Source organism: Mirounga leonina, unplaced genomic scaffold, assembly GCF_011800145.1.
Source record: "Mirounga leonina isolate KUSES-001 unplaced genomic scaffold, KU_Mleo_1.0 Mir_239, whole genome shotgun sequence".
In the NCBI taxonomy this organism is placed as follows: domain Eukaryota; kingdom Metazoa; phylum Chordata; class Mammalia; order Carnivora; family Phocidae; genus Mirounga; species Mirounga leonina.
Genome location: NW_023270624.1, coordinates 2,044,313 through 2,116,162, shown reverse-complemented (window position 1 = coordinate 2,116,162; position 71,850 = coordinate 2,044,313). Strand labels below are relative to the sequence as shown.

The 71,850-nt window shown below is 46.1% G+C and overlaps 1 protein-coding gene, 1 long non-coding RNA gene and 1 pseudogene across 10 annotated transcripts; 2 read left to right on the top strand and 1 right to left on the bottom strand.

Annotated features, from left to right (window-relative positions):
- Nucleotides 1–6,188: 6,188 nt before the first annotated feature.
- On the top strand, nt 6,189–6,486 carry LOC118026535 (annotated as a pseudogene).
- Nucleotides 6,487–21,134: 14,648 nt separating this feature from the next.
- MGAT1 (alpha-1,3-mannosyl-glycoprotein 2-beta-N-acetylglucosaminyltransferase) lies at nt 21,135–47,325 on the bottom strand. 9 transcript variants are annotated; one of them, XM_035029435.1, is made up of 4 exons: nt 45,985–47,121; nt 44,666–45,330; nt 44,379–44,457; nt 21,135–23,758 (listed from the first exon to the last, which is right to left on the bottom strand). In XM_035029435.1, exon 4 carries the CDS (start codon nt 23,635–23,637, stop codon nt 22,288–22,290), a length of 1,350 nt encoding a protein of 449 aa, XP_034885326.1. In that variant the 5' UTR covers nt 23,638–23,758; nt 44,379–44,457; nt 44,666–45,330; nt 45,985–47,121; the 3' UTR covers nt 21,135–22,287. The 9 variants fall into 9 exon arrangements, with proteins under 9 accessions (XP_034885326.1, XP_034885322.1, XP_034885328.1 ...); XM_035029431.1 differs by lacking the exons at nt 44,379–44,457; nt 44,666–45,330 and adding an exon at nt 47,184–47,325 and having other exon boundaries at nt 45,985–46,411; XM_035029437.1 differs by lacking the exon at nt 44,666–45,330.
- Nucleotides 47,326–47,620: 295 nt separating this feature from the next.
- Nucleotides 47,621–58,622, top strand: LOC118026532. Its single transcript, XR_004683602.1, has 3 exons — nt 47,621–47,981; nt 56,012–56,488; nt 57,756–58,622. It is a non-coding gene; the product is annotated as an uncharacterized LOC118026532 (long non-coding RNA).
- The last annotated feature ends 13,228 nt before the right edge of the window (nt 58,623–71,850 follow it).

Genomic DNA, 71,850 nt, shown 5'->3' with positions numbered 1-71,850 from the left:
GCCCATTAGTGTCATGTTGCCTGTAGAAGCAGGACAGCCCTAGCTTTGGGATTTGTAGGAAGGAGACAACCACAGGAAAAACTGAAATTACCTGATACCTGGATAACAATAGATGAGGGACACCTGGATGCCAAACTTTTCTATGTGAATGATCATTTTCCTAGGTAATCTTTCTGGTGAGTTGTATAGTCTCAGTACCTGTCAACAAACCAAAAACTACCAATAACCCTACCTTCAAATGAATAGAACACCATGTCAGATTGCCAATGTATCTCCAGTGGTTCAAGAACTCATTGGCAGAGGGAGGCAAGATGGTGGAGGAGTAGGGGATCCTGTTTCAATTGGTCTCCTGAATTTAGCTGGATATCTATCAAACCATTTTGAACACCCACAAAATCAGCCTGAGATGTAAAAATATATATCTGGATCTCTACAGTCAGAAAAGCGACTGTTTTTTGCAAAGTAGGACATGCGGAGTCCTCAATCTGAGGGGAGATATTGGAACATAAACAGAAGGGGGAGGGAGCCTCCATAAGCTGGCTCCTGGAAAGTGATATAACACCCGAGGGCAAATTTGGAACCCTTAGTGATCTGCTCTAGTGCTCTCCGTCTGAAAGGGGCTTCTGGAAATGAAAAGGCAGAATTCTAGGTGGGGCACTGTGGTCTCAGGGTATGAGGAGTCAGAATGAATGGGGGTGCCTGAACCAGTAGAGGGCTCAAGCAGTGGAGCAGGGAAGCAGGTTATGTTCAGTGAGCCCCTGAGGGGACTCTCAGCTCGGGTCGCCATAAACTTCGAGCTGGGCCAGTTGGTAATCGATCTTTTCCTGAGCAGCCTGAAAAGGACTGGAACCTGGGGGCCGTTTACCATCCCTCAGGAGGGGTGAAACAGCTGTGCCCATGACTGGGCAAAAACTCGCAGGGCGGTAGTGTCCTGGAAAGGACATTTGGGCAACACCCAAACATGATCCAGGAGCTTTGGGTGTGCATGCGAGCCCTCAGCCATTTACAGTTTTAGAATCACAAAGGGCAGTGGCACTCCTGGGCCCCTGGGACGACCTCTGAGAGAGTTCCTGTGGGTGCACACCAAGAGAGGCTGCACTTTTGGCACATACAGAAGTGGAGACTGTTTGTCCCGGGGTGGGTGGTTATTAAAGAGGGCAAACTGTGATCTTTCTGCTCTGGGCCAGAGGTTTGGGCATGGCCATTTTTGTTCTGACCCTCTGAAGAGGCATGGAAAGCCTCCAGGGAACAAAAGCCACACAGAGGACAGTTTGCACTGAGCCCATCCCCTTAGGACAACTCCGCCCGGGCAGGGGTACTTGAGAGACAGTACAACAGGCCCCTCCCCCAGAAGACAGACTGGAAGAACAGGGGGACGACAAGCCTATGGGTCCCACAAGATTGTAAAATTCCAACGCCAGGGGAAAATAGTATATTGAGCTCTAGGTGTTGCCTCATGTCTCATTTATTTTTCAGATAAAATTCTCCTTTTCTTTTTTCTTTTTCTTATGATTTTTCTCTTTTTTTATCTTTTTACCTTTTTCCCATTTCAACTAGATGTTTATTATACCAACTTATATTTCATAGTCACTTTTTAACTTGTATTTTTTCACATCTACGTTTTATAGATATATGCCTCATTTTACTTCTTTTTTCACTCTATTCAGTTATATGTGTGTGTGTGTGTGTGTGTGTGTGTGTGTGTATAAAGTTTTGCTTTCCTCCAATTTTGGGATGTAGTGTCTTCTAAAACACAGACCATAATTCACCCAGGAACAAGTGGATCACTGTGATTTGTCCACATTGTGAGATTATAGTCTCTCTTCCCCTGCCCCTTTTTTTCAATTTTATTCTTGTGTTTCCTTTTGGCTTTGTTTTTCTGTGGTAGCTTCTGACCATTCCGGGTTTTTCTAGGGTGCATCTTGCTTGGGTTCTATTGATATTTTGGACTCTGTTCATTTGCCCACCCATCATTCTCTGGGCAGAATGACTAGAAGGAGGAACTCACAAATAAAAAGAACCAGAGGCAGTGTTCTCTATCACAGAGCTAATTGATATGGATATAAGTAAGATGTCAGAGAGAGAATTCAAGATAGCAATCATAAAGTTAATAGCTAGGCATGAAAAAAGCATAAGTGACAATAAGGAATCTCTAAGGGCAGAAATGAGATCTAGTCAGGCCACTCTTAAAAATGCTATGAATGAGATGCAGTCGAAACTGGATACTCTAACAGCCAGGCTAAATGAGGCAGAAGAGAGAATAAGTGATCTATAGGATAGGCTGATGGAAAAGAAGGAATTGGAGAAAAACAGAGATAGTCAACTAATAGCCCATAAAAAAGGCTTGGAGAGATTAATGATGCCATGAAACATTCCAATGTCAGAATTATTGGGATCCCTGAGGGGCTGGAGAGAGAGAGAGGACTAGAAGGTGTATTTGAGAAAATCATAGCTGAGAACTTCCCTAATCTGGTAAAGGAAACAAGCATTTCTGTCCAAGAGGCAGAGAGGACCCCTCCCAAAATCAATAAAAATAGACCAACACCCCAGCATATAATAGTGAAGCCTGCAAATCTTAGAGACAAAAAAACTATCCTGAGAGTAGCTAGGGAGAGGAGGTTCCTTATGTATGAAGGGAGGAACATCAGAATAACATCAGACCTGTCCACAGAAACCTGGCAGGCCAGAAAGGGCTGACAAGACATATTCAGGGTACCAAATGGGAAGAACATGCAGCCAAGAATACTTTATCCAGCAAAGCTGTCATTCAGAATGGATGAAGAGACAAAGAGCTTCCAGGAGAGGCAGAAACTGAAAGAATATGTGACCACCAACACAACCCTACAAGAAAAATTAAGGGGAATTCTGTAAGCGAAGAGAGACCCCAAGAGTAATATAGACCAGAAAGTAAGAGACAACCCACAGAAACAGGGACTTTACTGGCAATACAGTGGCACTAAATTCATGTCTTTCAATAGTTACTCGAAATGTAAATGGGCTGAATGCTCCCATCAAAAGACACAGGGTATCAAATTGGACAAAAAAAGCAGGATTCATCCATATGCTGTCTACAAGAGACTCATTTTGAGCTGGTTTTTAAAAAGAATTAATAAGATCAATAAACCTCTGGCCAGACTTACCCAAAAGAAAAGAGAAAGGACCCAAATTAATACAATCATGAATGAAAGGGGAGAAATCACGACTAACACCAAGAAAATAGACACAATTCTTAGAAATTATTACCAGCAGCTATATGGCAACAAATTAAGCAATCTGGAAGATAGGGATGCATTTCTGGAAACTTATAAACTACCAAGACTGAAACAGGAAGAAATAGAAATCCGACAGACCAATAACCAGTAAAGAATTGAAGCAGTCATCAAAAACCTCCCAAAAAAACCAGATGGCTTCCCAGGGGAATTCTACCACACATTTATTTTTTATTTTTTATTTTTTTTAAAGATTTTATTTATTTATTTGAGACAGGGAGAATGAGAGAGAGAGAGCACATGAGAGGGGGGAGGGTCAGAGGGAGAAGCAGACTCCCCGCCGAGCAGGGAGCCCAATGCGGGACTCGATCCAGGGACTCCAGGATCATGACCCACGCTGAAGGCAGTCGCTTAACCAACTGAGCCACCCAGGCGCCCCTCTACCACACATTTAAAGAAGAAATAATACCTATTCTTCTGAAGCTCTTTCAAAAAATCGAAATGGAAGGAAAACTTCCAAACTCGTTCTATGAGGCCAGCATTACTTTGATCCCCAAACCAGACAAAGACCCCATCAAAAAGGAGAATTACAGACCAACATCCCTGATGAACATGGGTTCCAAAACACCCATCAAGATCCTAGCCAATAGGATCCAACAGCACATTAAAAGGATTATTCACCATGACCCGGTGGGATTTACTCCTGGGATGCAAAGGTGGTTCAACATTTGCAAATCAATCAATGTAATAGAGCACATTAATAAAAGAAAAGACAAGAACCATATGATCCTCTTAATTGATGCAGAAGAAGCATTTGACAAAATACAGCATCCTTTCCTGGTTAAAACTCTTCAAAGTACAGGGATAGACGGAACATACCTTGATATCATAAAAGCCATCTATGAAAAGCCCACAGCAAATAGCATTCTCAATGGGGAAAAACTGAGAGCTTTTCCCTTAAGATCAGGAACAAGACAGGGATGCCCACTCTCACCACTTTTGTTCAACATAGTTCTAGAAGTCCTAGCCTCAGCAATCAGACAACAATAAGAAATAAAAGGCATTCAAATTGGCAAAGAAGAAGTCAAACTCTCTCTCTTTGCAGATGACATGATACTTTATGTGGAAACCCCAAAACACTCCACCCCCAAATTACTAGAACTCATACAGCAATTCAGCCACATGGCAGTATACCAAATCGATGCACAGAAATCAGTTGCATTTCTATACACTAACAATGTGACAGAACTAAGAGAAATTAAGGAATCATTTCCATTTACAACAGCACCAGAAACCATAAGATACCTAGGAAGAAACCTAACTAAAGAGGTAAGGGATCTGTACTCTAGAAACTACAGAACACTTATGAAAGAAATTGAGGAAGACACAAAGAGATTGAAAAATATTCCATGCTCATGGATTGGAAGAATAAACATTGTGAAAATGTCTATGCTGCCCAGAGCAATCTACACATTCAAGGTAATCCGTATCAATATACCATTGATATTTTTCACAGAGCTGGAACAAACAATCCTAAAATCTGTGTGGAACCAGAAAAGACCCCAAATCACCAGGGGAATGTTGAAAAAGAAAACTAAAGCTGGGGGCATCACAGTGCCTGACTTCAAGCTATATTACAAAACAATATGGAGGTTCCTCAAGATGTTAAAAACAGAGCTACCTTACAACCCAGCAATTGCACTACTAGGTATTTACCCCAAAGATAACAGATGTAGTGAAAAGAAGGGACACATGCACCCCAATGTTCATGGCAGCAATGTCCACAATAGCCAAACTGTGGATGGAGCTGAGATGCCCTTCAACAGACGAATGGATAAAGAAGCTGTGGTTCATATATACAATGGAATATTACTCAGCCATCAGAAAGGATGAATACCTGCCATTTGTATCGACATGGATGGAACTGGAGGGTATTTTGCTAAATGAAATAAGGTAATCAGAGAAAGGCAATTATTATATGGTTTCACTCATATGTGGAATATAAGGAATAGTACAGAAAGAGAAATCATGGATCGATTCCATTTACAATTCCAACAAAAACCGTAAGATACCTAGGAATAAACCTAACCAAAAAAGTAAAAGATCTATACTCTGAAAACAATAAAAAATTTATGAAGGAAATTGAAGAGGACACAAAGAAATGGAAAAAAATTCCATGCTCATGGATTGGAAGAACAAACATTGTTAAAATGTCTATAATACCCAAAGCAATCTACACATTTAAGGCAATCCCTATCAAAATACCACCAGCATTTTTCACAGAGCTAGAACAAACAATCCTAAAATTGGTATAGAACCATAAACAACACTGAAAAGCCAACGCAATCTTGAAAAAGAAAAGCAAAGCTGGAGGCATCACGATTCTGGACTTCAAGCTATACTACAAAGCTGTAATGATCAAGACAGCATGGTACTGACACAAAAACAGACACATAGATCAATGGAACAGAATAGAGAACCCAGAAATGGAGCCTCAACTCTATGGTCAACTAATCTTCGACAAAGCAGGAAAGAATGTCCAATGGAAAAAAGACAGTCTCTTTAACAAATGCTGTTGGGAAAACTGGACAGCCACCTGCAGAAGAATAAAACTGGACCACTTTCCTACACCATACACAAAAATAAAATCAAAATGGATGAAAGACCTAAACGTGAGACAGGAAACCATCAAAATCCTAAAGGAGAACACAGGAAGCAACCTCTTTGACCTTCACCGGTACAACTTCTTACTAGACACATCTCCAAAGGCAAGGGAAAGAAAAGCAAAAATGCACTATTGGGCCTTCATCAAGATAAAAAGCTTCTGCACAGTGAAGGAAACTATCAACAAAACTAAAAGGCAGATAATGGAATGGGAGAAGATATTTGCAAATGACATATCTGATAAAGGGTTAGCACCAAAATCTGTGAAGAACTTATCAAATTCAACACCAGGGGAAAGGACGCAGGGTTTAAAACATGGTGGATGACATGGACTGGCAACAATCTACCAACACTGCAGAAGAGTCCCTGGATCTCATCGGGCTCAGCCTGGATGAGCAAATTTATGTGAAAATGAGAAATGACCGAGAGCTTCAAAGCAGATTATGTGTTATGATCAGCATTTAAATATCATGTGGAGGAAACGGTGACCACTATAGAAATTGATGAGGAAACATACTAAGAGATATAGAAATCAACAAAATGGACTATTCTGATGCTTGTTGTCTGAGGACATGGCGTTGTATTAGTTGTCCCACCATTAAGGGTTGGCTGAAACAAAGAATTTATTGTGTATAGAGTATAGAAGACTTTGTGTGACTGCCTCTTTAAATGTAGAAGACATTCAAAATAGAAACCTGTGTAAATTTTGATATAAGAAATGATCAAGGATTCTTCTAACTACTGAAATGAGTTAATTCGCAGATAACTCAAAAATTCTTAATCTAAAGGGCTTTTTAATTTTTTTCCAACTGTTTCAATAAATGTGATCACCAAGATGCAGAACTCTTTTTTCAGGAATTGATTTGCTCTGTTGTTTTCTCAGACAACTTCTGATTTTTTTCCTTTAAATTAAATTCGATGTTTCCTTTTTTGAAAAAACAAGCAAACAAACTCAATACCCAAAAAACAAAGAATCCAGTTAAGAAAGGGGCAGAAGTCATGAATAGACATTTTTCCAAAGAAGACATCCAGGTGGCTGACAGACACATGAAAAGGTGCTCAACATCACTCATCATGAGGGGAATACAAATCAAAACCACGATGAGATAGCATCTCACACCAGTCAGAATGACTAAAATTAACAACACAGGAAACAACAGGTGTTGGCGAGAATGCTGAGAAAGGGGAACCCTCTTGCAGTGTTGGTGGGAATGCAAGCTGGTGTAGCCACTCTGGAAAACAGTATCGAGGTTCCTCACAAAGTTAAAAATAGAGCTACACTATGACCCAGAAATTGCACTACTAGGTATTTACCCAAAGGATACAAAAATACAGATTTGAAGGAGTACATGCACCCCGATGTTTACAGCAACATTATTAATAATAGCCAAATTATGGAAAGAGTCCAGATGTCCCTCAGTGGATGAATGGATGGGGAAAATGTGGTAGATATATACAATGGAATATTACTCAGCCATCAGAAAGAATGAAATCTCTCCATTTTCAATGACGTGGATGGAGCTAGAGAGTATTATGCTAAGCAAAATAAGTCAGTCAGAGAAAGACAAATACCATATGACTTCACTAATATGTGGAATTTAAGAAAGAAAACAGATGAACATATGGGAAATGGGAAAAAGAAAAAAGAGAGGAAAACAAACCGTAAGTGACTCAACAATAGAGAACAATCTGAGGGTTGATGGAGCAAGATAAGTGAGGGATCGGCTAGATGGGCAAGGGGGGAACTTGTTGTGATGAGCACTGGGTGTTGTATGTAAGTGATGAATCACTGAATTCTACTCTTGAAACCAATAATGCACTATATGTTACCTTCCTAGGATTTAAAGAAAAACTTGAAGAGAAAAAAAAGAACATTTGCTTATCAAAAAACACCACTGAGAATAAAAAGGAAGGCACAGACTGAGAAAAATATATGTGCAGTAGATACAAACAAAAAGACGTTATACCCGGAGTATGTTTTTTAAAGATTTACAAATCAAAAGACAAACAACCCATTCTTAAAATGGGCAAATACTTGAGAACAATTTCCAAAAGAGGATATCCAAATGGCCAATCATTGTATGAAAAAGCTTGCCTGGCTTCATCCATGTCTGAGTTCTAAACATTGCAACCAGAACCCCCACCTCTCATGGTTTTGACCTATAAATTTATTTTTCCATCCTAGACCTCTCCTCTAAGATCTTGACCCACAGATTAGATTACTCACTGGATGTCACATGGACAGCTCAAAATAAAAGTGTTCAAAGGTGAATTCATTATCCTCACACTCACAGTTCATTTCTCAATTTATTTCTGTAACTCTAAATGGCACCTCCTTCTGTTCTGTTACTCCTGCAAGAAATCCAAGAGTCACCTCCGGGTTCACCTCCTATATCCATTCTCCTCTTCATCTTTAACAATAGAATCCCACATCATGTTTTATTTATGCATGAATTAGTTTATTTATAATATAACGAACACTCTGACACAAGAACTACATATTTCTAATAATTTATATCTCTCTATTGCACCCTGTTCCTATTTTCTGCACCATTCTGTCCCCATACCACCCCACTGGTGGTAAGTGCTATTCTACATTTGTGTTTTTAATTCCTTTGCATCACAGATAAGTAGGGAGGGAGGTACACAGAGATGTATGCCTAATCAACATTGTTTAGCTTTGCTTGTGTATAGTCCTTCTACAAATGGTATTATACTGTACATATTTTTCTAGGACTTGTTTTTTTTCACTCACCATTGTTACAAAGACTCAACAAGGTTGCCACCATTAATTGTGGGGCACTTCCTTTCACTGGCACTACCATTTCATGGTGCAGCTATACCATAATGTATGTTATCTGCTCCCACAAGTGGGCATCGCAGTGTTTTCAATTTTTTGCTACCGTGAACAGTGTTGATATAGACATCCTTGCACACATCTCCTGAGGCTCACGTGCAAAAATTTTCTAGGCTCTATTCATAAGTGTTAAAGTATGCAAGTATTCAACCATCCAAAGTCATCTCAAATTGTTTTCCAAGTAGTCGTTCTAAATCACATTCCCTTGACCCCCAACAATGGATCCACTTCTGTGTTTGGTAATGTCAAATATCTCAATTTTGATCAATGAAGTGTCTATAAAATTATCTTAATGTGGTTTTGGTTTTCATTTCCCTGATTAATAGAAATTAGGGATCGCTTCATATATTTATAGGCTAAAAGCTTTTCCTCTTTTCAGAATTGCCTATCATATCAAAGGGGGGTTAGATGGAGTGAGGTCATATTCTTTTTATAAATCTGATAGAGACCTTGTTATGTAAATGTGAATACTTGAATGTGCTGATTTTCAATGAGGCATAAGTTGGTGGAAAAAAGAAGAAAAGTGAAATGAATTCATGCCAGTGGTCCCAAAAGGTGGGAAGGGTAAACAAGACGTGCTTGGAGAAAAAGGGATGAGAAGGATGAACCAAAGGAAGAAACGGAAAAAGAATCAGAAAAATCAGGGTCATTACTTCAGTGGGGTAAGATGGGTGTTTGCAGCTGCACGTCTGTGTCATCCTGGGGGGGAGAACGGCTAGGACCCGGATCGGAGCCTGTGTCCATCATTCATTCACAGGAGCAACATAACCAGATCAAGCAAGTCCGACTAGCTGTTTGAGGTCAGGCCTCGCCCAAGACCCTGGTAAAATCCCCAGATAGGGGTCCCTAAGGATCTGTTCTGTGGTTTCAAAAACTCAACTTTCTTGATTCATCCACGAATTAGGAATCTGAGGAATCAATTCCAGCAAAACCCGCAAGAGACCGTGTGAGTGAAAATCCCACCCCTTGACAATTCACCCTGCTGTCGGTAGAGGGCACCCTTGCCCAAGGAAGACCGAATTCAGATGCTCAACTTGTCCAGCAAACCAAGAAATCAAGTCAGCTGGATTATGGGTAAACTATTTTCTTTCCTTTTTTCTTTCTTTTTCAGATCTAGAAGAGTTTATTTTGGAGAAGGTCTGTTTTATTTTCTCTTTATCTTTCTACATTTTACAAGAGCGATACTATGAGCATATATGACTTAAATGATCGGGGGAAAAAAGGTTATTTGAAAATAAAATTCATTCTTCAGCTTTCTAGTCAAATAGTACAAAAACTCATAGGTATTTGCCATATGGCAAATATTAATTGTTGTATCATCTCAGTAGAAGAAATATGAGTCTTCTTGGCAACTAGTCTTTCTTTTTTTTCTTTTTTCTTTTTTTTAGATTTTATTTATTTATCTGAGAGAGAGAGAATGAGAGAGAGAACACGAGAGGAGAGAGGTTCAGAAGCAGAAGCAGACTCCCCGCTGAGCGGGGAGCCTGATGCGGGACTCGATCCCGGGACTCCAGGATCATGACCTGAGCCGAAGGCAGTCGCTTAACCAACTGAGCCACCCAGGTGCCCCGGCAACTAGTCTTTCAACTTCTCTGTGGGTTTGAGACTTAATGTAATAAAACTCTGGGGAATATCTTGAATATAAAATTGAGAAAAGTTTTGGGAGAAAAAAAGAGATTCACGTCTATGAATTCAAGGACCACTTCTGCCTACATATTAAAACCAGTCTCTTAGGGCGCCTGGGTGGCTCAGTTGGTTAAGCGACTGCCTTCGGCTCAGGTCATGATCCCGGGGTCCCGGGATCGAGTCCCGCATCGGGCTCCCTGCTCAGCAGGGAATCTGCTTCTCCCTCTGACCCTCCCCCCTCTCATGTGCTCTCTCTCATTCTCTCTCAAATAAATAAATAAAATCTTTAAAAAAAAAAAGTCTCTTAGATACCCTCCCTCCTAGGTATTGATGAGTAAATGTTGAAAAATTCTTATTCTCAAAGTATTTGTTCAAACATTACCTTCTGATTACTAAAATCTTCTAACATTTCCATAACAGAACATAGACTACCAGGCACTATTGTCACTTAACAAATTACCCCAAAACTTAGCATCATAAAACAACCATTTGAGTTTGCTCATTGTTTGTGGGTCGTTAATTCAGGAGGGGCTTGCCTGGGCAGTTGTCCCTTCGGATGTCCCATGCAGGTGCACCTAGATGTTGGCCAGCTGCAGATGCAAGATGGCTCGCTCACATGGCTGTGGTCTCTCCAGCAAGACAGTCTCAGGGTCATGAGACTTCGGACATGGCAGCTCTGCACAAGACGCCAAGCTGGAGCAGCCCAGCAAACCAGGCAGAAGCTGGGTCCCTTTTCATGATCTAACCTCAGTCCCGCTGCATGGCTTCATGGAGCTGGCTGAGCTGGTTGGTCCCACGGTGTGTTGCTCCTGTTGTCTTCATCAGGAGGGCATCAAGCGCTCTGGTGAGGCCTGATCACCACTCACCTACCCCATTTGGGGCTGATCACCACTCACCTAGCCATTTGGGGCTGAGGGGCTGCTCTCTTTTCCTAAATAGAAGCTTTAAAAAAAAAAAAAAAAGCAAACGTGATCTTCAAGGAGAGATTTATTTAATTAATTAATTTTAAAAATTATTATGTTATGTTAATCACCATACATTACATCATTAGTTTTTGATGTGGTGATCCACGATCCATTGTTTGTGCATAACACCCAGTGCTCCATTCAGTACATGCCCTCCTTAATACCCATCACCAGGCTAACCCATCCCCCGCCACCCTCCCCTCTAGAACCCTCAGTTTGTTTCTCAGAGTCCACAGTCTCTCATGGTTCGTCTTCCCCTCCGATTTCCACCCCCGCTTCATTCTTCACCTCCTGCTATCTTCTTTTTTTTGCTATCAGGTCTGTGATTCAACAGTTGTGCACAATTCACAGTGTTCACCATAGCACATACCCTCCCCAATGTCTATCACACAGCCACCCATCCCTCCCACCCCCCCCAATCCAGCAACTCTCAGTTTGTTTCCTGAGATTAAGAATTCCACATACCAGTGAGGTCATATGATACATGTCTTTCTCTGATTGACTTATTTTGCTCAGCATAATACCCTCCAGTTCGTTCATCCACGTCGTTGAAAATGCAAGATTTCATTCCTTTTGATGGTTGCATAATATTCCATTGTATATATATACCACTTCTTCTTTATCCATTCATCTGTTGATAGACATCTTGGCTCTTTCCACAGTTTGGCTATTGTGGACATTGCTGCTATAAACATCAGGGTGCACTTATCCCTTTGGATCCCTACATTTGTATCTTTGGGGTAAATACCCAGTAGTGCAATTGCTGGGTCATAGGGTAGCTCTATTTTCAACTTTTTGAGGAACATCCATACTGTTTTCCAGAGTGGCTGCACCAGCTTGCATTCCCACCAACAGTGTGGGAGGGTTCCCCTTTCTCCGCCAACATCCTGATCCCCACCAACATCTGTCATTTCCTGACTTACTAATTTTAGCCATTCTGACTGGTGTGAGGTGATATCTCACTGAGGTTTTGATTTGGATTTCCCTGATGCCAGGCGATATTGAACACCTTTTCATGTGTCTGTTGGCCATTTGGATGTCTTCTTTGGAAAAATGTCTGTTCATGTCTTCTGCCCATTTCTTGATTGGATCATTTGTTCTTTGGATGTTGAGTTTGATAAGTTCTTTATAGATTTTGGATACTAGCCTGATATGTCATTTGCAAATATCTTCTCCCATTCTGTCAGTTTTCTTTTGGTTTTGTTGACTGTTTCCTTTGCTGTGCAAAAGCTTTTTATCTTGATGAAGTCCCAATAGTTCATTTTTGCCCTTGCTTCCCTTGCCTTTGGCGATGTCTCTAGGAAGAAGTTGCTGCGGCTGAGGTCAAAAAGGTCGCTGCCTGTGTTCTCCTTTAGGATTTTGATGGACTCCTGTCTCACATTGAGGTCTTTCAACCATTTGGAGTCTATTCTTGTGTGTGGTGTAAGGAAATGGTCCAGTTTCATTCTTCTGCATGTGGCTATCCAATTTTCCCAACACCATTTGTTGAAGAGACTGTCTTTGTTCCATTGGACATTCTTTCCTGCTTTGTCGAACATTAGTTGACCATAGAGTTGAGGGTCCATTTCTGGGCTCTCTATTCTGTTCCATTGATCTATGTGTCTGTTTTTGTGCCAGTAACATGCTGTCTTGATGATGACAGCTTTGTAATAGAGCTGGAAGTCCGGAATTGTGATGCCACCAGCTTTGCTTTTCTTGTTCAACATTCTTCTGGCTATTCGGGGTCTTTTCTGGTTCCATACAAATTTTAGGATTATTCGTTCCATTTCTTTGAAAAAAGTGGATGGTGTTTTGATTGGGATTGCATTAAATGTGTAGATTGCTCTAGGTAGCATTGACATCTTCACAATATTTGTTCTTCCAACCCATGAGCATGGAACGTTTTTCCATTTCTTTGTGTCTTCCTCAATTTCTTTCATGAGTATTTTATAGTTTTCCGAGTACAGATTCTTTGCCTCTTTGGTTAGATTGATGCCTAGTTATCTTATGGTTTTGGGTGCAATTGTAAATGGGATCAACTCCTTAATTTCTCTTTCTTCTGTCTTGTTGTTGGTGTATAGGAATGCCACTGACTTCTGTGCATTGATTTTGTATCCTGCCACTTTACTGAATTCCTGTATGAGTTCTAGCAGTTTTGGGGTGGAGTCTTTGGGGTTTTCCACATAAAGTATCATATCATCTGCAAAGAGTGAGAGTTTGACTTCTTCTTTGCCGATTTGGATGCCTTTTATTTCTTTTTGTTGTCTGATTGCTGTGGCTAGGACTTCCAATACTATGTTGAATAGCAGTGGTGATAGTGGACATCCCTGCCGCGTTCCTGACCTTAGGGGGAAAGCTCTCAGTTTTTCCCCATTGAGAATGATATTCGCTGTAGGTTTTTCATAGATGGCTTTTATGATATTGAGGTATATACCCTCTATCCCTATACTCTGAAGAGTTTTGATCAAGAAAGGATGCTGTACTTTGTCAAATGCTTTTTCTGCATCTATTGAGAGGATCATATGTTTCTTGTTCTTTCTTTTATTAATGTACTGTATCACAGTGATTGATTTGTGGATGTTGAACCAACCTTGCAGGCCAGGGATAAATCCCACTTGGTCATGGTGAATAATCCTTTTAATGTACTGTTGGATCCTATTGGCTAGTATTTTGGTGAGAATTTTTGCATCCATGTTCATCAGGGATATTGGTCTGTAATTCTCCTTTTTGATGGGGTCTTTGTCTGGTTTTGGGATCAAGGTAATGCTGACGTCATAAAATGAGTCTGGAAGTTTTCCTTCCATTTCTAATTTTTGGAACAGTTTCAGAAGAATAGGTATTAATTCTTCTTTAAATGTGTGGTAGAATTCCCCTGGGAAGCCATCTGGCCCTGGGCTTTTGTTTTTTGGGAGATTTCTGATGACTGCTTCAATTTCCTTAGTGGTTATAGGTCTGTTCAGGTTTTCTATTTCTTCCTGGTTCAGTTTTGGTAGTTGATACATCTCTAGGAATGCATCCATTTCTTCCAGATTATCTAATTTGCTGGCATAGAGTTGCTCATAATATGTTCTTAGAATTGTTTGTATTTGGTGTTGGTTGTGATCTCTCCTGTTTCATTCATGATTTTATTTATTTGGGTCATTTCTCTTTTCTTTTTGATAAGTGTGGCCAGGGGTTTATCAATCTTGTTAATTCTTTCAAAGAATCAGCTCCCAGTTTCTTTGATCTGTTCTGCTGTTCTTTTGGTTTCTATTTCATTGAATTCTGCTCTGATCTTTATGATTTCTCTTCTCCTGCTGGATTTAGGCTTTATTTGCTGTTCTTTCTCCAGCTCCTTTAGGTGTAGGGTGAGGTTGTGTATTTGAGACCTTTCTGGTTTCTAGAGAAAGGCTTGTATTGCTATAGGAAAGTATTGTATACTTTCCTCTTAGGACTGCCTTTGCTGCATCCCAAAGATTTTGAACAATTGTGTTTTCATTTTCATTTGTTTCCATGAACGTTTTTAATTCTTCTTTAATTTTCTGCTTGATCCATTCATTCTTTAGTAGGATACTCTTTAGCCTCCATGTATTTGAGTTCTTTCTGACTTTCCTCTTGTGATTGAGCTATAGTTTCAAAGCATTGTGGTCTGAAAATATGCAGGGAATGATCCCAATCTTTTGGTACTGGTTGAGACCTGATTTGTGACGTAAGATGTGATCTATTCTGGAGAATGTTCCATGGGCACTAGAGAAGAATGTGTATTCTGTTGCTTTGGGATGGAATGTTCTGAATATATCTGTGAAGTCCATTTGGTCCAGTGTGTCATTTAAAGTCTTTATTTCCTTGTTGATCTTTTGCTTAGATCATCTGTTCATTTCAGTGAGGGGGGTGTGAAAGTCTCCCTACTATTATTGTGTTGTTGTCAGTGTGTTTCTTTGCTTTTGTTATTAATTGGCTGCTCCTGTGTTAGGGGCATAGATATTTACAATTGTTAGATCTACTTGTTGGCTAGACCCTTTAAGTAGGATATAGTGTCCTTCCTCATCTCTTATTACAGTCTTTGGTTTAAAATCTAATTTGTCTGATATAAGGATTGCCACCCCAGCTTTCTTTTGGTGTCCATTAGCGTGGTAAATGGTTTTCCACCCCCTCACTTTCCATCTGGGGGTGTCTTTGGTTCTAAAATGAGTCTCTTGCAGACAGCATATTGATGGGTCTTGTTTTTTTATCCAATCTGATAGCTTGTGTCTTTTGATTGGGGCATTTAGCCCATTTACATTCAGGGTAACTATTGAAAGATATGAATTTAGTGCCATTGTATTGCCAGTAAGGTGATTGTTACTGTGTATTGTCTCTGTTCCTTTATGGTCTATGTTACATCTAGGCTCTCTCTTGGCTTAGAGGACCCCTTTCAACATTTCTTGTAGGGCTGGTTTCATGTTTGCAAATTCAAGGAGAAGTTTTTTTGACAGGTTTTGCCATATTGCTTGTACCCAGAGAAGGCTGACCTGTCTTACGGGGTGAGAGAAATTTTAGCTGAATATATGGCTGACACTCCATTTCCTTAGTCTCCCCTGAAAGTTGGGGAGCAAGAACAAGTTCTTGTGAGTGGGAGGTGAGGGAAGGTCTTCTGTACAAATTCTGGGTTCTGTTCTAAAACAAAAGAGGCTTGTCCTCTCCTCTTCTCCTCTTTCCTGACGGGAGCCAGGACACCATCTTTGACTGGGGTCTGGGATCCATGTGTTGAAGATACTAGGATGACAAATGAAAGACAGCCCTGGTGGGTGTGGATGCACTGTAGCAGCCCAGAAACACCACCCACGTGGATCCTTGAGCAAGTGAGAAACAGACCATCTTATTTAGGCCAGGATCATGCTGGGTCTCTATTCCAGCTGCCAGACTGACCCCCTATCAGATAAAGGACCTCTGCTTTTTAATACAGCTGTGCAGGGCATCTCCTGGGAAAAGGCACACAGCTCCATGGGTACATGGCTTGGGCAATGGTCACAAGAATGTAAATCCCTTCTTCTTCCCTTAGAAAGAAAAAGCAGTAGGAATAATAACATCAAAAAAAAAAAAAGGAATAAAAACATCAAACATGGAGATCAGTCAGAAGGTACCAGGCCCTGACTTTTCCTGGAAGTTTTCCCACAATAGTGCACCTGCAGGCAGAAGGTCCAGGAAGGATGTGGGGTATAAGGAGGGGCGCCTGGGTGGCTCAGTCAGTCAGGGGTTGGGCAGCTGACTCTTGGTTTCAGCTCAGGTCATGATCTCAGGGTCCTGGGATCGAGCCCCACATCGGGCTCCATGCTCAGTGGGGGGATATGCTTGTGGATTCTCTCTCTCCCTCTGCCCCTCTCCCCCCCACACCCCCCATTTGTGCTCTCTCTCTCTCAAATAAGTCTTTTAAAAAAAAAAACACCTACGGGAAAATAATCTGCTCCCTTGTCAATAAGCATTTCTGGGGCTAAGTGGCCTTTAAGAATTTCAGTTGTCATGTGTGACCCTGGGAAAGCCTTGCCCCCGTAAGCACATTGGCCATGCTTCTCACACAGTCCACTAGGATTAGGGCCATAGGAGGCTTAAAGTCGGCCCCTCTCCAGGTCAAGGTTCCTAACGCACTCCTCAAAATCTCCCCACCATCCTGCCCTCTCAAATCCTCTCTGTCATTGTCCCAAGTTCAGTCTCCCAGGCCAGCATGTGCCAGAAGTCCCGAAACTTCCCACACAATCACTGCCTTCTTCCTTAGCAAGAGGAATCATAATCTGATTCTGCTGAACAGTTACTTTTTGCAGCAGACTGGTATGTCTGTGTGATCCGATTCCGGCCCAGGAGCTATAATCAGGCTGTTTGCTGGCTTCCAAGAAAGGGGCACTGGCTGCAGGGATTCCCCTTTTGCCCTCCTTCCTTCCTCTTTCTTCCTGCCTAAAACGTGAGCATGATGGCCAGGGCTCCCACAGCCAGAGTGACACCTAGGATGGAAACCTCCTGCTAAGGGGCGAGACGAGAGACAGAAGACAGCTGGGCCCCTGGTGACACAGGAGTTGTTACACAGCCCTCTCCCACCTGACTCTCACTTATATAAGACACCGTGATGAGCCGTTTCTGCTGTATGCGGCTGAACCTAATTCAACATCCTGTCTCAGCATTTTACTATAAAGAGCCAGATTTCAAGTAAGCTGAAGGGACAGTGGGAGAGGGAGTAACAGCCTCAGGACCACCTAGGCCCCTTCCTCTCAACAGCTAAGCCTGTACCCACTCTGCTCCCTCCCACCATAAATAAGGTGGGATCAAAAATGAAACGGGAAAGACAGCACCAGAGACAGAGATTTTCCGAGGACACACACGGTTGCTTTCACACATAATCTTCGCAGTCACCCCAAAGGGAGGCACTACTGTCCCTGCCTCACAGGACGAGGTTCTGGCAGGACAGACGGCTGGTCCAGGGTCAGACATTCAGACAGACAGGCAGTGAGCTAGAGCTGGGTCTCGAGTGGTTCCTTCACATGATGGGACCTAACCACTGGCCTGGTCTCCATGCCTCGGAACGAAAGAGGGGGTGCTCCTCCCCTCCCCTCTGCTCTGCTCCAAGTATAAATTCTCTATGACTTGCCCAGGTGAGCCCAGAAGGTGGATGGGACAAGGTTCAAGGGCCTTGCAGATTCAAGGGCCCCACTGGAGGCAAACCACTGATCTCTACAGAAATCCCGTCAGGAAGCCTGAAATCCAGCATTTGTTGAAGATTATCAAGAAAGAGGGTAAATGAGGAAAATTATGGGGCAGGTAAATATTTGACATGGTTAGGAAACAATGTATAGGGTATATGTAAGTGTTCAACTCATCTAAAGCCAAATAAATATTTCTGTAACTTTGTGGGTTTTATTGATGAATAGATGTTTTATTTATTTATGCAAGAAAGAAACCTGGTAGGTATAAACAGAGATGAGGGGGAATGTGGAAGTGTGAATGTTTTTATTATTATCCACTTCCTGATTTTCTACAATGAACATGTATTGCTTTTGTAATAAGAAAAAAGTAAGTTACACTTTTCATTTTTTTAATTATTTTTTTAAGATTTTATTTATTTTTTTGACAGAGAGAGAGAAAGAGAGAGGGAGAGAGCACAAGCAGGGGGAGAGGCAGGCAGAGGGAGAAGCAGGCTCCCTGCGGAGCAAGGAGCCCAATGTGGGACTCGATCCCAGGACTCTGGGATCATGACCTGAGCCGAAGGCAGCCGCCCAACCGACTGAGCCACCCAGGTGCCCCTACTTTTCATTTTAAAAGGGCATTGTATCTAACATTAAACACAGACCCCTCCAGCCCAGCCAGGGCCCCAGCCTCAGCCCCTGCTCCCATCCTCGGTCCCCCCTGTCCCACTCCTAGCCCTGGCCCCTCAGCCCTGGTGGGATTCTGAACACACCCGGGGGGCGTCAGCTCAGGGACAGCACAGTCAGGGACTCCACCCATGTGTCCACACCGAAGGTGACTCACCTCACAAATGAGATTCCACCAAGATGACCCAGAAAAGAGAGAAGACTGTTAAAAAGAAACAAGAGATCCAAAATGGAGTCCCTTGTGCTAAACCCACGCCACTAAACGGGGCTTCATACCTAACCTGATTGCAGTTTCAATCTTCCCCAGGAATATAGTTTTAACCGGTTTGGAATTTCCTGGTCAGCACTGACGGGGTAATCCACCGAAGACCCTTTTGTTCCCCGAAGGGAGGGGACCTTGCCCAAAATAACTTTTTTGTTTGTTTACGACTTCCTTGTCCTGCCTTCAAAAACCTTACCTTCCTGTAGCGCTTTAGAACTCCTTTCTGCTTGCCAGATGGGATGCTGCCTGATCATGAGTCGTTCAATAAGGCCAATCAGACCTTTAAAATTTACTTGAGAATTTGTTAACGACAGCAAAGGACAAGAGACTGGTGGAGGGAAGACTCATGGAGGGACGGCAGACACAGAGGTTCTTGGGAACCAGGAGAAGAAGGGGGCTGGCAGGAAGTGAAGGAGGGGCTGGGGGACACAGGTAGGGGCAGAAGTGCCAAGGCCAAGCCAGACAAGTGGTGGCCTGGCCTGAGCAGCTGCTGGACCCACAACCACACGGCATCCCTGCAAGGCCTTCCATAGGCAGCTGAGACCCTCCACCTATGGGAACTTGCAACGGGCACCAGCCACGCCAGTCGGTCACCAGCTATTTCGGGGAAGGCCCACCTGGCATGGGAGCTGCAGGGAGCTGGGTGAACTCTTTGGATTTACCTTTAAATCTCTGAACTCAAGGTTCATCCTGAAATCTTTAGTACGTGGTGCTTTTGCATTTGGTGTTTGTACGTGCTCTGCGTCCACAGGAGGATCATGGTTCTTAAGGGAGAGGAGCTGAGTACACATGAACCGCACCTGAAGATGACAGGGCAAATGTGGCCTGAGGACCTACATGGGAAGGAAGAGAAACGGGACCCAGAGACCCCTGAAGGTTCTCCTTGCTTCAGGAGAACTGAGAAACCAGCAGGTATCTTCGAAGGGTGGCATCTCCTCTCAAATCTCTCCCGGGGGGCTGCCCCTGCCCAGCCCACCACCTCAGGCAGACCATGTGCTGCTTGGCCAGGAAGTCAGGCCCCATCCACGACCCTGGGGCTTGATGGAGGGGAGACCGGAGACTGAGGAGGCCTCCCTGGCGGAAGGCAGTAAAGGACAGAAAGTGAACGGTCCAGTATCAGGTGGTAGTTAACAGCATGCGCCCCTTTCAAACCCCCAGTCCACCCCAACTAGGTGTGTGACCTCGGGCAAAGGAACCTCTATGTGCCCGTCTCCTCACCTCTAAAACAGGAGTTCTTGCCGCCCACAATTGCTCTGAGGATTAAATGAGTTCATGTTAACCACGGAGCACTCAGACCAGTGTGCTTGGTGAGCAATCGTTCAGTGCACTGAGTGTGAAGAACATGGAGTTTGGCAGCCAGAGTAGTCCTGCCCAGTGTGTCACTGGGCCTTTCCCTGCCTGCAAATCATGGGTAACGACCACCTCCCTACCCCCAAACAGGGTTAAACGATCCATCGAGGAGCACATGGGAAGACAAAACTAGCTGTACAGAAATCTGAAAGACTGAACTGAACGTCCGGCCCCGCTCCCCTTAGCACACCCAGCATTCCTAAGCCCAGGAGAAGGGAGGCCGGAGCTACTCCCTTTGGGACCAGGTGACCCCACTCCTCCCCAGCTCACACGTGTGAAGCTCCAGAACGGTATCTGTGAACAAAGTCACCTACCCAGGGGTTTCAAACCCACTAATGAATCATCAAAAAAAAAGAACAGAGAACAGAGACTCTCAGCGTGTGTTTCACGTGCTGTACGTCTCAGAGGACGCTTGCCGCTCTGCGTGTGTCCTAGGCGGCCGTGGGTCGTGGTCAGCACTCTGGGTGCCACTCCCTGACAGAGCTTACCCTGGTATCAGCTCTGCACCCCGGAGCTCAGGGGCAGGCCCAAGAGGCCCAGGCACAGAGCAGCCACTTTGTCAGGGACTGCCTGGGTCCCCTCCGACCAGGCCTTCAGGCTTACAGCAAGCTCAAGTCCACCGAGGGTTCACAGCCCAGCTCCAGAGATTAGCAGCAGGGGACTGCAGCCGTGGACCACCCCCCTCCCCCACTTCCACGCCTGGCCCTTCTTTCACACCCAGCCCCCCCAGCTCCCGTCTTCCGGTCATCTGCTTTCCTTCCTTTAGCTGATCCACTTCCTCTTGCCATCCAGGCCTCTCCCTCAGCCCTTGTTCTCCCTTCCTTTTTCTTCTTCCTCTACCCTTCACCTCCTTCTCCAGCCCCTCGTCCTGTTCCAGGATACATAAACACACACACACATACACAGTTTTTCAGACAATTCAGCCTTTATTTTTGAAAATAATTCTGTAGCTTCAACTTTCTTCCATGAACTGAGGTCAGGCCAGAAGCAAAAACACACACACTGCTCCCCAACCTGCCATCCTCATCCTGATCTGAGCAGACAGGGGAATGCCTGGGGGGCGGGGGAGGGAGGCAGGAGCCATCCGGTCTCGGCTGCCCACCTACCCTGCCAGGGCCGCCAGAAGCCTCAACCTTCCGGGCGGAGTCTGTGCACCAAACCCCAGGGGAGCAGGGACACAAGGAGCTAACTGCTCTCCCACGAGGCCAGCATGAAACCTCCTACAGCAACAGGGAAGGGATCAGTTTTTAGAAAGGCTGGGGCCCGGGAACAGTCTGTTTCTTTGAGGCAGGGTGAGGGATGCACGGCCCCGCACACCAAGGCTTTCTCCCTACCATGCCTCCCCCGCCCCTTCCCGCTTCTGGGGATAAGCTGACGAGAAGTCTTGCTTTTCCCCTTCAACTTTTCATCTTAGAATCACAAACTGCTAAGCTGCAAGGAAAGAAGAGCAGAGAGGAGGTGAGGGATAAGGACGGGGTAGCAGAGAAATAGGGGTGGGTGGCGGTAAACCCCGAAAGCCCAAGAGCTCCACCCGACTCTGACGATGACACCCCTTTGGTTAGTCTCATTTTGGCCACAGATTAAGTCCCCTTTTCCAATAACCCAACAACCCCTCAAACCGGGGGGAGGTGAGGATGGGGAGCAGATACAGGAGGTGAGCTCGCACCCTGGCTGGAAGGGCCAGGACAAGGGAAAGAGAGCTCAAGCTGCCCAGCTCTCTGCAGGCGCTCTAGGAGAAAACCCGGAACACGGCAGTCTGTGGCCCCACGTGCCCGAGTCCCTCCCGACCACACAGTGGTTTCCTGCCTGACACCGCCCAACACAGCCCAGCGAGGTTCCCCTGATTTGACCCCCCGGACAACAGGAGAATAACGCCCCCCTTTCCTCTGTGCTCTCGAATGCCATTCGGAAAAAGAAAAGAAGACAAGACAGAAAAAAGGAAAAGGAAAGGTAAATGCACCCGAGAGGGACACACGCAGAGGACGAGGCAGCCCGGGGCCCCGGCCCCCTCGCGGCCCACGGGACGGCCAGCAGGGCCCGGCCGCGGCGGGCGGCGCGGCTAGTTCCAGCTCGGGTCGTAGCCGTGCCACGTCTGCGGCGGGGCCAGGTGCACGCGGCGGCCGCGGAACAGGAAGCTGACGATGCCCCGGTAGCCGGCCCTGGGGACCCCGGACTTGAGGTCGTCCATGACCCCCAGCGCCTTGGCGAAGGCCTTGAAGCTGTCCCGGCCGGTGTACTGCACGCGCACCTCGCCCAGCTCGCCGCGCTCACTGGTCCGCACTTTCTCCACCTGCAGGAGCGGGGCGCCGTAGACGCGCGCGAGGAAGGCCCTGTCGTAGGCGTCCCGCCGCAGGTAGGACAGGTCCAGCCGCGTGAAGGGCACGAAGTGCTGGTTCAGCTTGATGAACTTGAGGTGCTGGTCGAAGAACTGCCCGTGGCTCACGCCCTTGCGGCCGAAGGTCATGGTTCTGGAGACCTCGGGGCGCACGCAGGCCCGGCCCTGCCGCTGCTCGGGCCTGCGCATCCAGTCGTCCCAGAAGGCCCTGGGCCACTTGGGCTCCAGCTCGGCCCACAGCTCGGCCAGCAGCAGCCAGCCGAGGCCCGGGAAGAAGTCGGTGCGGTAGAGCAGCTCCGGCCGGCCCGCGTCCACCATCTGCTCCTTGCCGTTGTCGTTCCAGGCCGACACGCACCACAGCGTCGGGTCGGCGCGCAGCAGCGGGTAGGTGGCCTCGAAGTACTCGAAGAAGTCGGGCGCCACCTCCAGGTCGTCCTCCACGACCACGGCGGCCGGGAAGCCGAAGCGGCGGAACACCTGGCCCAGCGCCCAGCGGTAGTGGCGCGCGATGCGGTAGTAGCCCTGGAACTTGCGGTGCTCGGGCGGCACGGCGATGCTGCTCAGGTCCGGCTGCCGCAGGTGCGTCACGGCGCTGCCGTACGAGGCGATGACGCGCGCCGTCTCCTCGTGCCCGCAGTCCTGGCTGACGAGGATGGGGAAGCGCTCGGCCGACGGCCGGTAGCGCAGCAGCTTGTCCAGGCAGCGGCGCACCGTGCTGCGGTCGCACGCGATCACCAGGACGGCGATGGCGGCCGGCGGCGCGGACGCGGGCGCGCGCGGGGGCCCGGGGGGCGCGGCCGTGGGCCGCCGCCCCCGCCCGCGCCGGCTCCAGCGCGCATGGTGCTCGCGGATCTGCTGCAGCAGCCCCCTCTGCCGCTCCAGCTCCAGCTCGGCGTCCTCGGCCAGGCGGATCACCTCGCGCGTGAGGCCGGCGGGGTCGTCATCGAGGGCGCCGTCCGAGGGCGGCCGGCCGGGCGCCGGGCGCGTCCAGAAGAAGAGCAGCAGCAGGGCGTTCCAGGCCACGAAGAGGATGGCGCCCCACAGCACGAGCCCTGCGGACTGCTTCTTCAGCATCCTGGCCCCCACGGGGGAGGCCGGCACGGGTGGCTCGAGGCTGCCCTCGGCTTGCCTGCTGGGCTTCCACCGCCCGAGGGACGCTCCCGCCGGCCTTCGGGGTCAGGAAGCAGCCATGCACCTGCAGCGAGGACAGAGAAAACCAACCTTCATCACAAAGACGGGGGCTGCGCCGGGCCGGAGGCCGGGGGGCCCGAGGGGCGCCCGAGGGTAGGAGCAACCGTGGGGGACGAGGAGGCCGGGAGGCTCACCCCAGAGCTCTCTTAGAAGGGAGCTGCCTGTCTCCTGATCCGGGGTAAACAGGACAGGACGACGTACTTCCCCCACTCCACAGTGAGTCCATGAGTCCTCAGAAAAGCAGTATAGTTTGAGGGCGAAGTAGAGAGTGATGTTGTGAAGGAGGAAGCAAGGGAATCCTATTTTCCCTTCCATACCTGGCAGACTTCAGTTCCATCCTCCATCCAGAGTTTGGGGGCAGGGGTGGAGGGGAGCCCACCTGTCTCCCATTCCTCAAATCAAACTGCTCAAAGATGACGGATTTAAAAACCCTAGCATCAGGGGCACCTGGGTGGCTCAGTCAGTTAAGTGTCGACTCTTGCTATCAGCTCAGGTCAAGATCTCTGGGTCCTGAGACTCCGGCTCCGGGCTCACCGGGGAGTCTGCTGCAGTTTCTCTCCCTCTGCCCCTCCTGCCAGTTCATGCATCCATGTTCTCTCTCTCTCAAATAAATAAAATCTTAAAAAATAAAAAATAAAAACTCTAATATAATCACACCTTTAGGCAAAAGCCAGATCCTACCTAGTAAGGAAGCACTAGAGGCCTTCCCACAAAGGTCAGGGGCAAAGCCAAGCTGCCCACCATCTACATGACTATTTAACATCCCAGTTGGAGGGATCAGCCAGTGTGAATGGACTACAGAAGACAAAGGCAGAAGTAGAAAAAGAAGCATGACTATCTCTATTTGTTGATACTATAAGAATATGCCTGGGAAACTCTAAGAGAATCAATGATAAAACAAACTCAAACAACTGAAGAATTGAGCAAAGTAGCAGGATATAAAAATTAATATGCACAGGGGCGCCTGGGTGGCTCAGTCAGTTAAGCGTCTGCCTTCGGCTCAGGTCATGATCCCTGGAGTCCCGGGATCGAGTCCCGCATCGGGCTCCCTGCTCCTCGGGAAGCCTACTTCTCACTCTCCCACTCCCCCCTGCTTGTGTTCCCTCTCTTGCTGTCTCTCTGTCAAATAAATAAACAAATAAATAAATAATTAACATGTACAAATCAATAGCCTTCATATTCACAAGTAATAATTCATTACAAGTCACAATGGATGAGAAAACCCTATTTACGACAGCCATAAAAATGATAACCTATGTAAGAATAAACTTAACAAGAAATATTCAAAACCTACATGAACAAGACTATAGTTCCTAAAGACATAAAGGAGGACTTACATATCCTTATTCTTGGTTAGGACATCTCACCATCATCAGAAATCTCAAATAAAAATGTTTTTTGGGAGCTAGACAAACCAACACTAATGTGATGAGCACTGGGTGTTATATGCAACTAATGAATCACTGAACATTGTATCAAAAACTAATGATGTACTAAATGTTGGCTAATTGAACATAAATTAAAAAATGAAAGAAAAAAAACCATACAAGACCATCTAGGAAAATAATGAAAACAACGTGTGAAAGAGGGACTAACCCTACCGGCCATTAAAATACTACACATTAAAAAGCTTCTATAATTAAAACTATGTGATGCTAGTAGGTAAATAAACAGATCATCCAAAGGAATACAATTTAAACTACAGAAAATAGACCCAAATACATGTAGAAACCTAATATATGATACAGGCGATATTTAAAATTACTAGGGCCAAAAAAATGGTCTTACTAGTTGTTATAACAACTATGTAGCTATTTGGAAAAACAAAATTAGATCTGTACAGAAAAATAACTTCCAAGTGGATTAGGGATATAAATATAAAAAATATAACTATACAAGTGCTAGAAGAAAATATGGGTCAATTCCTCTATAACCTGAGTACAGATAAAGGCTTTCTAAGTTTGATTCAAAATCTAGATGCAGTAATAAGTAAAACACTTTTGCATGTTATGAACACCATTAGCCAAGTTTAAATACAAACTGGGAGAGAATGTTGCAATATACATACAAATAAAAAGCTAAGAAACAAAGAACTTTTAAACTGAGGGGGTAAAAAGCCAAAACTCCTCGTCTTTAGACAAGGGCAACTCACAAAAAGATATCGAAATGGTCCTTAGACATATGAAAAGATACTCACTTCACTTACAAGAAAAATGCAAATTAAACTCTACTAAGATAAAATTTCTCACCTATCAGATGCAAAAATCCAAACAGTTGTCCTCTTAAGAGTGTCAAATGAAAAACAGAAGTTCTTAATTTTATCTTTATTTTTTAAAAAATATTTTACTGATTCATTTGAAAGAGAGAGACAGAGCACAAGCAGGGGGAGAGGGAGAAGCAGACTCCCCACTGAGCTAGGAGCCTGACGACTTGGGGCTCCATTCCAGGACCCTGGGATCATGACCTGAACTGAAGGCAGACACTTAACCATCTGAGCCACCCAGGAGCCCCAGAAGATCTTAATTTTAATGGTATTCAATTATCAAGGGTTTCATCTTTTGTGGATCATGCTTTTCGCATTGTATCTAAGGAATCTTTGCCAAAATAACACATATCTTTCCCTATGTTTTCTCTTTCAGGTTTTACAGTTTTAGGTTTTACATTTAGGTTTATGGTTCATTTTGAGTTAATTTTTGTATATGGTGTGAGGTATGGAATTAATGTCCTTTATAGCAGTTTGGTAGTTTGTCAAAATGCCAGAGGGTTACCAAGTCCACTCTTACATATACAGCCAAGAGAAATAAAAACATGCATCCATACAAAAACTATCTGGAATGTTTATAGCAGCTTTCTTCATAATCGCCAAAAACTGGGAAAAACCCAACGCCCATCAACAGAGGAATACGGATAAACAAATTGTGGCTTACCTATAAAATGGAATAATATTCAAAGGAATAAACTACTGACACATACAACACATGGATGAATCTCAAAATACGTGATTTGTGAATAACCGAAAGAAGAGCACATACACTGATTCCACTTATGTAAATCTCCAGAAAATACAAAGTAATCTACAGTGACAGAAAGCAGATCAGTGGTTGCCTAGGCATGGAGGCAGTGAGGACAGTGAGGGGAGGTATTACAAAGAGACAGTAGGAAACTTTGCTGTTATCTTGCTGGGGTAACAGTTTCATGGGTGTATTCATACATACAAACTTATCAAATTGTACATTTTAACTATGTGCACTTTATGTCAACTATACCTCAATAAAACTTTTCCTTTAAGAAAAGGCATTATTGGGTCAAATGACAAAATTGGAATGTAGGTAGTCAATTAAAGTATCCATGTTGACTGATAAATAGCCATACTGTGGTTATGGAAAATAATATCCCAATTCTCCACCAATTCAGACTGAAGTAATTAGGAGTAGAGAGTCATGACAGATGCAACTTCTCAAATGGTTCAGAAAAAAATATCATGTATACATAGAGCGTGCAAATGTGGCAAAATGCTAATAGGTGAATCTGAGTAAAGGAATGAGTGTCCTTATACTATTTTAATTGTTGCATCTTTTTTGTAAATTGAAGTTATTTCCAAATAAAGTTTCATAAAATCAATATGGGGACGTGGCCCACAGTTCTGACTAGCTTTGTCCAGTATGGCCCCAGCTAGGCACGTCAGTAGGCGCAACTGAAGCAATCCATTTGTCCTCAACTCCTTAATCACTCATCACACACCTGCTGACTGCCAGGCTCTGGGAAGGGACTGGGACAGCATCTTACTAGAGAAAGGCATGGCCCTACCAACCCTCTTCCCCTACCAGAACTCCCTACTTGAAAGGATCTACCACACCCTCCAATTTCCAGACAGTTGACATTACGGACCATGCAACTTCTCCCTGGCTTTCCTACTTCTAGTCTCCACTCTTCACACCCTGAAGCTTCAGGTATGTGCCCTGTTGTGCCCGCTGCTCTGCCAGTTACCCTCTGCCTCACGGCCGCCAAAATCTCAGGTTCCAGATCTCATCTCTGCACTTCTGGGCTCTTGAGCAGGCAGATCCAGTGTCAAAGGATCAAAGTGTTGATCCTGAAGGATCGCTAAAGGAACCTGGTTCTGTCTCCCTCCTGGGGAGACTCCCCAAGCCCCTGCCAGCAGCATCCCCACCTGTCTTCTTCTGAGAAACCATCCACCTCAACTCCAGAGCACCAGTCCCTCAGAAAACTCAAGTCCAGGAGGGGGCAGAGCAAGATGGCAGAGGAGTAGGAGACTTGGATTTCGTCTGGTTCCGGGAATTCCGCTGGATAGGGATCAAACCATTCTGAACACCTACAAACTCAACAGGAGATCGAAGAAAAGAAGAGCAACAACTCTCTCATCAGAAAAGCGACCACTTTCTGGAAGGTAGGACGTGCGGAGAAGTGAATCTGAGGCGATATTCGGGAGGATAGACGGCGGGGGAGGGGCCTCCGTCGGCCGCTTCTGGCAAGTGATAGAACCACGGAGCACAAAATCGGAACTTTTAAAAGTCTGCTCTGCTGAGGGACGTCACTCTGGTGGCTAAGCGGGGGGTGGAACCATCCGGGACAGTGTGGTCTCAGGACCCTCGGGGTCACAGAAGGAGCGGGGGTGCCTGAGTGTGGCAGAGCTCCCAGGTAACGGAGCAGGGAAGCCGGCTGCAGAGGCGGAGCCCAGGCGCGGGCTCTCAGCTCGGGGTCGCCATAAACCGTGATCTGCGGCACAGTCAGGCCCCTGCTCCTCCAGCAGGGACCCAACAAGCGGCAGATCCGGGGAGACTCACCTTCCTCCCCCGGGAGGAGCCGTGCGGGAGTGCACCGCAGGGATCTGCTGGGTTTGGAGACTCCACCCGGGGTCGGGTGCCAGAGATACAAACACGCGGTCACAGGCCGGGTGAGCACGGAGAGCGGCCGGAGACCGGGGAGACGGGAGTGACTGACGGCTTTTCTCTGGGGGCTCACTGAGGAGCGGGGCCCCGAGTTCTCGGCTCCTCCGGGGCGGAGATTGGGAGGCCGCCATTTTGACTCTCCACCTCCAAAGCTGTACGGAAAGCTCGCAGGGAACAAAAGCCCCGGAGAGCAAACCCGAGCAGATTACTTAGCCGGGAGGGGGCAAGGGTGGGGCAATTCCACCTCCAGCAAAGAGTTTTGGAAACCACGGCAACAGGCCCCTCCCCAGAAGATCAGCGAGAACAGCCAGCCAAGACCAAGTTTACTGATCAATGAGAACGGCAGAACTCCAGCACTAGGGGAATACTGCACATAGAATCCATGGCTTTTTTTCCCATGATTCCTTAGTCTTTAAAAGATAATTTTTTTAACTTTTTCTTTTTTTTTTGAAATTTTTTCCCTTTTTCAACCAACATCTTATCCCTTTTTTTAAAAAAATCTTTTTTACTTTTCATTTTTAGAATCATATTCTATCCCTTCATAGTAGTTAACCTTATTTTCCATATATATATATATATATAGTTCTCTCTTTAAAATTTTGGGATACAGTTTCTTCTAACAGACCAAAATACACCCTAAATCTTTAGTGTATGGTTTTGTTCTAGTCTCCTGCCTGATCACATTCTCTCCGTTTTTTTTTTAATTCCTCTTTTCTTTTTTCAACAAACTTATCAATTCCTTTTATAAAATCTTTTATAATTTTCATCTTTACAGTCATATTCCATCCCCTCATCATATTTACCCTTATTTTTGAACATATATAAGTTTTTCTTTCTTTAAAATTTTGAGAGACACTTTCTTCTAACAGACCAAAATATACCCAAAATCTAGTGTGTGGCACTGATCGATGCACCAGCTTGATCATATTTATTTTTTTTTTAATCTTTTTCTTTTTTCTTTCTTTCCCTTTCTTTTCCCCCGGTTTCAGTTCTCTTCTGATTTGTTTAGTGTATATTTTTCTGGGGTCGTTGTTACCCTGTTAGCATTTTGTTCTCTCATTCATCTATTCTCCTCTGGACAAAATGACAAGATGGAAAAAATCACCTCAAAAAAAAAGAACGAGAGGCAGTACCAACTGCCAGGGACCTAATCAATAACGGACATTAGTAAGATGTCGGAACTAGAGTTCAGAATGATGATTTTAAAGATACCAGCTTGGCTTGAAAAAAGCATGGAAGATATTAGAGAAACCCTTTCTGGAGAAATAAAAGAACTAAAATCTAACCAAGTCGAAATCCAAAAGACGATTAATGAGGTGCAATAAAAAATGGAGGCTCTAACTGCTAGGATAAATGAGGCAGAAGAAAGAATTAGTGATATAGAAGACCAAATGATGGAAAATAAAGAAGCTGAGGAAAAGAGATAAACAACTACTGGATCACGAGGGCAGAATCTGAGAGATAAGTGATACCATAAGACGAAACAACATTAGAATAATTGGGATCCCAGAAGAAGAAAAAAGAGACAGAGGGGCAGAAGGTATATTGGAGCAAATTATAGCAGACAATTTCCCCAACCTGGGGAAGGAAACAGGCATCAAAATGCAGGGGGCACAGAGAAGCCCCCTCAAAATCAATAAAATTAGGTCAACACCCCGACATCTAATAGTAAAACTTATGAGTCTCAGAGACAAAGAGAAAATCCTGAAAGCAGCTCGGGAGAAGAGATCTGTAACCTACAATGGTAGAAACATTAGATTAGCTACAGACCTATCCACAGAGACCTGGCAGGCCAGAAAGGACTGGCATGGTATATTCAGAGCATTAAAGGAGAAAAATATGCAGCCAAGAATACTATATCCAGTTAGGCTGTCATTGCAAATAGAAGGAGAGATAAAAAGCTCCCAGGACAAACAAACACTAAAGGAATTTGCAAACACGGAACCAGCCGTACAAGAAATCTTGAAAGGGGTCCTCTAAGCAAAGAAAGAGCCTAAAAGCAACACAGACCAGAAAGGAACACAGACAATATACAGTAACAGTCACCTTACAGGCAATGCAATGCCACTAAATTCCTATCTTTCAATAGTTACCCTGAAGGTAAATGGGCTAAATGCCCCAATCAAAAGACACAGGCTATCAGATTCGATTAAAAAACAAGACCCATCGATATGCTGTCTGCAAGAGACTCATTTTAGACCCAAAGACACCCCCAGATGGAAAGTGAGGGGGTGGAAAACCATTTACCATGCTAATGGACACCAAAAGAAAGCTGGAGTGGCAATCCTTATATCAGACAAATTAGATTTTTAAACCAAAGACTGTAATAAGAGATGAGGAGGGACATTATATCCTACTTAAAGGGTCTATCCAACAAGAAGATCTAACAATTGTAAATATCTATGCCCCTAACATGGGAGCAGCCAATTGTATAAGCCAATTAATAACAAAAGCAAAGAAACACACTGACAACAACACAATAATAGTAGGGAGACTTTAACACCCCCCTCACTGAAATGGACAGATCATCTAAGCAAAAGATCAACAAGGAAATAATGACTTTAAATGACACACTGGACCAAATGGACTTCACAGATCTATTCAGAACAGTCCATCCCCAAGCAACAGAATACACATTCTTGTCTAGTGCCCATGGAACATTCTCCAGAATAGATCACATCCTAGGTCACAAATCAGGTCTCAACCAGTACCAAAAGATTGGGATCATTCCCTGCATATTTTCAGACCACAATGCTCTGAAACTAGAACTCAGTCACAAGAGGAAAGTGGGAAAGAACTCAAATACATGGAGGCTAAAGAGCATCCTACTAATGAATGAATGGGTCAACCAGGAAATTAAAGAAGAATTTTAAAAAATCATGGAAACAAATGAAAATGAAAACACCTGTTCAAAATCTTTGGGATGCAGCAAAGTCAGTCCTAAGAGGAAAGTATATAGCAATACAAGCCGTTCTCTAGAAACCAGAAAGGTCTCAAATACACAACCTAACCCTACACCCAAAGGAGCTGGGGAAAGAACAGCAAATAAAGCCTAAATCCAGCAGGAGAAGAGAAATAATGAAGATCAGAGCAGAATTCAATGAAATAGAAACCAAAAGAACAGTAGAACAGATCAAAGAAACTAGGAGGTAGTTCTTTGAAAGAATTAACAAGAATGATAAACCCCTGGCCAGACTTATCAAAAAGAAAAGAGAAATGACCCAAATAAATAATATCATGAATGAAACAGGAGAGATCACAACCAACACCAAAGAAATACAATTCTAAGAACATATTATGAGCAACTCTATGCCAGCAAATTAGATAATCTGGAAGAAATGGATGCATTCCTAGAGATGTATCAACTACCAAAACGGAACCAGGAAGAAATAGAAAACCTGAACAGACCCATAACCAGTAAGGAAATTGAAGCAGTCATCACAAATCTCCCAAGAAACAAAAGCCCAGGGCCAGATGGCTTCCCAGGGGAATTCTATCAAACATTTCAAGAAGAATTAATACCTATTCTTCTGAAACTGTTCCAAAAAATAGAAAAGGAAAACTTCCAAACTCATTTTATGAGGCCACCATTACCTTGACCCCAAAACCAGACAAAGACCCCATCAAAAAGGAGAATTACAGACCAATATCCCTGATGAACATGGATGCAAAAATTCTCACCAAAATACTAGGCAATAGGATCCAACAGTACATTAAAAGGATTATTCACCACAACCAAGTGGGATTTATCCCTGGGCTGCAAGGTTGGTTCAACACTCACAAATCAAACACTGTGATACAATACATTAATAAAAGAAAGAACAAGAACCATATGATGCTCTCCATGGGCAGAAAAAGCATTTGACAAAGTACAGCATCCTTTTTTAATCTAAACTCTTCAGAGTATAGGGATAGAGGGTACATACACCTCAATATCATAAAAGCCATCTATGAAAAACCTACAGTGAATATCATTCTCAATGGGGAAAGACTGAGAGCTTTCCCCCTAAGGTCAGGAATGCGGCAGGGATGTCCACTATCACCACTGCTACTCAACATAGTATTAAAAATCCTAGCCACAGCAATCAGACAACAAAAAGAAATCAAAGGCATCCAAATCGGCAAGGAAGAAGTCAAACTCTCACTCTTTGCAGATGATATGATACTTTATGTGGAAAACCCCAAAGACTCCACCCCAAAACTGCTAGAACAAGTGGCAGGATATGAAATCAATGCACAGAAATCAGTGGCATTCCTATACACCAACAACATGCCAGAAGAAAGAGAAATTAAGGAGTCAATCCCATTTACAATTGCACCCAAAACCATAAGATAACTAGGAATCAATCTAACCAAAGAGGCAACGAATCTGTACTCAGAAAACTCTAAAATACTCATGAAAGAAATTGAGGAAGACACAAAGAAATGGAAAAACGTTCCATGCTCATGGGTTGGAAGAACAAATATTGTGAAGATGTCAATGCTACCTAGAGCAATCTACACATTCAATGCAATCCCTATCAAAATACCATCCACTTTTTTCAAAGAAATGGAACAAATAATCCTAAAATTTGTATGGAACCAGAAAAGACCCCTAATAGTCATAGGAATTTTGAAAAAGAAAAGCAAAGCCAGGGGCATCTCAATTCTGGACTTCAAGCTCTATTACAAAGCTGTCATTATCAAGACAGTATGGTACTGGCACAAAAACAGACACATAGATCAATGGAACAGAATAGAGAGCCCAGAAATGGACCCTCAACTCTACGGTCAACTAATGTTCGACAAAGCAGGAAAGAATGTCCAATGGAAAAAAGACAGCCTCTTCAACAAATGATGCTGGGAAAATTGGATAGACACATGCAGAAGAATGAAACTGGACCATTTCCTTACACCACACACAAAAATAGGCTCAAAATGGTTGAAAGACCTAAATGTGAGACAGGAGTCCATCAAAATCCTAAAGGAGAACACAGGCAGCAACCTCTTTGACCTCAGCCGCAGCAACTTCTTCCTAGAGACATCGCCAAAAGCAAGGGAAGCAAGGGCAAAAATGAACTATTGGGACTTCATCAAGATAAAAAGCTTTTGCACAGCAAAGGAAACAGTCAACAAAACCAAAAGACAACCGACAGAATGGAAGAAGATATTTGTAAATGTGCCATATCAGATAAAGGGCTAGTATCCAAAATCTATAAAGAACTTATCAAACTCAACACCCAAAGAACAAATAATTCAATCAAGAAATGGGCAGAAGACATGAACAGAAATTTTCCCAAAGAAGACATCCAAATGGCCAACAGATGCATGAAAAAGTGCTCAACATCGCTTGGCATTAGGGAAATCCAAATCAAAACTTCAATGAGATACCACCTCACACCAGTCAGAATGGCTAAAATTAACAAGTCAGGAAACGACAGATGTTGGCGGGGATGCGGAGAAAGGGAAACCCTCCTACACTGTTGGTGGGAATGCAAGCTGGTGCAGCCACTCTGGAAAACAGTATGGAGGTTCCTCAAAAAGTTGAAAAGAGAGCTACCATATGATCCAGCAACTGCACTACTGGGTATTTACCCCAAAGATACAAATGTAGGGATCTGAAGGGGCACGTGCACCCCGATGTTTATAGCAGCAATGTCCACAATAGCCAAACTATGGAAAGAGCCAAGATATCCATCGACAGATGAATGGATAAAGAAGATGTGGTATATATATATACACAATGGAATTTTTTTTTTTTAAGATTTTTTAAATTTATTTGTTTGACAGAGAGATAGCACAAGTAGGCAGAGCGGCAGGCAGAGGTAAAGGGAGAAGCAGGCTCTCTGCTGAGCAGGGAGCCCGATGCGGGGCTCAATTCCAGGACCCCTGGGATCATGACCTGAGCCGAACGCAGCCGCTTAACCGACTGAGCCACCCAGGCGTCCCTATACAATGGAATATTATGCAGCCATCAAAAGGAATGAAATCTTGCCATTTGCAATGACGTGGATGGAACTGGAGAGTATTATGCTGAGCGAAATAAGTCAATCAGAGAAAGACATGTATCATATGACCTCATCGATATGAGGAATTCTTAATCTCAGGAAACAAACGAGGGTTGCTGGAGTGGTGGGGGGTGGGAGGGATGAGTGGCTGGGTGACAGACACTGGGGAGGGTATGTGCTATGGTGAGCGCTGTGAATTGTGTAAGACTGTTGAATCACAGACCTGTACCTCTGAAACAAATAATACATTATATGTTTAAAAAAAAAAGAAGAAGAAGAAGATAGTAGGAAGGGAAAAATGAAGGGGGGGAAATCGGAGGGGGAGATGAATCATGAGAGATATGGACTCTGAGAAACAAACTTGAGGGTTCTAGAGGGGAGGGGGGTGGGAGGATGAGTTAGCCTGGTGATGGGTATTAAAGAGGGCACGTACTGAATGGAGCACTGGGTGTCATACACAAACAATGAATCATGGAACACTCCATCAAAAACTAATGATGTAATGTATGGTGATTAACATAAAAAAAGGAGAAAAAAAAACAACTCAAGTGCATTTCCACTCTACTGTGTCATTAAATTCCCATGTTATCAGTGCTCATATACAAATCAGAGTTTCCTAGAAGAAGAGAGAGACAACAGATTTCCAGTTAACTTCCTCAGTCCCCCTCAGGATGTGGTCATTGTTGGATCTTTCCCTCCAATCTCCTGTCCAGGGTTCCCAATCCCCTGAATTCCTGCCTCCTAACTGACTGGGCAGGAAGGGATGGAGGAAGGAAAAAAGAGACTGAACTCCATCATCTGAAATGCTACCTCAAGGTTGGAGGAACAGACCTGTCTCTGACTTATTGATGAGCCACCTCAGACCAGCAAGTTCTCAGACTGGTGGCAAAACCCCAAGGGACCACACATTCCCTACCCTGCAGATGACATGTAAAAGCCTTCACTCTTCTCCAGACATTAGGAACTAGGTGGCCCACATCCACTTCCAGAAGCCGAGAAGCCCTCCCGTCTCCCATCCTTCTAAGCCATGCAGATCAAAGCAATCTTCTCAATCCCTCAGAGGACTGGACTCTAAGCATGTTTGTAAGCATCAAGCGTGGCTGGACGGCCCACAGGAAACCGCTGTCCCAGTCCAGCCGAGGCCTCTGCCTAAGGGCTCAGGCCCTCGTTCTCCAGACCATGACCACTTTTTTCTAAATTGTGAAACAGAACTTGGTCCTCTTTCCGGAGAGAACGCAACATGTCTATTCCCAAGCCCCACTGCTTCTCTACAGAGTCCTCAAGAGCCAGAGCCATTTCCTACTGCTTCTTCACATACTCCCCAGGACAGAATCATCCTGTGTGTGTGGAAGTTAATGAATGGTGTGCGTGCACACACATGTGCTGTGCCCGAGGGACGATAAAGCCAGCAAGCCAACACATTCATCGAGGAAGTGCTGCTCTCAGTCCCACCATCAGGAGTTTGCTTGGCACCAGCCCACGTTTCTTCACATCTCTGAAACTCAATCTTCTCAGCTCTGATATGGAAATCATAATAGAATACCTCACCGGACTGCTATAAAGATTGGGTGAGATAATGTGCATCAGGTGTTTAGAACAGTGCCCAGCTGTGACATGTTAGCCAGTCATTCCTCCGTCCCCTCTCCAGCTGGCTCTCTCTGCTCCATTCTACTAAATCCTTCTGAGCCTGCCTCAAGGCCTCTGCATGTGCCTGAATGCCTGGTCTGTTCCTCCCTCCCTCCTTCCCTTGTGCTCTCACTCATGTCTCTGCCAGGGAAGATGTCAGACAATGTGAAGTCTACCCACCCCTTCACAATCACAATCATTGGTATCAGTGCAACTTCTTGCTCAAGATCTGTTAAACCCCCTCAGCTACAAGCTATTCAAGGACGGGGACCAGCTCCCCCAGTGCAGCCAAGCTGTTGTGCTAGGATCTTTGACCATCAAGAGAGATTTACCAATGACCTAAAAAGTGACTTCTGTGCAAATGCCACTCACCCACAATCCCTTAACTGCAATTCCCAAGCCCAAAAAGCCCTGAAAAAGAGAAGTTTTCTACACTCATTTGGCAGCAAAACCTTTGGTGAAATCTGATGTGATCTAATGTAAGGCTATTTATAGTATTTATTATCCATTTAGTGTGACTATTTATACGTTTGCCACAGAAATCAAGATGCTAGATTATCGTGTGCTGTTCCACACTTCATACTATACCATAAATGCACCAGATCATCTTTTTAAAATCCAAAAAAATTCTAAATTCTGAAACCTGTCCAGTCCCAAGCATTTCAGAATTATGAAAATCGAAGAGACAGTTACTCATTCACTGCCACAGTCCCATTTCAAGCCCTTGAACCTGAACTCTCTTTCCTTACGCGATACTGTTTTAAGCCTGAGCTCTTGATGTAGCTTCTCAGCTGGTCTACCTAACGCCAGTCTTGCTCTCCCCTAAGCAACCTTCCCAACGGCACCAAGCATCCTTCTTTCCTAGAGTGCCCAGCTGGTCACAACACTAACCTGCCTTAAAAACCGGCAGGGGCTACCACTGCTCACAGAATTAAACTCCAATTCATTACGACACACAAGGCCTTCAGAACAAATTAACTCCAGCATCCTTTTTCAAGCTCACCCCCAGCCATTAACCTCTGAACCCCATCTCTGGCTTCAGCAAGCTACTTATTTCCCCCAACGAGTACACCTATGTGCTGCAGTCTTTGCTCCAGCTGTTCCTTCATCCTGAAACATCACCCAAGGACCCACTGTCGGAACTCGCACACCCTTTCGAGCCCGGTTCAGCAAATCCTTCCGTAACATCCCAGGTAGAGCCAGGCCTTCCCACAACCACCCTCACACCACACGCTCCCCACACCTCCTGTTTCTCCCCTTCACACTGTAACAGAATCTGTGGCTGTGCTCACGTGCTTCTCACTTTACTCCTGAGGGAAAAAGCCCTATGACCTTTAACGCTATTACAGGGCTTGACACACATATGAAGTTCAAGTGGCTAGCTGGCGGACTGCTTGCATTATTAGCTGAATCAGGGAGAAACCAAACCAGCAGCACGAGAGTGAAGGAGTACATTTTCCGAAGACGATCACCACATATCCCACCCCACGTGTTCTTACAAAAACGTAATGCCATTCTTCCCACTAGAAGAACGCGGGCGATGCGAGGTCTATGCTCCCTCTTTGATCTGTGGCTATGTGACCACGCATGATTCGCAAAACTAGTCCACGGAAGGCAATACAGTTTCCACCAGTTGCTCCTGAGATGCATGCTCTTTGAATGCGGCCACAAAAGTTGGAGGAAGCCCAAGCCACAAGGACAGGCCACCCACAGGTATTCCAGTTCACAACCCAAGCTAAGGTTCTAGCCAACAGCAAGCATCAACAACTGGACATGGGAGGAAGCCTTTCAGATGATCCGAGCCGTGGCCACATCCGACTGCAACCACATGAACGACCACGAGCAAGAACCACAGAGCTAAGATAGGAATAAAATGATTCTGTTGTTTCAAGCCATTAAGTTTTGAGGTGATGTGTGATATAGTAGTAAGTACCTGAAATAATGAGTAAAACAGAATCTAAGTACCCCTGATAGGCACAGCACTGCTCCTCCTGTCCTCTGTGCTCAAAGCCCCAAGTCCAAAATCTGAGGGTCTGCCTCTACTCATATTCCCTTCCTTATCAATAGCTATTACTGAACAATAAAAACATCTAATGTTCAATAGCTATCACCTATTCTCTCTCACAGTTTCAACAGGTCAGGAATTTGGACAGTGGGGCAGAGCGGATGACCTGTCTCTGCTCCATGACGTCTGGGACCTCAGCTGGAAGACTCAGAAGCTGGGGGGTGGACTCTCCCTCAAAGGCCTACTCGGTCACACGTCTGCAGGTTGATGTTAGCATGCTCTGATGAAGTGCCAGCTGCAACACCTCCACGGGGCCTCTTCACGTGGCCTGGGCTTCCTCTGAACTTGAACTTGATGGCTGGGTTCCAAAGATGAGTGTCCCAAGAAACAGAGTAAACCAGGTGACACTGTATCCGTATCACAATCCAGCCTTGGATCCCTTCTGCCTTTTACTCATAGGTCAGAGGAATCATGAATGCCTGCCCACACTCAAAGGGAGAAAACCACAGATCCCACCACTGGTGGGTGGAGAACAATGTCCAGTTGTAACACCAAGTGGAATGGGACATCTGTGGGGAGACCATTTTGGGAAAATACAATCTGCCACACCTTCCTTTTCTAAAATAGAACAAGAGTCCTTAACCCTAACCTGAGCTCCTGATGTTCTGTTATTAATGACATTTGCCTGCAAGGTGCAGATTCAAAACTAGTTCTGGCTTTAAAATTAAAAAAAAAAAACAAAAAAACAAAAAACTGTTCTGATCTGCTAGAGTTCTCACACTCCTTTAGGGAAGTGGCACAGTTGATCCACACCACCGAGTACAAAAACATCTGCACCGTGGTGGAAGATAAGTGAGCATTTTTAGTGTGTAAACCCTTAGCCCAAACCCAGGAGGCTCTGAGCAGGTCCCAACTCCCGTGGGTCTCAGTTTTTTTCCTCTGAAGGACCGCCTAGAAGCTGTGATCCCTTTCCAACACCCTGATTCCATGGTATTCTGCAGCCAGTCCCCACTCTCTGGTAAAACTGTATCTTAAACAGCAAGAGAACACCAGATAGTTAACTTCCCTTCATGAGCAATAATGGAGAAGTCATACTTAGCTTCAAAAAAAGTATGGGAGTTAAAGTAATATTGCAGGCTTTCCCTTCTATCTTTGTCTTGCTTACCATGGTAAAAAACATTGCCTAAAAAATCCCAAGTACAGAATACACCTCAGATAATGGAGACCTAATTGAATTACTTTCTCGTTCATTATTAGACCTCTGCTAGTCTCCTGCATCATGTATCAGGCTCCATACTTTCACAAGGACGGAAGAAATGAAAAGAACTCAGGGGAGATACACTAAATAATTCAGGAGCTTAGAGAGTAAGACCTAGGAGGAAGGGATGCAGGTTACTCATTCTGAAAAAGAAAAGGCTAAAAGGAAGGACGATGTTAGTGCAGCAAAAAATATGAAAGCCTGTGAAACGAGGTAACCCTGGGCAAGTCACTTGACCCACTTGTGCCTTGGTTCCCTTAGTTGAACTGAAAAAGAGGTGATTTGGATCTTCCCCAGGTTCCCTGGTTTCTGATGACGAAAAGGACAGGACAATTTCCCCCAACGTCCCAAACCGGAAGTGAGTTTAAGGTGTCACATATGCCCCTGGGGTTAAACATAACTACAGTGCTTTCTAACTCAGGAAAGGACACAGAAGCAGGAATCCAGACGAGCTCCATGGTCTCCAGGAATGGGGTCAGACAGGGGTGATTCACCATGGGAGGCGGGCTCAGGGGATGTAAGCATCTAAGAGAAAAGGCTCCATGGTCTGAAAACTGTTACAAACGACAGAAAACAAAGCTGGCTCTCTCCGCCAGTGATGACCTAAAGCAGAGTGATTAAGCAGGCCACAGGGGCAAGGGTTAACCAAGGTGGAGCCTCACCCTGGGGCTCGCTGTTCAGTACCAACGCAGATCAGCTGGCCACACGGCCCCTCTGCTCCAGTCTGTAAGATGGGGGCTCTGTACGTCTCAGAAGCCCCAGACTCCGGGGCGCCTGGGTGGCTCAGTCGTTAAGCGTCTGCCTTCGGCTCAGGTCATGATCCCAGGGTCCGGGGATCGAGCCGCACATGGGGCTCCCTGCCAAGCGGGAAGCCTGCTTGTGTTCCTGCTCTCGCTACGTCTCTGTCAAATAAATAAATCTTAAAAAAAAAAAAAAAAAAAGCAGCAGCCCCGGACTCCACACACGTCAGCGAACAGGTAGGAAAAAGTTTTCTTTCCAATTTACGTATTTTCATATTGAGTCAATTCTTCCTTGCGGCTGAGAAAGAACCCCAGTAACTGGTGGAAAGGACGCTGGGGTGGGGTTGGGCGAAGGCCGCCACCCCCCCTCCCCGCCCCCCAAACCTTCCGCGGTCATCCCACCTCCCACCTCCCCCGGCCCCGCACCCACGCACGCCCTACCACCGAGCTGCACACCCGCCTCGCTCCCCGCGGAGCCCGCCCTCCTCCAGCAGCTGGAGGCCCGGGATTCCGAGAACGGAACGCGGAGCTCGACTTCCCGGCTCGGGAGCGGTGCGCGGCCGAAGCCCGGGGCGGGCCGGGCCGGGTCCCTCTCGCGGGGGCTCCCGGGCACGGGGCTGTCGGGGGACACGCGGCGCTCGGAGAGGAGCCGCTTCGCAAGCCGGGACCCGAGCCCCGGGAGCGCCCTCGCCGCTCCGCGGGGCCTCCTGCGGGCGGACCTCCATCCGCTCCCCGGGACAAGCCTCAGCACGGACGGACGCCGGCGTCCGGGCCCCTACTCACCAGGTCCTCCCCACCTCGCGGACCTGCGCGTGGGCGGCCCCGGGGCGCGGGGAACGAGCCCGGTGCCCCGGCGCGTTCCAGCGCTCGCGCGGCCGCCGGCGCCTTCCTCCCGGCCGGCCCTTCCTCCCCGCGCCGGGCCGGCCCGCCAGGCGAGCAACGTGGCCCTTCCCCGGGACGGGCGGGGCGCGGAGGCCGAGGGGCGGGACCGGCCGCCCGCACGCGCCGGGGGCCCCGCTTCCCCGGCCCGCCTCCTCCGCCCGGCGCGGCGGGCACCCGCCGTCCGGACATCCCAAGTTTTGCGGGTCCTGAACTTCAGGAGGCGCTGTGCTGACAGCTGTTACCCTGGGCCCTTCCCCGCTCTCAGTCCCGACCCCTCAGCCCGGTCCGGTCGAGACCTCGGGAGTCCTGCCCTCCCCAGCCCGAGCCCGGAGCCTCAGAGTCGACGCGGAGAGCCCTGCCTGAGGTAGGCGGGGCAGCAGATGGTGCGTCCACCAAATCCAAGGCCAAGTCTGGGGACCGCGCTCATCAACCTGCTGAACTCCAGCTTCCGGGAGGGAGGAGTTGGGGCAACAGAGGGGCCGCAGGGTGCAGGGATGTGAGAACAAGAACCAAGGTGCCAAAAAAGCAGCCAGAGAGGAAGCACCTGCTGCCAAAAGCAGAAGGGGGACAGCTGTTGTTCTTTTTGTTTTTCACTTTTTTGGGTTTTTTTCTTTCCAGGTGGGTAAGGAGAGCTGTCCACTCTGAGTACAGGAGCACAGGACAAACTTGTCCCTGGGGTAAGAACCATGAGACCTAAGGAATAAAGGACGTAATCTCAGGATGATGTGGTAGCCCTGTGAAAGGGGGTGAGGGAGCCCCCAAGGAAAAGCCTTGTCTGTGTCTGATCCTGGGAAGTGAGGGTGGGGAACTGAGAACTACTGGCTACTCCTGCACAGCCAGTCTAGGGCCAGCCCGACCAAAGTGATGAGGACTCGGTCTACAGGCACGAGGCCCTCCCCCAACCCACTTCCCTCCTGTGTTCGACACAGCAGGCAGGAACTTAGCAGTGTGTGGTTACTGACTCGCTCACTAACTTGTTTCTACCCGAAACCAGGAATTATGAAGGGTTCTAGAGACACAAAAAGGCAGGGCGTGCCCTAAAGGCTCCCCCCTGCCTGGGGCTAAGGAAATAAACCAAGTGCACAGAGGCCTCCGCATGCAGAACCCTCCCAGCAGCTCTGCAGAGTGTGCATTATCATCCCATTCTACACATCAGAGGTGTGAATCTCAGAATAAGTGCCAACTGGCTGAAGGTCCCAAGAACTTAGTGAGGGGTATGGCCAGATTTTAGACCCAGGCATTTCTGCACTCATTCCTTCCACTAACACACCCTTGAGTGCAAATGCTCTCAGATGGCTGCGTGTCCAGCATGACAGGCGCACAGTGGGGCAGCAGGGAAGGCTGCCAGAAGCAGCTGGAGCCTAGCCCTGAAGAAGCAGAGTGAGAAAAGAGCTGACACCTCACTGAGGCTGGACGTGTGTGTGTGTGTGTGTCCCCAAGGTTTCCAGCTGAGCTGACTGCATGGACCATGGCAGGAAATGCAAGCCCACGCCCATGTGCCAGCCAGTAGCCACTGTCTCTGCATCTCTGCCCTCTCTTTATGCTTTCCTTACGAAGGGAGTTGGGGGATACGGGAGACCTACACACTCACACTCCATGTCAAAGTAAGAAGGAAAATGATAATTCCGAAAAGTGTAAAAAGCTGGGAAATACTGGTTTGTAGATACAAGATATCAGGAGCTAAAATCACCCTCCAGGACAAAGGACATGGTAGGATGCTGAAAAGTGGGGCAGACCAACCAGCCCATGAGATGTCACATTCCCACCTCTAATAATAATCCTTCTCTATCCGAAGGCAGTTCAATGGGGACAAAATGGGGAACTGTTTGTGCACCAGAACTCAACATCCAATGATGTTGGATGTTCAACAGTCCTTTGTTGAAATTCCAAGGCTCACAGGAAGATCTAACGGTAGAAATTGCCCGGCTGCAAAAGGACTGTCCCAAGCAGAAAGAGCCTGGTTAGAGAACTGGTTTGGGCTGAATTCTTGGATGGAAACAAGAGAAAACATTTGGTCTGAGAGGTAAGAAGCCAGGGTGATAGGTGCCACATTGACCTGGGAAAAGAAGTCCTGGGCTTCTGATGGAGATTTCATGAGGAGGTGTTATGGAGGGGAGAAGGGGGAAGAAGGACAGAAACAAGGAGCGAGGTACCTGAATTCTGGGAATGAAACTGAAATTGGGATATATGAAAATGGAAGAAACAGGAAGATCTGATCACAAGATAAGAGAGAATTAGAAGCGAAAATACTGTATCCTGCCCACCCCCACTACCTCCAAAAGAGGACTGGAAAGATAAGGAGAAGGAAGTGAAAATTGTTTCAATTGCCTTCCCATAAACCATACCTAAGATACCCTGAATTTTTTTTACAATTTGGAACGAATTCATGCTCTGAACTTAAAAGACAGATCTTGGCTGGAAGAAGTAAAATCAAAGTTTTAAATCAGTGTTGTGTCTATTTTTCCCTCTCCCATTCTCCCAACATCCCCACACCCCTTGGAGACCCAGAAACACAGCTCATCAAGAACAAAGAAAGGAGAAAAGATTAATACAAGGACCAGTGAACAATGTCTGTGAGATGAGACTTCTGGTTATAGCCACATACAATTCCTCTTGTATGACAGAATGGTATGAATAAATTCAGTTAAAACACATCTACAGCTTTTGGTTAAGTCTATCACTGGTCCTGGCTGAGTGGTCTGAGATCCTGGAACCCCTGTGAGAAGGCTATCTTGTGACAGGGTCAGGCAGAGCACAGGACTAGTACTTTCGGTGAAAATGACAGGGGAGAGGAATTCTGGTTCAGTCTAGGGAGGAAAGGTCTTACCAGAGAGGCTGTCTGACGGGGCACTGAATTCCCCTCCCTTAAGGTTTGCAGCAGAATGCAGATGGCCCTCACAGTATCTGTCTGTCCACACTTAGGCAAGCCCTTTGTGCTCAAGGCTTCTGTAGCTTCCCCTTACATATCAAACTGGGGAAATAATCCCTGCTCTCTCTTCCTTACAACAGTGTGGTGACAGAAAAGTGACCCAGCAGCCTGGACACTTCACGTAACATAAGTGCCATATAAATATAGCACAACTCTGTGCACTCACAGGCCTTCCAGGTAAGATGAGGGCTGCAGATGCATTCTGGGACCAGATACCCCTTGCAAGGACTGGCACCAGGAACTTGCTGGGCCAAGCTGGGGGAAGTGACATGCCACCCTGAAATCTGTACCTTCTGAAGTAGAAGCCTGGGCTGAAAGGTACTGCCCCAAGCCAGCCTCAGATCAGAGAAGGAACAGCTCACCACTGGGCTGGTGAAGGAGGGGGAAAAAAAGAAACAAGTCGTAAATATATGATTTTCAGCTTGCAAATGACCTTAGTTATTGCTGCCAACCCCAATGAATGTGAGCTCCAGGTATTACACAGCTAGTAAGAGGCAAGGAGATGCTAGAAGCCAAGCTTCCTGCCCTGTGCCCCCAGGCCACCGTACCCCACTGTCTATCAAAATTCCCAACACACCTCCTCTCTGTTTGTTGTCACTCAGAAAAGCAGGTATCTTGGCGTAGGTAAACTGGAGTTCAAGGAAGGAGCAGGAAGGAGGTGAGAAGGTAACTATGAACAGGTCTTTGGAAAGAGAGCCTGCAAAAATATAAAGGCTAAGAGATGGCAGTCCAAAAAAACCTGTCATCTTCAAGAGCAGGAGAGAATACCAGGATATGGCACAGGAAGAAAAGGCCCAGCATTTACTCCAAGAAATGGAGCTCCGTCTCCTAACCACACACTTGGCCCTTGAGACTTGGACTTTCCTCCACCCCTCTTTAATCTGCTACCCCAAAGAGGGACACTTATCATTAAGTGTGGAGAGCCCTGAGGACCAGAATCCCTCCATCTAAGTTCTCCTAGGACCCATACACCTTTTCCACCATTTGATGGTCCCAGGTATTGTTTAACAGGAACAAGATGAGACAAATTCAGGCCAGGCTTTTAATTGAGGACATCCAAGGCTTTTGCCAATACACTAATTCAATAAGAGAACAGAACTCCTAATTCAGAGTTTTTTTGGATGTACTAATTATACAAGCATCATGAAGCAACGTCAATGGTACTGTTTTCCATGGACACGGCCCTGGATACTTTTCAAAATCTGTCATTTCATTTGCTTCCTGTAACAACCTGTGAGGGACCTGTAAAGTTAGTTATCCCCATCTTACAGGTGAACAGAACATGGCAGAGCTTAACCCATATATCTAGGGTTGCACACTAAGAAAGTCAGAGCTAGAACAAAATTCAACTGATCTCAAACCTGTATTCTGTTCCTCCGCTATCTGCATAAGGTTTCATGGCCTAAACCCCCTTTAGAGGCAGGAGGAAGAGAGACAATTTAGGAAGTTATCTAGACCATCTTCTACCCTCCCCCACGGCAGTTCTATTAGTTAGTTCCCCCAAAACACAGCAGCCTGCCTCTGCCTAGGTAATCCATCCTAGAGTATTACTTAGCCCAAAATGTGTGGACTCAGTGTTGGCCCTTATAAATAATCCAATCTCTAATCTAACCTCTCCTCAGAAGCCTGAATCCTTTTCACGTTCTCCTAGGCCTAACTTCACAACTGCATTGCACACAACCCCTTACAAGGTACTCCTTCTGCCTGGGTAAAGACAGGCTGGGAACAGTCTGCACCCTGAGAGAGTGGAACAGAGGTGAAGCTTCCTGCGTACCCATCAGGGTAGGGTTCTCATCAGGCACGTCCTAAATGGCAGCGTCCCCGGGTTTGCCCCACTCAACATTCTCTGCACGACAGGAGCCAGACACCCCGTGGGAAGTGAGGCAGGAACCTTACCTTTCTTCTCTCAGCTGCTCCCCTGGAGATCATCAAACCCCCTTCCAGCACTCCATTTCCAAAACTTAGAATCCCAAATCAGATACACCAGACAAAGCGCAGCTTCTCTCCTCTTATCCAGGTCCAAAGTCCATGGCTGAGCGGACTCTGAGGGGGAGGAGTCTGGGGGGGAAGGGGTATGTCCACGCCCCTCCCCCCCCACTGCAGGGTTCAGTGTCCCTCCCAGGGGTCTGTTACATTCCTTCATTCAGCTGGCTTATTAAGCCCCGAGTCTGGTGTTGGGCAGATCCCAGGTTCTATCCCATCTCTCGCTCAGGGAAGGGAAGTCATCCACTGTGAGGACTGGCCGGTCCGTCTTCTGCGGGGGTTCATGAGAAGAAACAGGCCATAGAACCGGCATGGCCAGAAGGCTGATTTCAGTGTTAACCTGTGGAATATTTAAACATTACGACACTTTCTAATCTATTATATACCCAAATGGATTCCTAAGACCAGGTCCCTTACCTAAAAAAAATTAGATTCCTTTACCCTGCGCTACCATCAATGCAGACTGTCTTCTAAGAAACACAGAAAAGAACATCCTTCTTCCGCCTGCCTCTCGTCTTGTTACCGCCACACACTAATCTCCTCCATCTCCCAAGCTTCTTAGAGTGTCCAGTGTTCTGATCGCAGGGTCAGCTCTCCCAGAGCGAACTAAATCCATTCCAGACCCAGACGCTGGCACCTGCCACATGCATTCTCTGCTCCTTTCCCTTCACCCTCGCCTCCCCCTCTGCTTCCCAAACTGTGCCAGGGATGGAATTCCTAATCTCAAACTCCTTCCCAGGGCCACTGAGCGCGCTCTCAAGAGAGGCCCGAGTCCTGCCGGCAACAGCTGCAGACTGTTCCAGTTTCTCAGTTGGGAAGCCCACCCCGGTCGCCCCCTCTCTTCTAAGTTTATTCACACACACACACACACACACACACACCGTCGCCCCCTCCCTTCTAAATTTATTCCTAAACACACACACACCCTTCCTTCCTGTAGGGGCGTGGCGTTCACGTGACCCCCCCCCAGTTTAACTCCTCCCACTCTTCTCCTCCGAGCCCCGCGCTCGTGTTCACGGGGAAAGGGAGGGACACTGCGACCCTCCTAGACTCTGACCCCCCACTCCTCTACCGCCCGGACGACCCTCACCCCATCTGCGCTGGGTCGTTACCTGGCTCCCGCCCGCCTGGTCTCAGCCGGAAGCCGTGGCCCTCCCAGGCCGGAGAACAGGCCCCAGGCCGGGTCCCGACCAGCGGCCCAGGCCCCACCCCCTCGACCCCCGGCGGCCGGGCCCTCCCCTCGCGCTCCTTCCCTCCCCCGCCCCCATCCACCGCAGCCACTTCCGCCCGTGCTCCGGAAGTGAGTCCGCGGCCGCTGCCCCCTCCCTTCGTCCCGCCTCATTCTTCCAGCCGCCCCCGCTCGCCCCCCCCGCCCATCACCACCGCCACCGCGGGAGCGCGGGACGCGGGTCTGCACTGTCCACGAGACTGGAGACGCGGTGCGGGCAGGCCCGCGTCTGGAAGAGAACCGAGCTCGGGGCGACAGCACGAGAGGGGGCGGGGCACAGAGCACGGCGGCGAGGGGAGCGCGTCACTCCGCGCCGCGCCGTAGGAGGAGCGCATGCGCCGCGGCGCCTCGCCGGTCGCGGGTGTCGACGCCCGGCCGGCCCGGCGGGGTGGGACTGGGGCGGGCGGGGGCAGGGGAGCTTGGCCCCCGGCCCGCCTCCGGTCGCCTAGCAACCGCCGGCGGACCCGGTGCGGCCCGAGGCCCCGGCAGCTCGGCCCTGCGGCTGCGGGTCCCCCCGGCGAGACGCAGTGCGGGAAGCGCCGAGGCCTGCGTTAACCGTTCCTGTGCCGGCAGCTCCGTCGCGGAACCGAGGCAAGTCTCACTGTGTTCATCGCTTACTTTCCCTCGCGGCTTCCCTCGTCCAGCAGGACGTCTCCTTGGGTGAGGAAAGAGAAGGGACAGGGTAAGAGCGCTCCAGAACGAACGCCCCCCCCGCCTTCTGCGCTCGCTGCAGCCGCCGGGCTACGCGCTCCACGAGTGTCCGTGCGCGCGGCGCTGATGCCTGGGCCGCAGCCCCGAGCAGCAGGCAGCCTGCCCGTAGGGGACGGAGGGCGGTGCAGCGGCCCCAGCCCCCGGCCTGCAGCGCCGCCCGAGACCTGTCCGAAGAAACCTTCCCACTCCTGCGGCGGACTTGCAAGTCCCAAAATGGCCCCGCCCCCCCTTTTTTCTAAATATTTTGGCCTGACTTGCTCTGGAGTGCAACTTGAATCCAAGAGGAGCTACTGCTCGTTTTTGGAGTTCGGGTGTCCTCCCCTTAGTGACATGCCCTAGACTCTTGCCAAGACTGTGAACGGACTGGCAGCCTCTGTTTTTACCTCCTTTCTGAAAACGGTAACCTAGGCTTCGGTCTTCTGGCCTACCTTACGAGATGTTACGATTTATAAGAAGGAATATGTATATTTGGTCTTCATTTCATTCCTGGCGCAAAGTTCCTAAAACCCTCGGAATTGCCTGAGTGATAAGAGCACTGGGAGCATCTTCTGTTCTAATATTTGGTCGTTGGCTGTGGTTGCATTGGTTCCAAGCTCTTGTATCCCTTCATCTGGCTGTTCATCTGTATCCTTTATTAATAATGTCCTTTAATAAATTGGTGACTGTAAGTAAGTGCTTTCCTGAGTTCTGTGAGCTGCTCTAGCAAATAATCAAATCCAAGGGGAGGAGCCAAGTCAGACAGAAGTTGTGGGTAACTTGGGGACCCGCCACATGTGATTGGTATCTGAAGCGTGGTCAGTCTCTTGGGACTGGGGGATCTGATGCTAGCTATCTCCAGGTAGATAGTGTCAGAATTGAGTTAAATTGTGAGACAACCAGCTGGTGTCAGAGAAAATTGCTAGGTTGGGGGGGAAAAAACCCCACATACTTGGTGTCAGAAGTTATCAGAAGTGAAGAGTTCTATAGAATAGGAAAGAAGACATGGAAGGAAAGCCTGGGTTTTTCCTACTACGTATATTGGTCTGACTTGCTCAACTCCAAGCTGAATCCAAGAGGAGCTATAACTGATTTTTGGAGTTCACATGTTCCAGAATATTGCCAGGACTGTGGACGGATTTGCAGCCCTCGGTTTTTTCCCCGTTTTTGAAAACTGGAATCTAGGCTCCAGTTTTCTGGCATATCTTCTGTTCCCATGATTTCTCCAGATTACTAGCAGTGACTAACGCATATTTTCAGTACTGGGAACGTAATAATTGCTGAATCAGGAGTCTTGAAATGATTTATTTGGAAAGATGTCATCATAATATTAGAAACATTCTTAAAACAGAGTTTATATTGCTGTTACACTCAAACATAACAGGTCCACAAATAAGTTCTTTCCCCAGCTCAAACCTCCATCGAGCTGTCTTTCTCATCTGAGCTAATGGCAACTCCACTTCCTTCACTCAGGCCTAAACCTTAAGAGCCATCCTCATACACTTCTCTCACATCCTCTACCCAATTGGGAAATTTTGTTGACTCTGCATTCAAACTATATCTAGTATCCAACACCTCAGCATCCCCACAGCACCCTGCATCCCTCACCCAAACAACCAGGTCTCTGCAATACTGCCCCTCCCCCAAAAGCCTAATGTCCATACAACAGCCAAAGGGATCCCGGCATTTCTCCACTTAAAACCACGCAGTGGTTGCCCAGTTTACTTGGAGTAAAAAGCCAAACTCCTTACAGAGCCCAACACCAACTAACTGCCCTGCTTACCTCTGACTCAGCCACACTGCCTTCGTTGGTTTTCCTTGAACCCATTTCAGGGCCTTGACACTGGCTGTCCGCTCTGCTTATAAAGCTCTTCTAGATATTTGCCTAATTCACTCCCTCACCTCTTTCAAACCTTTTCTCAAATGTCACCTCAGTCAGGCCTTCCCTGACCAACCCGTCGTGTAACTAACCCTCCTCCTCACTCACAGCAGTGCTAGTCTATGTTAATCAGCTCCAGTTTTTCCACAGCACTCACTTACCAACTAACATATTTACTGTGCTTGCTACTTACTGACTGTCTACTCCTGCTAGAATATAAATTCCATGAGGGGAGCCATATTTGGCTACTTGATTCCTTGCTGTATCCCAAGTGCCTGACCCTTAGTAGGTGCTCAACAAATATTTGTGGAATAAATGAGCTAATAAATGAACAACTATTTTCATGATAGAGTATTCCCACCCAGGCCTTTCTCACATGTAGATACATGATCTAGTATATTTTGCATTCTGATTTTTTTTTCTCAACATACCATAGATACTGTTCATATTTCTAAATATTCATAATATGCTTTGTAAAGATACTTAGATTTTTGCATGCTTGTTCTAATAAGTCAAACAACACAGACTAGCGTCAAGAAAAACTTACCTTCCTTCCTCCTCTAATCCCACCTGCTGAAGGGGACCGCTTTTAAATTTAGTGGATATCCTTCCAAATGTCTTCTAGGCCCCACAAATATAAACACATAACAGGTACAGATTTCACAGTTCAAAGACAGATAATGCCTGAATTGTGACTTTTTTCTATAACTCAAGTCACTTTTTATTCTAGGCCTTATTACTTCTGATGGCAGAAAAACTAAATCTAATTAATTCAAGGTAAATGCCAGCACTTTATGATTTGTTCATTTATTAATGATCAGTTACAGTTTAATTCCAGTGAATTCAGAATTTATTAATGCCTTTACTTCTATCCTTTTATTTTCATGTAATTACCCGCTTTTAAAAATTATTATAAAAGAAATGGACATTCATTACAGAAAAACAGTAAACCATAAATAAGCAAAATGAAAAAATTAAAACATCCAGAAATAATCAAATCTTAAAAAACAAAACAACCCAGTGATAGTCAAATCTTAAAATCTTAAATCTTAATCTAATCAAATCTTTAAAAAAAAGCATTTTATTTACTTATTTGTCAGAGAGAGAGGGAAGAAGAGCATAAGCAAGGGAAACTGCAGGCAGAGGGAGAAGCAGGCTCCCCGCTGAGCAGGGAGCCTGATGCAGGATTCAATCTGAGGACCCTGGGATCATGATACTTAACCACTGAGCCACCCAGGCATCCCGCATGGAACCTGTTTTTATGTCACTTTTGTGAATTGCCTACTTTTATCCTTTATATTCATGTCACTCATTTGCTAGAACTCTTTATAGAATATAATATAAGGGGCTCCTGGGTGGCTCAGTTGGTTAAGCGACTGCCTTCAGCTCAGGTCATGATCCTGGAGTCCCGGGATCGAGTCCCACATCAGGCTCCCTGCTCAGCAGGGAGTCCCCTTCTCCCTCTGACCCTCCCCCGCTCATGCTCTCTCTCAAATAAATAAATAAAATCTTAAAAAAAAAAAAGACTATAAAATAAAATATTGTTACTTATGTTGCCAATATTTTCCCAGTTTGTTATTTGCCTTTTAAGTCTTTGTGCTCATTTGACACATTGCAGGTGTTAGGCCAGAAGTCTGGTCTTGCTGCCCATGCTCTGCCTTCAGAATACATTAGTACTTAGGAGTAGACTAGAGACTTTTGTTATCTGTTTTTGCCAATGTGATATAAGGAGTGAATAAGGAGACAAGACCATAGTCTCCACGGAAAAGGCCACAGAATCCCCAGATGAAGGAGGAGGCGTTTGGGGACAATTTGTGTTTTCTGGAGAGCATTGATACCCAGTGCCATCCTAGATTTTTGGAAATCTCAATTTTAAATGATCTGTCATCCCTATTAGTTATCCCTCTCCATACACACATAATTATCACACCATGATTCTTCTGTCAGGTGAAGATAGTCCTGACTGTGGGCATGTTCTGGCTTTGTCTTCTCTCACTCTCTCTTTGGCCAGGTCGGTATTCTTTCCTAAAACACCCTCCTCCTAAATGTCTTTCTTAGTATCTGATTCATGAGTCACCACACCATTCTCTAAACTCTACTCCCTTCAGCAAATCCAGGAGGTGAGGGTGGGCTTTTCTGGAACACTGAACACAGATATCCCCCACTCCCTTTTTCATGTTCCTTGTGGCTTAAAACAAAAAACAAACAAAAAAACGGCAGGAGGGTGCGGAGCACCAGAGGTTGCACTGCAAATACAGGACTGAAGAGGATGTGACAAGCTCAGACATCACCATAGCTAAGTGTAAAGCTGGACTTCTGATAGACACGTAAGGAACCCTAGTAAAAGCTGGAATATAAAGCAGAGACTTGAGATGAAGGTTAGGTGGCAGGTAAAGTACACTGGGGATTTCAATTCAGTTATGGGATGAAAGCTGCTTAAGTACACTTAGAATCATAGCACTTTCTTCATTTCATTTCACAGTGAAGGATGCACTGACCCTCTTGTATCTGGTCTTTCCTTATTAAATTGTATTGTTAAATTATTTTAATTTTGAGCATTTCTCCCCAAATGGACTATGAGTTTCTTTAGGGCAGAGACCTGTTTACCTTAAAACACTCATATATTTCTGTATTTGTTTAATTCAGTTAAAACAAATTTGTAATTTGTTTAATGCCAGCTCGGCTCCTGGCTCCTCTGATTTTTGTGGTGGAAGATTTGGTTACCTTTTCCAAGGTGCAGATAATGAAATGTATCCTTCACCCCTGGCAAGGTATTCATGAGGATCAAATGAAACCAAGGCTGTGAGAACTCTTTTAAAACTGCAGACAGCAATGTAAATATCTATGGGGTTTAGAAGTTTACAGATAGCAATCGGAAAGTGCCAGGGTGGTGGTCACATTGAGTTTTCGTGGGAGATCACTTAATGCCCTCTCCATCTGAGAAGAGAGAAAGCCCTGAGGCCCACCTTCCCCCTTGCCCCCTTAGGAAGCTACTCCTGTTTCTCATCTGGCCTGTCCCTTTTTCAGGGCTCTCAAAGTATGATTAGGCCATAGTGAAAGCTGGTCTGCCTTTAAACACCTTTCTTTAACAATTACAAGTTCTGACTATCACTGGGTTGTTTTTAAATCTGTGAATTTGCATTCAAACCAAGAGCAGCTTGGGCCAGCATTTCCATAGACCATCTCCATTAGTGAGGGTTGTCCAGTTACCTAGTGAGGGAGAAACCTTGACTCCTGATGCCAGGAGGCTGTTTCCCTGTATGAGTCAGTACAGATGGTGGGTGTAGCTGGGAGAGCGGAGGAGAGGGCGAGGGAGCAGTCAAGGGAGCACTGTCCAAAACAGAAGTACCTTTTGCCTTCAGGATGTATCAGTCACAGGGAAAGAGGAGACTTATTCTCAAAAAGAACAAAGAAATTTTCAAGTAAAAAACTGAAGTACTGAAGAAGTGTTTAGAGGGACAAAAGAAATGAATCCGGAATATTTCCAGGGGTTCAGTGGGTCACCAGCAAGGTCTTAAAGGCAAGGAGAGAGTAACTCCTGGTTTGGGGTCATGCATGCTTTACTTCAAGCAGAGCCAAGTTCAAACAGGAATATTCCTACTCCTTATAATCTACGCTGGTTTTTGTGTCAGGGTTCTTGGACTCTAAAGGTCCTGACTGCAGCGACCAGCTCTCACACACCCCAACCAAATCCTTCAAAGCTCCTCATACAGGAGCCGTTCAAAGTACTTGGGAGAAGACGATTACAACTATTATCCCCAAACTATCATTATAACCTTATCATAATTCCTAACCTTATCATAATTCCCTTATCTTTTTTGAAATGGGTTTTAAAGCAGAATAACCATTTCTAATTATTGGAAACATTTTAAATAACTTTTAGAATGACCTTTATTAGTCATAAAAAGGAAAGGACATACATAAATCTTTCAAAGTACCATCTCTGATCTTTTGCTAGATGTGTGATTCACTGTTTTCCATCTTACTCTGGGACAAGGTGTCCACATGTGTCCCCCCATTTCCCCCCACCCCACCACACCCCCACCATAGGCTACTTTGGAATATTGGAAGAATGTAAGTTAAAGGCAGCCCAGCACCCCTGCAAACACTCGTTAGGAATCATCTGGAAGCTGTTTAAGGAAAAAAAGAAAGCCACAGGCTTCTGGGAGTTAATAATCCTTTCCTGCGCCTCCCAAATGTCTCACTGCAGCGTGGCAGTCACCTCTGTGTTGGGTTACACACTGATTGATTCCTAGTACCTGTTAAAGGGCTGACCTTTTCAGATGATTGACCCTGCTGAATAATCAGACCCGTGTGAGATCATGTCTGTGGAAATACCAGGATTGCATGCTTGCATTTTTTTTTTAAGATTTATTTATTTATTAGAGAGAGAGAGAGCATGCACACAAGTAGGAGGCGCAGAGGGAGAGGGAGAGAGAATCTCAAGCAGCCTCTGCACTGAGCATAGAGCCTTATGCAGGGCTTGACACGGGGCTAGATCCCCTGACCCTGAGATCGTGATCTGAGCTGAAACCAGGAATCCGACACTTAACCTACTGAGCCATCCAGGCGCCCCACATGCTTGCGTTTAACATGCTTTCTTGAGTGGGAAAGAACAACTGGAATTTCAGCAGAGAATTGGGTGTGTGTTTGTGTCTGTATGCTATTTTATACATACACATATGTATTAAATAGATCAGATATACTCAGCTACAACCTAGAGTGAGGAGAATATCCCAAAGAAAAAAAAATAATTTACTCTTTTCTGGACTTTGACAGTACCTAGGCACTTCATTCCAGGGAAGAGACCGGGGATCTTTGCTCTGAGGGACACGGAGACTCCGAATTCATCTCCCTCGCAGCCTGGGCTCCACTCTGTGCTTCTCTTTCCCCCGGAAGATCTTCGGAAGTCTTCCATTACCAGCCCAAATGCCACCCCCTCCTTGAAACCATGGTAGTTGTCAGCACTGGTTCTTCTTTGCCTTGTGTTGGAATTCGTCGCGGTGCAGCTGTCGTCCTTGGTCTTACTCCTTCCCCTCTTCCTCAGTTCCACCCAGCCCCCAGCGGAGACTGGAGTGGGCGGTGAACGGCTGTAAGATGTAGCTAGATGTGAGCAGCCACTGAGGAAACCAAAGTTTTAGTGAAGCGCGGTGTGGAAACCCTGCTTGGGAGGCTGTGGAGTCAAAACCAAGACAGAAGGGTAGGAGAGAGACAGAGAATGTTGAAGACTTAACCTGATCAATTTTGAGTAAATGAGGAAAGAAACATGACCTAGTGAATGAGGCAGGACTTTGGGCTTAAAAGCTGAGTGAAATTTACAGATTCCAGTAAACCAAATCCCTAGAAAGAGATACAGCCATTGTTCCATAGATACATAGTTTCTAAAATGTTAGAAACTGGGCTGCAAAATTGTGCCAGTTTGAACCCAGAGGACCCAGTTTGTAGGGTAATGGAAAATAGCAGAGGCTTTCCAAGAACAGTATATGGCCTCCCCGTTTACAACGCAAGGAAGTGCAACCTGCAAAGTAAGTGTGGGAAGGCCCGCAGAGACGCAGGATGGACGTGTGTTGTGTGCACGTGGCAGCTGCCGCCTCGGGTTTATATACCCGCTCCAGCGTGGGGTGCTGTGCGTGGGCTGGTTGTCAACCCCACGCCTAAATTGCCCCACCTGCAGAGGGGGAAACGAAGATCTCGTGGTATTCTTACGAAGACCGGAGGAGTTGCCAGCAATCCTGCCTGGCGCAGAGTGAACACAGTATCTTGTTATTTTATTATATAAAATTTGAACAATCTATTTGGAACAAGTAAGGAAACTTTAGGGAAAATCTGATCAAATGCTCTGATTCCACATCATTAGATGAGCTTTAGAAGCCGTGTAAAAGGCGTCTTATTATCTCCTAGTCTTTTAGGGTCGTCCTGAAAGGGCTTTGCAATGTATTCAAATCCTGACTTCCACTATGAGTCTTGAATGCAGGTACTTGTGTCTTAACCTTACGTGACCCTAACAATGCTAGCCCCAAATAGCAGAACTTCATAAACGTCTATGAGGGTTTTGTTGTTGTTGTTTTTTAATAGGGAATTGCAGATTTATCCCAGTGGCAGCCATTTGGACATCAGTTTTGTTGTGTTTTTTTTTTTTTTAATAGCACTTGGGACAACCCAGACGGCCCTGGCAGAAAGGTCTGGATAAGTAAGTGTTAACGAGGGGAGAGAAGGCCCCGGAAGAAACTGTGGCCTGGGCAACAAGTCTTGATGGATCTCGGCAATCAGAAGGAGGAAGGTGTGTTTCCTGAAAAGGTCTTAGAAAGCAAAAGGAAGGGACGGCAAGGATCATGGCCCATACTTTTCAACTGCCCCTCTCTGTCCACCTGCAGCAGACTCTCCTTCATGTACTAATTCCACAAATGTGGAGCCCCTGTCCTTGTGCTGCTCACCGCCCACTGAAGAAACACAGTGACTACCTCACAACCCAACCCAAGCCACGGAGGGAGGCCCTGGAAGGCCCCCAAGCTCACTACTCAGACTCAAAGCCTTTACCGGGAGGTGAGATTTATTCTTGCCGTTGATCAAACGTGAGGCACAGAGGCAGAGAAGATCCCAGCACCTCCCTAAACCATCCATTTGTGAGCAATTTCAGGCAATGACCAGTTGTCTTGGGGTGGTGTGTGGGGGGGGGCAGTAATGAGAAGAAACACCAAGTCCAAAGGTGCTAATCCTGAGGGGATGAAGAGGCTTTGAGGGAAAGGCAAGCATGCAACTTCGAGATATATAGACTTGGAAGCACTCAGGAGGCGTGGAGTAGGACGCAATTCTCTGTCCTCCCTGTAGGCTGTCCCTCAAGGAGAGGATCCCTTATGGAGACTCCAGGAGCAGGGCTTGAGAAACCTTCCCTATCCAAGGGTGACTGCTGGGCGGGAGAACCCTGAAGGGGGCTGTGGGGCACATCGCCAGCAATTAAAACTGAGGAGAGCAGAAGGAGGCTAAGCCAGAATGTTCCCCCTCCCAAGAGTAATGCCTGCATCCTGTCCAGCCTAGATCTGTCCTTAAGATTTAAGATGTTCGGGCGCCTGGGTGGCTCAGATGGTTGGGCGTCTTCCTTTGACTCAGGTCATGATCCCAGGGTCCTGGGATCGAGTCCCGCATCGGGCTCCCTGCTCCGTGGGAAGCCTGCTTCTCCCTCTGCCTCTCTCTCTCTCTCTCTCTGTCTCTCATGAATAAATAAATAAAATCTTAAAAAAAAAAAATTTAAGATGTTCAAAGGGAAACAGGGTGTGCAGCCACTCGGGTTGTCGGATACAAAACAAAACACCCAGTTAAATGTGAACTTCAGATAAACAAGGAATTATTGGTATTGCAGAAGACATACACTAAAGAATTATTGTTTATCTGAAATTCAAATGTAACTGGGCGTCTTGGTTTTGTTTGCTTGCTTTGCTCTGCTAAATCTGGCAATCCTAGTGATATGTCAACATGCTCAGTGAACCTGAACATTTGTGAGGATGGAATTAAAGGAGTAGTGGCAGCTTCTATAAATAGCTCTGAGTCCTCCAGGCTCCAGGGTTTGGTTACTGATTCTGGGGTGACAGTACGTTCTCCAAGCACTGAGCCTCTCCTCCTTCTGGGAGCTGTGGAGCAAAGAGAGAGAATAGGTAATTGACACAGGCTGGTTTGATTGTCCAGCCAAAGCAGTAAGCAGTGACAGCTTAGGGACTTCACACCGCCGGTCTTACAGGGTATGAGTGAGTGCAAGCATGCCCGCATTTGGGGGAAAGGAGGGGATAGAGTAGGTTGAGGGGAGAGGGTCAGAGTGTTTTGCTTGTATTACATCTCATGAAACTGCATCTGTGAGTGGCTGTGTGAATACACGGCTAATAATATTTCTTACCGTAGTTAGGGTCCAAGATGCTTGGAAACCACTGACAAGAGGTTGATGCTTGCAGGGCATTATCGTGAAAACTGAGATGGATCAACAGCCAGGATGAGTTTGCTTCACACTCACAGGCAAGGGTGAGCTTTGCCTTGTTCTGGAACAGTCACCTTCCAGAACCACCTTACCTTTTCATGGAATCTGCAGTCCCTTGCGTATATGGATGGCCAATGCTTCATTTGAAGTGGAGTTCCTGGTTTTGTGACTTTTGTTCATTTTGCCGCAATCACTTACTAAAAACATACACTGGGATCCAGCATTGTTGCACCCAATCTTAGGCAATAAATCTAATAATAGATAGTATACAAATACAATAAATAATGTGGGACTAAACACACTGTCCAAAAGACTCTAAATTTTATTTATTTCCTCCTCTAAAAGAAAGATTTTTCAACTTTGAAATCTCTGGAGCTCACTTGGCTTAATTCCTCAGAACTATCCCAAATGGTTTTGAAAGAGTCATTATTGGGCGCCTGGGTGGCTCAGTTGGTTAAGTGACTGCCTTCGGCTCAGGTCATGATCCTGGAGTCCCGGGATCGAGTCCCACATCGGGCTCCCTGCTCAGCGGGGAGTCTGCTTCTCCCTCTGACCCTCTTCCCTCTCGTGCTCTCTGTCTCTCATTCTCTCTCAAATAAATAATAAAAATAAAATCTTTAAAAAAAAAAAGAGTCATTATTTCTCTCATGCACTGAACACACAATGCTCTTACTTAGGAAGAGGAAGAAAAAAGTGTTTATAGTCCCACTCTGTACATTAAGAAATGTGTATAACATTAGCTCTTGATTCAGAAATTATAAATAAAGCTGTTTTATCATCCAATGTTACTGAAACATTGTGTCCTGTGATGTTTTAGTCTTTATTGTTCCAGGGATTTCATTTTTATTTTGCACTTTTTTGGTAAGAAATAGCTTCTTAATCCTAAGCCTAAATATTTGTTGTCCTACACCACTCGCTCTGATCTCCAACGTTTCTGTGGATTTTGCTTTTGTGCATGGGTGAAATGGGTTTGCTGTGTGTTTTTTTTTTAATGGACAGTACCAGATACACCTGGATCTGAAATTAATCCCGACACACAGGAACACTATGATTTTGAAAGGCATACAGAAGCTTGAAGCCTCAGTGTCCTTTGCTGTAAGATGGGGATAATGAAAGTACCTCCCTTGTAGAGCTGTGGTGGGATTTCCATGAGAGAATGAACGTGAAGTCTGGAGTGGCAGAGACAATACTATACATCTCACCAAATGCCATTTCTGTTTCCTCTTCGTGAAGAATGAGACACAGTTCCAACCTCCCTTGTGTTGGCTTGGGGCCACGGGACTGGGCTCTGGCATGACTACTCAGCTTGGTGACCATGGGGGACATCTGTTCCAAGTCACATGGCTTTAGGACACAGGAGGTGTCCTACCCCACACAGGACTTTATGTGAGCAAGACGCCAAACTTTATTTGTAAAGACTTGGGGGTTTGTTTGTTACTACAACCTTGCCTGGCCTACCCTGACTAATACACTGGACACACATATGTAGTAAATAGTTAATGGATTTTAGCATTTGACTTAAATCTATGAATGAGTGTGGAACAATTCCTTGTGTATATGTTATTAAAAGAAAAAAATCGAGACAAAGAGGGCACCTGGGTGGCTCAGTTGGTTAAGCGACTGCCTTCGGCTCAGGTCATGATCCTGGAGTCCCGGGATCGAGTCCTGCATCGGGCTCCCTGCTCAGCGGGGAGCCTGCTTCTCCCTCTGACCCTCTTCCCTCTCGTGCTCTCTCTCATTCTCTCTCTCAAATAAATAAAATCTTCAAAAAAAAAAATCGAGACAAAGAATATACAGTGTTCTGCATTTGTGTAATAAAGAAGGGGAAATTAAAATGTATATATTTATATAGAGAGATACATAATCGCTATATAATAATCCCTATATATATATCCTTGTATACATAAATATATTCCTAGTTGTGTTCCGGAGGAGCCTAGAAGAAATGACAGCCTAGTACAGTTGCAGTGGGTACGACTAGCCCCATACCTTGCAACTCCCGATGTAACAAGTGGTTCAGGCAAGAATAATCGGTGGGTAGTAAAACCAGTACATAAAAATAGTTGGGCAATAGGATATTCCTATAGGGGCAAATTGTCACTCCACAGATCATTACTAGTTTCAAAGAGAAAGATGTTCCTTTGGGCATTGGGTCCAGTGTATGCCCATTCCCACAGATGCGTCTGTCTGGCCCTGCCTGCCTGCCTCTCGGGACCCGCTTGCCCTGGTGAGGTCCCCGTGATGGAGGCAAAGCTCCAGGCTCCATCTCGTCACCTCCCCTCCTGCAATGATAGATGTCTGTGCCTTCGGCAAGGCTGTTGTTACACCGGAAAGGTCTACAGAAGCTCCATACCCAAGTCAGACACAGTGGGACCCACAGAAGCCCTGGCTTTCCCAGTGGCTGCCCGGGGGCACTGGAAACAATCCAGAAGTACAGGGCCATTTACACGCGGTGGGCTTTGTGCCAGAGAACAACTCTTCCCATATGAAACGGTGCATAGAGCACCTCCAAAGACGCCCCACGTGACCAAGTGGGGCTGCCTACAAAACCATGACCAGCTTGGCAACAAACCACGTTGCATTCATTTTCCCTCCTCTTCTGCTTCAATTCTTTTCCCCCGCCTTTTTTGCAGTCATAGGATTGCATCTGTCATAGAACATTAGCCTGTGAACTTGGCCTCAATCTCCGTTTCCGGGCAGACCATTCTCCGTGGAGGTTTCGCAGTCACTTTCTCAACCAAGTCATCACCTTCAGCATCTCCACTAGTGGAAAAACCCGATGCATGAACATTCTTCTGAGATGCCTGCAAAGTATTCCTGCAAAAAAAAAAAAAATGTTTTACCTAAACTTAATCGAGTCTCCAGACCTAACTTCCATTTTAAGGATAATACAGGCTTAAAAGCAAATGTTAAAGAACACCATCCAGATACAATCAGACAAATGAAGAATGGGTGACTTTCTTTAAGTTACTTGGCCTGGATTCTTGAAAAATCAGCTTCATAGGTCAAAACCAAACTGAAGTTAGTGTGGGGGAGAGTTTCGAGATGAACCTCCAGGTGGAATCTACAAACCTTGATTAGATCATGGGGGAATTGCCTAGAAATCTTTAGGAGACAATTGGGAAAATGTAAATATGGCTTGGATATGAGTTGTGATTGTAGAATGATTGTTAATTTTCTTGGGTGTGATGGTGGCGTTGTGGTTATATAGGAGATTGTCCTTGTTTTTAGGAGATTCGTGCTGAAGTATTTAGAGATCATGATGTCATATTAGTAAGTTATTTTCAAAACTGGTGTATTTTGGTATGTTGGGAGGAGGGAGAGAAGGAGAAAAAGCAAATAGGGTAAAAACATTAACAACCACTGAATCTAGATGGAAAGCATTTGTGGTTCTAGTCTTTCAACATTTTTAAGTGTTTTTAAATTTTCAAAACACAGTAGGAAGATAAATACCAAAAAACAAAACAACAAACAACAAACAAGCAAAGACAACCTAGATAAAATTTAGGTTGTATTTGTATTTGAAGAAATGTTTTAAGCTATGTTTTATTTTCCTCAGTTTCAAATAAGCAGCCAATACTTTATCAGGGACGAATTCATCTACCTCAGAATGGATATTCACCCCTCAATCGCTGTGCTTTCAAAGGCTTTTTACCTCTTGCATATTTCTAGCAGTTTCCCACGTAGAAAAAATTCGATGCCGAGTCTGTACACCCAAATTCTTGGCAGAATAGTCAGCAAGTAATACGGAGAACTGCTTCCTTTAAAAGGCTGCATTTATCATGCAGATTGTGAGTGCTGAGGAGCCGAGGCACCTTGGAGAAATGATCCTTTAAAGTTTGATGGATCCCACAGATGCAGCAGCTGTCCTCCTGTGCATTCCTAATCTTGTATAGGATGCAGACCAGAATGGCAGCTTTCTCCAGCTATACCGGCAACAGACAGACACTGATTAACGATTTAATACAGTGGAACACATTTATTTCAGGCTTCTAGTATTAGCACCATCTCTTGCCTCACAGAGAAAACTCTTCCCAAACTTTGTTTAATATGACCGTTTTATTCGTTAAGGCACAGACAGAGGGGCTCCCGGTGTGCTCTCACCATTCCAGTTGGCCCAGGTCAGCCCATCTCCAGTGCTTCCATCCACAAGAGAGTTCCAGGAACGTGCTCCCCCTTACATTATATTCATGCAAACTGAGCCCTCCACAGCTTGGGCGGTCTCTGCTTTGTCCAGGAAGGACCCCTCTCATCCCCACGGAATTCTCATGGTACACTAATGTGTGTTCTTCCCTTCTTCTTCTCCTCCTTCTTTTTAAGACTTTATTTATTTGAGAGAGACAGAGAGAACCCAGAGGGAGAGGGAGAAGCAGGCTCCCCATTGAGCAAGGAGCCTGATGCAGGACTCAATCCCAGGACCCTGGCAGACGCTTAACAACTGAGCCACCCGGGCACCCCATGTTCTTGCCTTCTTTAACAGTAGAACTCCTCAGTGAAGGCTGACCTCATGGCCACTGCATGAAGGTTCTGCCACAATGATGTGGCCTGACAAGTAACCCCAAATCTCAGTGGCTTCTCCTCCCCCCACCAAAAAAGCCACTTATTTTTCTTGCAGCTCTGCTTCAGGCCATGAACAGATTTAGGGGGGCTCCACCTGTCTTATCCTCTGGACCCCTAGCTTCCTGCAGCAGGCTCTTCTCATGGAGGGTGGCCCCTGTGCCAGTGGGATGGGGAGGAACATGAGAGGCCACTTAAGGCCTCGGCTCAGAACGGGCACATTGTCACTTCTGCCCCCATTCCCCTGGCCAGAGCTGAAATCAGTGGGGTAGGGGAGTACCCCCCGCCTTGGGGATCCCTGCCAAGCGCAGGGAGGGGAGGAATAACGGCAGCCCCATAACACCATCAGCCTCCATCTCCCTTGTAGCCTGATATGTGCTTGCAACTCAGTTCTGGCCAAAAGGATGTGAGGGAAAGCAATGAGTGCAACCTCCAGGCCTTGCACTTGGAAGGACTGGGCTTGTCCTGACTTTCCCCGCCCACCAGCCCAGGACGCGGTGGGCTGCAGCAACCACCTGGCCCAGTGGCACATGGTAGGACCCCAGCAGTCCTACCTCTGGACTGTTGTAGGTATGTCACTTACACTGGCGGCTTTTTGCATCTCCTTTGCGGCTTCTGAGAACCCTCGCTAGCACAGCATTCATCCATTCACTCAACGAGCATTTGCGGAGGGTCTGCTTTGTGGCAGATGTTGCTCTGGCAGCTGGAGGAAGGGAGAGTGAACAGAAGCCAAGTCGGCCTTTCTGCGTCTTGACGGTGGTGGTGGTGGTGGTCACACAAATCAACACGTGATAAAGTTGCACAGAACTAAATAACATACACATGAGTACAAGTAAAATTGAGGACATCTGTACAAGATCTTGGCCTTGTACCACTATCGACAGCCTAGTTGTGATATTATATTAGAGTTTTGCAAGATGTTACAATTATGGAGAAACTACGTAAAGGATCTCTGTTCTTGCAACTGCTTATGAATCTAATGATCTCAAAATAAGAAGTGACATTGGGGAGGGTATGTGCTATGGTGAGCGCTGTGAATTGTGCAAGACTGTTGAATCTCAGATCTGTACCTCTGAAACAAATAATGCAATATATGTTAAGAAAAAAAAGAAGAAGAAGATAGCAGGAGGGGAAGAATGAAGGGTGGGAAACGGAGGGGGAGACGAACCATGAGAGACTATGGACTCTGAGAAACAAACTGAGGGTTCTAGAGGGGGTGGGGTGGGAGGATGGGTTAGCCTGGTGGTGGGTATTGAGGAGGGCACGTTCTGCATGGAGCACTGGGTGTTATGCACAAACGATGAATCATGGAACACTTCATCTAAAACTAATGATGCAATGTATGGTGATTAACGTAACAATAAAAAAGAAACAAAAAGCCTTGGACTCTGATCTCTTTGTGCTTACAGTCTAGAATGGTGTCAAGAGAAAAATCCAGAGAGACTTACTTGATATGAATATTTTATTGAGCCAGAAAACAAACTATTTGTGAACAGGACGACTTCAAACCGTAAGTGGTTATCGCCTACCTCTCAGCTGTTCCAGGGCAACTTAGCATGAGGAAATACATTGTTTTCTCTTGTGATTGGTTTCTAGAAACTGATATTCCTTCTAGCTTAAGTGTGTGTAGGTGAGTAGGAAGCTATAGGTTATGCTGACGTGAAGAAAGCTTAATTTTGGTTAAGGTGAGAATCAGCATTATTGAAAAATCAGGAGTTTTATGTTTCATTTACATGACTAAGAGTGCTTGGGCTAGGGGTATATTCAAACTGTGGCCTCCACTTTGGTCTTTCTTTAACCATGGGAATCAGAAGATTAAAAAGTCAAAAAGTCATTGGGGCGCCTGAGTGGCTCAGCCGGTTAAGCGACTGCCTTTGGCTCGGGTCATGATCCCAGGGTCCTGGGATTGAGCCCCGCATCGGGCTCCCTGCTCCGCGAGAAGCCTGCTTCTCCCTCTCCCTCTGCCTGCCGCTCCTGCTACTTGTGCTCTCTCTCTATCTGTCAAATAAATATCTAAAATCTTAAAAAAAAAAAAAAAGTCAAAAACTCAGGGCGCCTGGGTGGCTCCATTGGTTCAGCATCCAACTCTTAATTTCGGTTTAGGTCATGATCCCAGCGTGATGAGATCAAGCCCTATGGCAGGCTCCGCACTGGGCATGAAGTTTGCTTGAGATTTTCTCTCTCTCTCCCCCCCTCTGCCCCTCCCCCCCTTGAGCACACTCACTCTCTCTCCCTCTCTCTCAAAAAAAAAAAAAAATCGCTGATGACAACCTCAGCAAGGCAGCAGCTCAGCTCCAACCATCCCGATGAGAGCAGTGCCCTGAAGCTTGCAGAGGAGAGAGCTGCCAGGCAACAGAGCTCACTTTGGACTGGGAAGTGAGAGAAACTTAAAGTTCTTTTTTCCTTAAATAGGGCGTCCCTATAATTTATCATCCAAACTGAAGACACCTGCAAAAATAATCACACTGGCCCAGCTTGTGCCAACAGATCAGTCGGTTGCTCTAACAACATTGCATCATTGACTCTCTTTGTTCCAGCAGCCTAGCTTCCTCCAACCAATGGAGGCTAATGGGTGCTGCCTCTGTCAGCACAGACCAGCCTAGGAAGCGAGTTGATGTGCTTTAAGGTTTATTTCTTGCTCATACACTGTCGAATACGGTGCAGGTGACCCTCCTCCATCTTCTAGTCGACTCATTTTGAGTATGAACTTCCCAGGCGGCGGGAACAGGCGAAGAGAGAGCTGGAGGTCTACAGAAAATGTTGTGGGCCAAGCCAGGAAGTAGCTTACATCATACCACCCACCTTTCACTGACCGATCACATCATCACCCCTACCTGCAAAGGAGCCTGGGGAAAGTCGTCCCCCTACGAGCCCAGGAAGAGGACCTCCACCACGGATGCGCGATTACACACTGGGAGAGGACACTACTCTGGCGCCAGCCTCTTTACCTAGCTCACTACCCCCTGTGCCATTCACAGAGAAACCACTGAAGATGCAGGAAAGCAGTTTAGTACCGGGAGCAGGAGCAGTTTACTCCTCACACATGAAGCAAATCAACTTCACTTCCTCTCTGGTTCTTTCGGTTTGTGATCTACCGGCACTGATCTCTGCGAACACTGTTTTCTCCAAAATCTGCAGGCTGGAGACCCAAGGAATAGCACTGATGCTGGGGTTGAAGTCTGAATGCTCAATGCTGGCAGAATTCCTCTTGGCTCAGGGGAGGTCAGTCTGTCTGGTCTACACATGCCTCCAATTAATTGGATGAGGACCACCCCCATTATGGAGGGCAATCTGCTTTCATCTGTCAATGTAAACGTTAATCTCTCATCCAGAAACATCCTCACAGAAACATCCAGAAGGATGTCTGGCCACATATCTGGGCACCATGGCCAGCTAAAACGACACATAAAATCAGTCACATCCTCCAAGGCCAGCTTTTAATACTTTATATTTCTTGTCTGAAGTGGAAGGAAGGGTGGTATGGGGGGGGGGGGGGAGGAAGGGTCAAGGCTGGGTTCAAATCCCTAATCTTACTCTGAACTCCAGTCTCATTTGTAAAGTGTGAATAAGAATGTTCACCTTGAGTAATCCTGTAAAGATTAGATGCTGTGTATGGGAGACTCCTAGACCTATGGCTGACTCATAAAGGATGGCAATTATTAACATTTCAACTTGAAAAGAAAGTCTGCTAAACACTTTACGTTTCTTTTTACAGCTGCTTCTTACCTGGAGGTGACTCTTGACATTTTCTGTTTTCCCTGAGGTTTAGCAGTGTCTCAGCAGGAAGGTCCCTGCTCTCGTGCGGTGTCACCATCTCCTGGTACTCAATCACCATCAGCCAGCTATGTCCTACTTTTCCATGAGCCGTCACTGCGGACCCACGTGATGTCACATGTTTGAACAACTTGTGTAGGCACTCCAGGGAAAATCCAAGGGGAAAGAGGAGTGAGGAAAATTCTCCTTATAAATAAAGAAAGAAAGGTGGGAGCTAGCAGGAAATGATGCAAGAAGAAAAGGAAATAGAAATCAGATTTTCTACTGATTTCCTTTGTTTTCTTACATCATTTCAGAAATTAGCATCTACATTGATGCCTGATTGGATGATGAACCAACTCTTCTGATCCTCTCATTCAACAAACCTGCAGACTTCTTTATTGGGGGAGGGTGTTGAGGAAGTTTTAAAAGTGGGCCAAATACAGCCACTTTGGAAAACAGTGTGGGGGTGCCTCAGAAAATTAAAAATAGAGCTACCCTATGACCCAGCAATTGCACTCCTGGGTATTTACCCCAAAGACACAGATGTAGTGAAAAGAAGGGCCATATGCACCCCAATGTTCATAGCAGCAATGTCCGCAATAACTAAATTGTGGAAAGAGCCAAGATGCCCTTCAACAGATGAATGGATAAAGATGTGGTCCATATATACAGTGGAATATTACTCAGCCATCAGAAAGGATAAATACCCAACTTCTACATCAACATGGATGGGACTGGAGGAGATTATGCTAAGTGAAATAAGTCAAGCAGAGAAAGTCAATTGTCATATGGTTTCACTTATTTGTGGAACATAAGGAATAGCATGGAGAACATTAGGAGAAGGAAAGGGAAAATGAGGGGGGGTGGAATTGGAGGGAAAGATGAACCATGAGAGACTATGGACCTGAGAAACAAACAGGGGTTTTAGAGGGGAGGTGGGAGGGGATGGTTTAGCCTGGTGATGGGTATTAAGGAGGGCACATACTGCATGGAGTACTGGGTGTTATATGAAAACAATGAATCATGGATCACTACATCAAAAACTAATGATGTAATGTATGGTGACTAACATAACATAACATAACATAACAAACAAAATAAAATAAAATAAAATAAATAAAATAAAATAAAATAAAATAAAATAAAATAATAAAATAATAAAAGTGGGCCAAAGCCACATGGGAACACATGTGAACATAAGTGAAATGGCCTTCCATACGTTGAGCATGGCTGAGGGCTGAGAGTAGGGAACGTGTAAGTTATCAAACTCGTCCTTTGAGCCTTGGTCTCCTGGTTATGCAACTGGCTGAGCCACTTTCCAAAAAGACCCAGACACACTGGCTTTAACGAGACCGACTCTCCAAGGTCACTGGGCAATGATGCTGACGTGTTGGTTTCACATCGTCAATACGTGATATCTACCCGTGGGTTCAAGAGCCACTCCAGCTGTCCCCTTTCCCAGCCAGGTGCAAGAAGTAAAGGAAGCAGAGGACTACGAGATTTCTTTTCAGGGAATCACCTGAGAGTTGCCCTTTTACTTCTGCTCACATCGCGTTGGCCAGAGGCCTGAGGGAAGCTGAACAGGTGCCCTGTCCGAACTCTGCCGGGTGGGGTCGGACTGCTCAGCGAAGAAGGTGAGCCCGGTGCCTGGGAGTGGTCAGTAGTTTCTGCCCTACCTGGTTCTTGGGAGGTGATTCAGCTCCCCCTGGAGAGCCTGTCAGACCCGTGGGCAGCCCCCCAACCCCCCACTCTTAAGAAATAAGCCCTACTTGCGTCTGAGAGCAATATCTAAATTTCTATCTGAAAAAAAAGTAAGTTTCTACACATAAACATTTTACAGATTCGTGTGCCGAGGCAGGAAGAGAAGCTCAAATCAATGAAATGACTTAGCCAGAGGCACTGGCTACACCCCGGAGCTGGCCACCACGTTCTGACAAGCAGAACCCGAGGTAAGGGGGTAGGTAACTGTCCAGAGCCAGGCCGCACCTCCTCACACATGAAGCTCAGCTGCTCTGCCACCCGATCCCTCTCCCACACTCATACCAAAGAGTTCTCGATCTCCGGAGAAACTAAGAATCCCAACGTTGAAAAATCCCATCCTGCTCTGAGTGCAGTCACCAGGGGTGGTGAGCAGAATCAGGGAGTGGGAAGATACACATGCGGGCTTAGGCCATCTGGGTTTGCTAACTGGTGCTTACGGAAGCCAGGCTCCTACCCTCCTAAGGAGCCGGGGAGGCAGGGCCCTCATCCTCACGTGTTGGCTAGAAGAGCTGGAGGTTGTCCCACTCAGGAGTTGCAGAGGGCTGGAGGAGCCGTCCCGGGGACACGGCCTTGACCTCTTGGAAACTATGCTAGCGTCTACTCCAGTCTCCTAATGCAGGGCTTGGACGAAGTGGTTATGTGCCAAGAGCTGTTCTGCAGGGCTCACAGCCCCCTGCCCCCACTGCCATATCTGGGATCTTTGTGGGTGGGCCCCAGAACAGCTCAGCCCTTGGAATAGGGAGACTGAATCCAACCCAGGGCTTCTCTGCTCGCAGCCCCACACATCCCTGCCTTCTCCTAAGCTCCTCCGCTGGGATGGAAATCTACCCCCGCACAAGCTGGGAGACAAGGAGCCTTGGTGGCCATCACCCATCTTCTCGGTCGTCCTTCCATTTTTACAAATTAGAATGGACTGGTAGTCACAACCCGGGTCCCCAAACTTCCTAAAGCGGCCGAGCAGGGCGCAGGACCCCAGGTCACACTTCTGGAGGCCCCTAACTGCTTTGGCTGGGTTGTGGGTTTGAGCTCCGACTGCAGAGCACGGCCGGGGGCGGGGCCTGGCAGGCCGCAGAGCTTTGCAGAGGCGACAATCCAGGCTGTCTTAGGAGTTCTAGCCCCCTGCCTAGCACACCTCGCTCCCCAACGCTTCTCCATACCCTAGCTCCAACCCCTGCCCTGTCCCTGGAGCACTTTCCTTCTTTTACACACATCCTTGACCCACCCCAGTTACCACGTGTATTTGCTGGTGCAGCCTCTTTCTAGTAGTGAGTCTGCCTGTAACTTTCTTCTTCCTCCTTGGCTTGGCTAATGCCTCCTCAGCCTCAGCCTCAGCTGTCAGCTAGAACACTGCTTCTTCGTTGTGTCCTTCCCTGAGGCCCCAGACCAGGTCAATCTCCGCTCCCTCCCATCTCTGGACTTCTACCAAAATGAGGCCCCAGCTCATGTGGAGTCTGATTGTGGAAAGAGGCAGAGGAATAGAGAAGTGGTTTGCTGGCTCAGCAGAGCGAAGGCAAGGCTGACTCAACACTGGGGTCAAGGCCAGCAGGTTGGAAAGCGGAAGCTAAAGTGCCAGTGGAGAGGAGAAAGCTGAAGAAGCTGGTGAGGGCAGTAGAGTTGGAGAAGGAGCCCTGGTTTAAAAAGGCAGCAAGAGAGAGGAAAGTATGCCCAGCAAGACAAAAGAGGCAGGCATTCCACAGGCATTCATTTCCATCACCTGCCCTGTACCTGTTGTCCAATAAATGTTCAAAGGGAGGAGGTGAAAAACGATGGTTGCCTATTTCAGAGGACCCTGGTCTTCTTAGAGAAGTAGGAGGCTTAGGTCTTATAAAATATGGGCATTAGGAGTCAAAGGCCTATGAAGAAATACTCTCATTTGTTGATGTATTAGTTAGGATTGACTGACTACTGAGGGATCAACTACTAAAACAAGTAGACACAAAATGCAAGGCTCTAAAATGTAGTGTCTGTGCTATGGAATTTTAATTTTTGCTCACTTAATAGTCCAGGATGGGTATTCAGGTCAGTGGTTACCCAGGCCCCCCGTCCTCTAAGGTCCCAAGGAAGCAGAAAGAAGAGGAGGAGCATGCAAAGGAGGTTCTTGCAGGCCTGGTATGGAAAGAACACACACTTACACTCACCTTCCTTTTGAGAGACCTCACCCATTCGCAGAAAAAGACTGGAAAATGCAGTCTAGCTGTGTGCCCCTAGAAGGGAAGGACAGAGTTTGGTGGACAGCTAGTGGTCTTCACTATGGTAGGCAGAGTAATGGACCCCAAAGATGTCCTAATCCTCAGAATCTGTGAATACGTTGCCTCACGTGGCAAAAGGGACTTTGCAGATGTTTAGGATCTTGAAATGAGGGTGTTATTCTGGATTATCCCAGTGGCCCAATGTAATCATGAGGTTCTTGTAAGTGAAAGAGGGAGTCAAAATTGAGGCAGCATGAGAAAGTCTTGTCTGGCCATTGTTGGCTTTGAAGATGGAAGGGGGCCATATGAGCAGGATGCAGACAGTCCGTAGAAGCTAGAAAAGACAAGGAATGGATTCTCCTCTACAGCCTCCAGAAAGAATGCAACTTCTGCTGACCTCTTGATCTTAGGCCTGAGATACCCATTGTGGACTTCTGGTCTCCAGAACTCTAAGATAATAAATGTATGTTGTTTTAAGCCACCAAATTGTGGCAATGGGAAACTAATACAACCACATTTAGTACTTCCTTTTTTAAAAACACGACCTACTGGTAGTAGGAAGCATCATTTTAAATTCTTTTTTTTTTTATTATGTTATGTTAGTCACCATACAATACATCACCAGTTTTCGACGTAGTGATCCATGATTCATTGTTTTCGTACAAAACCCAGTGCTCCATGCAGTACGTGCCCTCCTTAATACCCATCACTGGGCATTATTTTAAATTCTAAGAAAATAAGACTACGTCTTCACCTTCCACCTTGTGCACAAGCCTACTGATGCATGAGCAATCAGGGGCCAGTCAGGCTGGTGGACTTTAATGTAAAGAGGCTCTAGAACAGCGGTTCTCAAAATGTGGTCCCCGGACCGACAGAATCTGAATCAGCTGAGAATTTTCTGCAAATTCTTAGCCACTCCCTAAATCAGCTCTAGGACCCAGTAGTCTGTGTTTTAACAAGCCCACCACATGATTCTGACACTTGCGCAAGCTTGAGAACCACTGTTCTAGGATGGGAGCACTGTTCTAGATTGAAGGAGACCAAAAAGATGCAGATACTAAGTTAACAATGCAGGATTCTGAACTGAATATTTTTATTCCAAAGGACATTACTGGGACAATTAAAGAAACTTGGATGGGGTCAGGACATTGGATGGTAGTACTGAGTCAATGTTAATTTTCTGGTTTTGATGATTTTATGGTGGTGATGTAGAAGATCCTTGCCTGTAGGAAATATACACTAAAAGTATTCAAAGGTGATGGGGTGTCTGGTCAGCCACTTAGCTTTCAAATGGTTCAGGAAGAAAAGGAGTTTTATATTGTACTTTCTATTTTACTTTGAGACAGTTTCAATATTTAAAAAACCAGTATAAGGCGCTTGGGTGGCTCCGTCGTTAAGTGTCTGCCTTCAGTTCAGGTCATGATCCCAGGGTCCTGGGATCGAGCCCCGTGTCGGGCTCCCTGCTCAGCAGGAAGCCTGCTTCTCCCTCTCCCACTCCCCCTGCTTATGTTCCCTCTCTCACTGTGTCTCTCTCTGTCAAATAAATAAATAAAAAATGTTAAAAAAAAAAACCAGCATACACCATTTTTCAAATATCAGCTTGTCAAAGATGAAAAATGTTGATAATACCTAGTGTTGGTGAAGGTGGGGGAAATAGAAAGTTCTATACACTACTGTTGGAAGTATAAGTTGTTGCAATATTTTTGGATAGCAAGTTTATACTATCAAAAATTTAAGGCAAATTTTGACTCAACAATCT

Bases quoted from the DNA above. Each gene is read 5' to 3' on its own strand.
- MGAT1 (XM_035029431.1), bottom strand. From the start codon at position 23,637: ATGCTGAAGAAGCAGTCCGCAGGGCTCGTGCTGTGGGGCGCCATCCTC.